Below are 60,527 nucleotides of genomic sequence, written 5' to 3' on the forward strand. Positions count from 1 at the left end.
GTTGAATAGTAACCAGTGTCTTCCTTTCGTTACTAATTAGCGCATGTTGTAATCATTATATATTTAATGTTAATATTGAGTTTTCAATTAGTTATAATTTTCCTGGACTTGGGAAGCCGTCAGCGTAGGAAAGTCGGTCGAAGAATTTTTTGGAAGTATACAGCCACTGGCCCCCACTGTTAGGAATGTACACGGACAACTGTGTTCCCGTAATCCCCCTCCTCCCCCTAATCTCAAATTCGAGATGCACACTCATAACTTCAACCAAAATCAAAATTGCTCAACCTGCACCTCATTCAGACTCTGGCAAATCACAGATCAAATTCACATCCCCATTCCCTTCTGACGCCATACAACGACGTGTTTCCCTAACTCACGTAATCACCCTTAATTGCATGCCCTACTTCCTTGACACCCACTACTACTGTAACTATGCCAAATTCTCCACATCATCGTAGAACTTCACCACGTATCGGAACGTCAACCCTTCCTTTCTGTGCTACCCAGGCTCCCCGTTCTCCTACTCAGTATGAGCCCCTCGCAGGACTTATTTCGACGCAATGTTTACATATACAGGGTTCTCGTACTCACTGACCCCCCGCTCTCTCTCTTTCCCTCTTCTCTTCTTCCCCAGCGTTTCGCATCCCCGAAACCCCTCACCTCTCGCCTCCTTTCCCGCTCTCTCCCGACTTCACGCGCAATGACTACGCCATCGCATGCCGCCGCTTTCGTCCGCAACGATCCTCGGGTGCCCCTGCATCTTGCACCTACGTCCTTGTCTGTTGGCTTCCATTCCATCCCCCTCATCCTTGTCTGCGTCGATTGCAAGAGCGGGTCCCCCAGCGCAAGGGCCTTCAGCGACCACTTGCGCCACGTTCACAACATCCCTACTCCCCAGGCCGCACAGCGCTCTAGACTCGCAGAAGAAGCCCTCTCCTTCCACCGTACCTCTGTTTCCGATTCTCCGCTCCTTTCCGACTACCTGCAGGCTCCCCAATTCCTCCCCGATCCGGCAATCACTCTTCCGATCAAGAGCCTCCCCCCGCTTCAAGGATTCACTTGCAAATTAGTCTACTTCTGTCCTCTTTGCAAGCTCTCCAAGGGCACCCCGAAACGGCTTCGACAGCATATGAACTCCGTCCACCCGCCTGATGCACCCGGAAACCCCTCGCCGACCGAGGTTGATCAAATCATTGGCCGCGGTGCTGTTCGCGCCCAGTCTCTGTTTAGTGGTGCCAAGACCAAATACTTTCCCGTTGCGGCCGAAGAGCCAATCGGGGAAATGGTCACCGTCTCCCAAGTCCGCGTCGGCATTCCTGACTCAGAAGAAGAAGATCCCATCCAATCCGCCCCGGTGTCGTCACCCCTCCCCATGGACACAACAACCGACTCAACTCTAGACCTCATCACTCCAGACCCCAACTCCCCGTCTTATGAGCTCCACAAATGTGCCGCCGACGTACTGGCCCGTCTAACGTGTTCCAGTTCGGACCTGGCCCCGGGTCGACGATCGCAACTCCTGAAGGCTCCTTTGCCACCGCACAAGAAGTCATGAAGATGAATGCAGTAAGCTTTCTGCATCAGCACTTCCTCGATTGCACCAACGCCCCAAAGCCGTAGCCCAAAATATATAGAATCATCGCTTTCGCCCTGACGCGCCAAGAAACAACTTCTCTCCACAAAGCCCTGACGGCCGCATATGCACAAGGAAGTGTTGCCCACTCCAATCAACGCATCGCAGTCGAGCCGCTCATATATCATGCCGGCCTCACTAAAGAAGCTCGCGAAAAGGCCCACAACGACTGGACAGCAAACGAAGAGCTCTACGACATCATAAAAACCAAGTACCTCGTACCTTCAACTCTGTTCCGTATTATGGTTTGTACGTCCGCCTTCGGTACCGGAATAGATGTTCCAGATGTTCGAGCAACAGTTCATCTTGGCGCCGCAAGAAGCCTCGTCGACTTTGCACAGGAGAGTGGCCGGTCTGGACGCGACGGACACCACGCATTCGTCTTCGTCCTAAACTCAACCCAGTACAATAAGAGCTTCGAAACCTCCCTTCTCAAAAAGGGCAACATTGACGAAAATGATCTCGCAGTAACGAACCGAAACGAGATGATGAATTGGGTCCTCAATACCACGGATTGCCGCAAAGATGCACTTTACACAGCCATGGATGGCCAAGTCTCTGGTGTCTGTCGCTTCGACAAGCACGCAGTCTGGTGCGATGTTTGCAGATCTATGTTCCCCTCCCAGCCAACTAATGCACCGCACACCCCTCAGAGTTCACAATTTCACACACCGGATACCTCTAGACCTTGGGATGCAAATTCGCAATCCCAGTCTCAGCAAGATTCGCTTCCCACCACACCATCGCAATCGCAGTTGCCACCTCCACATCAAGATCAAAATCAAAACCATCTCGAGCCTCAACGGCAAAACCAAATCGGAGCCACCACATCCACGCAGCACAACTTCGATGAAATGCTTCTCTTGCTTGAGCAATCCGCTCCAACCAACCCCCCTCCAGCCCCTCCAGTTCGAAGAATCCTTAGCTTCTCCCCACAACAATCAAGTGAACGCTTGCTGCCTTCAGCATCACCTTCAATGCAGCAAGCACCATTTCCAGTCCGTCCACGGTCACTTCCGACTGCGTCACCATCTTTGAAGCAAGTCCTTTCGGGCAAACGGCCCGCATCACTTCCACCATCGGGAAGAAATTCATTCAAGAGCTTACGAACTTCTCCCAGTATGGCGCGCCAAACCCAACCTAATGTTCCCACAAACCCTTTGCCTTCCCCGTCACCTCCCCTATCGTTGCCATTTAGTCACTTCCAGGCAATTGACACCGAATCCACGGTTCATTTAGTAACTCAATTCCTCTTCCTAACCAAGACGACGTGTCTCTTATGCCACGCTTCTCCCCGCCGTTCCGGTACGGAACATCCTCAGAATGACTGTCCATTCATGGAAAGAAGCTGCTATGCCTGTTTCTCTACGACCCATTTCGTCCCGTCTTGCCCCGTTCCAAGAAAAGTCCCTCTCAAGTGCTATGATTGCCGCCTCTCGCACTGCCTTGGCCAACCACTTCACCCCACATTCGGCCAATACGGTCGTTGCGATCTACGTCCTATGATATCACTCGCCTGGAACCTTTGGCGAATGAAGTCTTTCCAGCAACAGATCGCTGAAAACCTGTTCCCTTCCGAAATCCTTTGCCGCTTCAACTCCGTTCTCCGTGACCGCCCGGCCCGGGTCACTGAGAAGGACTTAGCTGTCATCTTCTCGGATGCATCCATAAAGTCCGCTGACGAGAATAACGACGATATGCCTCTGACAATATGGCTCCCACTGGCTTGGGCCATACATCAAGGTCTTCTCCAACTGGACTGCCAGTAGTTTTCGATATCCACATACTGCAGTATTAGGACCACATTTTCAATAATCTCTCAACGATAGAAAGCTTCAATCTTCTCGAAAACGGAACCATTCACATGTCACAGTGATCCTCACATTTCCATGTGCCCGTGCGATCACTACCCGCCGTTTTTGTTGAATCATTCATTTATACATCTTCTACGTCGCGCCATATCCAACTGCTATGCTCACCAATTGTGCCGTTTTGCTGTTTCTCCACTACACAAACAACCCCACAAAATTTACACTTGTGCTTTCGTAACGGCCATCTACTACCGAAGTAGCTGAAACAGAAAAGAAACATGCAAACGCACCGTTCAGGCCCCTTGCAAGACGCGTCTTGCGAGTAGCCCTCTCCAAAGTATCATTCTCGCACCCTTCCAAAACGCATCGTTCTCGCGCCCCTCCAGAACGCATCATGGGCGCACCCCTCTCGAACGTATCATTCTGGCACCCCTTCAGAACGCATCGTTGGCGCACCCCTCCCGAACGTATCATTCTCGCACCCTTCCAAAACGCATCGTTCTCGCGCCCCTCCAGAACGCATCATGGGCGCACCCCTCTCGAACGTATCATTTTCGCACCCCTTCAGAACGCATCGTGGGCGCACCCCTCCCGAACGTATCATTCTGGCACCCTTCCAAAATGCATTGTTCTCGCGCCCCTCCAGACCGCATCATGGGGGCACCCCTCCCGAACGCATCAATCTCGCACCCCCCTAGAACGCGTCGTGGGCGCACCCCTCTCGAACGTATCATTCTGGCACCCCTTCAGAACGCATCGTGGGCGCATCCGTCCCGAACGTATCATTCTCGCACCCTTCCAAAATGCATTGTTCTCGCGCCCCTCCAGACCGCATCATGGGGGCACCCCTCCCGAACGCATCAATCTCGCACCCCCTTAGAACGCGTCGTGGCAGCACCCCTCTCGAACGTATCATTCTGGCATCTCTCTAAAACGAATGATGAGGGCACCCCTATAGAACACATCACGAGCGCACCCCTCTCCAACGTAGCATTCTGGCACCCCTTCCAACGCATCATTCTCGCACCCCCTCAGCTCGCATCCTAGACGCACCTCTCCAGAACGCATCGTGCGCGCATCCCTCCCCAACGCATCTCTGACACACGTGCGCGCATCCCTCCCCAACGCATCTCTGACACACCCGTCCAAAATGCGTCGTTGAGGCAACGATCATCGAAACCTGCATACGGCGCTTTTCAATTTCGCGCAGTAAATAACTTAGAAAGCTTTGATGTTCAGGACATAAATTACGCCGCCTTATTGTGTAACTCGTACATGCGCACTGCGACGCCGTCAGTGCAGTATAAGGCCCTGCCACTAAATCTGCCTGCTGTAATTGCCCCACCCAGCACGATACGTTTTGGGCATCTGACAATCTTGCCAGACGAGGGACACGGTACGTGATAAAATATGAAGTTAATAATATTGCTCATGCGCCTCTAATCGCACACGGCAAAAACTATTTTGCGCACTGACATTTTATTGGCTGTGCGCCGCCGTCGGCAAAATTTTAGTCAGAAATTCCCAACAGCAATGTTGCCAATACAGCGCGTATGGGGGTGCCGCCGTGTAAATCGGCCTAAAACGTATCGTCCCACCAGAAAACTGTCGCCGTTAAAACCGCCCGGCACGATACGTTTTGGGCCATATACCGTAGACAGTACCAAAATCGCACATACGTCGAATCAGGCCTGGACGATACGTTTTTTGTCATTACGTATCGATCCTGACATGTGCCAAAAACGTATCGTCCCGCGGGAACTGACGCCAGAACTAAACATAGATTTCCTGCCGAATTCGATGGAAGAAGTAGGAAATGATTTGGGTACTTGTTGGTCATTTTGCCTTCGCTTCTCACAGATTGCTCGAATTTGTGGACAAAAGATTTCCTGCCGAATTCGATGGAAGAAGTAGGAAATGATTTGGGTACTTGTTAGTTCCAGAACTTTGCATACCAATCAATGCGGATAAATGGGTTTTTGGTAGCCACAAATCATTTGTTAACGTTGTAATCCGACACTCAGTCATACAGGGGATAGTGAGAAGGTGCTCAGTTGACGTGTTTTCTTAAACGTTATTAATATTGGCAAATGAGAGGGCATGACACGTAGTGTACGTTATGCGAGCAAAACCGCAACTTGGATACTCTAAGAAAGAAGCTATTCATGGTCCGTACTAGCATTCTCAAAGTGATGCAGAAGTGCTATGACTTATTCAGGATTGAACTTGTAAAAGACGGATGCAAACCGCGTGATGTCCAAAAATCTTATTCAGAGACATATCGAAATGGAAGAGCAACGATGACAGAGAGAGGCGTCAGAAGACGACAGCAGTGCGAGGAAATGGGCCTTAAGAGGTCCATTTCTCGGGGCAAGGATGTTTTGCATATTTAATGTTTACTAGATTCCTATCTATAACCACAACCAGTCCAAGTATTGATGAGAATGTCGTGATGGAGGTATGGTGCTGGCTGTCTTTTTCATGCACTCGTACATGTACGTGGCGTACTTCGTACGAAAAACCTTGCAGGCTTTAAAAATAGAATTTAAATTTGCGCACCTCTCGTGATATCATGACATTTTGTAGCTCAACGGCACCATTGGTAATTTAGTTAAATGTTATTCTCATTAAGATGCGGCGGACCGACATTTGTTCAGCTTTCTATGTGGAGCTGCAGTTATGTATGTTTGGCAGAGCGGAATGCTTTCCTGCATGTGAATTTTGTGTCACTGGAAATTCGTCGAGTATTCGAGTCCCTGGAGTCATTGTTCGTATATTATTTGAGACATTTTTTCATGTATACATTATCGATACATTATAATTACATATTATTGCTATTATTAATGTTTTTATTTCAAATAATTTCTTTACAAACCATGACGCAATGATCTGCAGAGTATTCCGTAATATTCAAGTTTCTACCCCGCCAGTTTCTACAGTGTTGAGGATTTGAATTAAAAATACAATATGAAGAAAAAAAGCCCCAGGAGCATGATCATCTTGCAGCCGTACCGCCATTGGCACTTTGCTTGTCGTGCCTTTAGCTGATACAAAACGAATCAATGTTTTTAGTTTAAATTTGTCGTGAAACACGAGGGTTGATACACTGTACTGTGCCTCAATTAGCGTTACAAAACGTGACCATGACGTCATGCTCCGCAGTGTGCTGAGCATGACGTAATAATCCTCTCTACACAGTGATCATGTTTTGAGCTAAATTATAATATGAAAACATAGCAAACAATGCGTGTGTACTGTACGTCTTCTTCAAAATATCTTCATGCTTGGGTGTGTCCAACGATGTTGTGATCGCAGCCGACACGCTGGCATCGGCCTGATTTCTGAGTCGAAGATGCTCAATCGTTCGACTTCAAGGGGATCTGATCATGCATTCGTTTCCACTCATACAATTGTAGTAGCACAGCGTAAGCGTCCAGTGTTGTTTTCATTACGCAAGAGCACATTCAATAATTCGAACCGCTTTCGTAGAGCATCACGTCGCGTTTCGGCGCACGTCACATGCTCGGTGCAGTCCTCTGACCATGACGGACAGGGTACGGAGGGTGCGATCCATTTGAACAAGGACTCGTCAAGGAAATACATTGCGACGTATGAGTCCTGGCGCAACCCTACTTGGCTGCCTTGTCGTGACTTCAATGATCGTCAGACCTCACAGGGTCCCTCAAATAACTCTCAGCCTTTTAGAGTATGACGAGTGTGAGCAGGGGGCCATACACAAAGGCAAAGATGACGCCAAGGACAAACATGGACGTAAATTGAATTGCACTGGTAACTTTATCTCCAATTCCCGCCTGGATCAAATTGACATCACCCGCTACTCGTGCGGTAAGCTCTCCACCATCGTTCTGATCGACCCAGGTGTAATCTTGAGACATTAGACTTTCAAAAAACTTCCTTCTCAGTCTCGCACAAACGCGATGTGCTACCATGAGTTGCAACCTGACCTGAAAGAGGGACGTGACAAAAGCGATGCCACCAATGATAAGAAACCATTTTGCGAGACTGCCAACCTCGTCATGGTTCTTTTGGGTTCGATTCTCTGAACCCGATTCGTCTTTTTTGGTGCGTTTCAAAGAGAAACGTTCAATAGCAATCTCTCCGTAGTAGCTCGACTACACGAATATTAGCGACGCGCAGGAAGGCAGGACCGTGAAATTGGCGAAGGTGATATGGTAGAGGGAAAAGGTTGTCGGGATGGGACCTGGCCTTACCAATGAGGAGATGGAGTTCATGGGGATGTAGTACGACCTCGGAATATTATCCAGGAGGTGTAGACAACGTGAAGGTTTGCGATGTTTCTGCGGTGAATAATGGGAAGTCGGGTGTTATGAGAGACCGTCCGAGAATGGGGCTTGATTCTCTCTATCTCTGTGTCCTCGGTCAGAGTTTGAAACGAATGATTCACCATTTGTGGTCCCCTGGACGGACAGACGGACTGGAATCTCGAGAGTAGGGTGTGTATTTTTTCTCCGCATAAAACTTTTTGGCGTTCGTGTGGTACTGTAGTCGCATTTACAATTTGAAAAGCTTCTTTACCTCCGCCAAAGCGATGCAATGTGTAGTAGTAGTATTTCATCAGTTACGGATCGCGACCCAGCATGTGTTGCATTTGTTGTCTCTTTCCTAATTCCAGTTGACCGCAGTGCACAGCTGGACCTAATGGACACTACAGTATTTATTTCTAAATGCGAGCTGTAGCTTCCAATTTTAATTATAAAGTACTGTAGCGTCTCCCAAGAAATGCTGCGCACTGCTCCGATTTGTTAGGGAAGCGGGCATAGGTCACGGCACGAGAGATGCCGTGGAAGTACCCGAAACGCGCTGCCTTTTCCTCACCTGCGCACCGAGTCCGCCCGGGGTAATCGTTTCGTCAATGTCATCTTCTAGCTCAGCAATGGATGCTCTCGGCGGTCCCAGTGATGGATGCGGTTCGCCTTCTTGGGCAGTGCCGCCGGCTTCCTCTTCGGCCTGCTCACAACTCGATTCCTCTGATAGTCTCCGAATATGGCCGCCCCCTGCCTCCTTCTTCTTCTTCTTCTTCAAGTCCTTGACGAGCATCTGAATCCGACATTTTCGGATCGTCATACACACCAAGTGGCATGCGGCAGGACGGTCGAGCCGTACAGCACTGTCTGGACTCATGACTTCCTTCGCTGCAAGAAGACTAAATTCCTCTAAATGCAGCTGCGCAGTCATGGCTACAAGTGATTCATTCGATTGATCACACATCGACTTGACAGCTGGCATGATGATCCCTTCTTCCGTCTTTTCAAGAATGAATGCCAGAGGTACCTCATGACACGCTGTTTGGTGGAACATGTCCTGATCCTGACACGGTAGAAAATGGCAGAACGTCAAGTCTTCGGGCATAGCAGGGATGCGTCCCCCATGCCCACCGCGGATTTTATTCTCAATGCGGTTGGCGAGAGGGCCGGTGCACGTCAGCTTTTCGATATTCTCAAATGCCACGCTCACATCTTGCAGGGCCTTAAGCGTTCGATCTGGAGGCTTCATGTTTAATGCAGGAGAGGGAGCAGCACGCGAGTTAGACCAGTACTGCGCTAAAACGCTGATGGCTCCGAGGGAGGGTGCAGTTGCATCAATGTTCACGTGTTCTGTGAACATTTCATACCCCAGGGCCACATCCTTGTCACGGTCCGCAATATTTGAGTTTCCTAGGCGCCGTTTTTTGCATAGTTCTTCGACGATTCTTCTTGCGCTTCTGCATCGCAGTGTACACCGCATGCAGTGTCTGTGAGTATTTCACGCATGCGATGTGAAGGAAGCGGCCGACAAGAAAGTCTGCGAGATCCCATTGCGGAAGCAGTTTTTCTCCGGCACTGCCCTTTGCGCTGCATCTGTGGTGCACAAACATAATAGCACCGACGACGTTCCTCATTTCCTCGGCGGATACACTCCGCTTCTGCTGCATGAAGGATTCAGCGGATTCCCAAAGGAGCATTCGTCGCACAGAGTCTGTCCCCATTTTTAAATCGTTTCCGAGAAGAGTCCACAAGGTTTTGATGAGGAGAGCAAAGAAGCGTTGCTTTTCTAGCTCTAGCACAGGGCGGCGTCGGTCGGGAGTTTCAACCAAGTAATGACACGAGAGCCCCTGCACAAACTTGTTCACCACAGTAGCTTCTTTATGCATGACGCATACTTTTCTGTTAGCAAGAAAGACACAGTAATGAAAGAAAGGGCGAATAGCTTGATTTCCGTTGCACAACATGGCAAGATTCATAGCTAATCTGAAATGAGCCTCAGGATCACTTGGGCTGAAAACCTGGAGCATCTGGGCGGCATTTTTTGCGGTGTCATGATCCATCGTATACCGCCAGCAGTCTGACAGATACATGAGCATACGATTCAGGGCGGCACGTATCCTTTGATGATGATTGCGCTTGCCAACACTCTGCATCGCGTTTTCCGCGAGCATATCCGCAATTTCGAGAAACGCGGCTATGGGTGCTTTCAGCATGGTAATGATAGCCTTCTTTACCCAAGCCGTATGCTCATGAGGCACAGAGCGTTTGTTGAGCACCTGGCGTAGACGAGTGACGTGCCTCGCAGCGGCGAGGGGGAACATCTGCTCGATCTCGTAGGCGAGGTCACGAGACGGGGCCTGACGCGCCGTTTTGCAGCGCTGAAAGTAGTCGGAGATCGGGTGGCCGGCGACAGCGAGACGTATAACGGCGAGCTCGGAGTCTAGGTATATAGATTGCAGAGGGCGAAACGCCTTCCAGTCGGCTTCTGCGTTGCGAGCGGAGAAGGAGGTGGAGCCGGCGATGGCGCCGCACGGGGTTGTGGGAAGCCTGCCGCGACTCGCACGTCGGTGGGAGACAGCAGCTTCCATGTCAGGGATAGAGGGTTTTTTTGGTGCGGGGAGGATCGGCAATCGCGCCGATAGGGATTCAACCCATGGGAATGCTGGCGTGGCGGCGCGTTGGGTGAAGACGTGGCGTCCCAATGATGCAGGAGACGGAGATGGAGGGGTGATACACTGTGCGTTTACAGTAAGTGACTATTTTCGTTCATACAGCATTCGGTGTAAGGTTTTTTAATTCAAGTACAGTCTTATGACAATGCAGGTCGTGCAGGGTTTCCACTCCTTTTCTTCACGCTCTTTTCATTGCAGTGCCCATTCACAGTCGTAAACGCCAGTGCGAACGCCAAAGAACGTCCCTTGCGCTGACATCCCTCTACGTTGTCTGAGAGTGCGCTCTTTGCATACGGGTAAAGCCCCCTCCCCCCCTCTGCGAAGGAGTGCCTTCTCTATGATATTGTTTCGCCGTTGTCCCCTTTAGTCAAGCGTTCAATCATTCACTCGTCGTTTATGATCCAGCAAGTTGCTTGATCATAAACGATGGGTGACATTTGTTCTCGTTAGACCGCGAGTAAATACACGTACCCTGTAGCTGCTCGCACTCCTTTCGCGGCGCCAGCTCTATCCTCAATCGCGCTACTCGCCAGTCATTTCCTGTCTGCTCGACCTCATCCGACCTCAACCCATCCGATTTGACGGAAAACAACCCCCACTCCGCGAAAGAGTACCTTTTTCATAATAATGTTTTGTCGTTGTCCCCTTTACAGTACTCAAGCGATGCTTGATCATAAGCGATGGGTGAAATTTGTTCACCCATCGCCACACAGTATCGCATTTTCTCTGTGTGTAACGGTTAATGGAATACCGTTTCTGATGATCTGGTGGCGCTACACGGCTGGGAATGGGAGTAGTGTACCGTCGGGTAAAGACAGATCATACGGATCACGTACTAATGTTACGGTGGCCAGCTCGTGCGGCCACGACGATGAGCGATCAAAGTTTACAAGCGTGGCATCTGCTGGCTCCATCGCGGCAACAAGTCGCGTGCTGCTTTATTTTCTCACTACAAGTCGTGTATCTGTAGCATGACGGTGGCTGGGTGACTTCTGAGACTGCTGTGGGTGCACAATCCCACTGCTTTCAAAAATGCCCGCCCTTTTCCCTGGCGACCCCGACCAGCTCTGCGGCCTTTCACTGCATTAATCCCGCGTGTACTCTATATGCCCTACCACTTGCAGCTCCTTATCCTTTGTACTTTAACGCCGTTCCACCACCACCACCACCCCCCCTCACACCCCCTGATCCACTTTCCGGCCCGTCTCCACACCAACTTTTTTCCCATCATCCCGCACATTACTTGAACATGGGTCGCAAAAGAGAGGCTGCGAATGGATCGGAAAGTGCCCAGCTCACATCCCAAGGGAAAAAGCTTCGCAAAAAAACAAAAAGGCAAAAAAAGCCACAAACAAAAACCGTGTGGAACGCACGGCAGAGGACGTTACACCCCACGCACAGAGCTCCTGTCAACCGGACCTGTGTTCTCCAGTCACACCTCTCCAGCCAGAAGCCCTGCGTCACAGTGCAGCCACCATTCCCCCCCTCCCTTATTTGCGGACGAAAGCCCCGTGTGTTCCGAAAATGACGATGACAACACGCAGAAAGGCCCCCTCCGGTTCAAAACGGCACGAATTGACATAGAGGCGGTTCAGAAGCAACATTCAGATGTCTTGGCCGCAAGAGTCTCGCGCGTGCGTCCTCAAATGCGACCCGTCGGTGTCAGTGGAGGCTGCAATCGCCGTAGAAAGGGCGCACCCATGTCAGGAACAATTGGAGCTTTAGATTTGTCAACTGAAGATGCCTGGGCTTGCACTCTCCACAGCCTGGTACGGTGTGATCCGAATTTCTTCTCATCGCAGGAAGCCACCCTCCAGACACAGACAGTAGTTGGACAAGGCCGTCCCGCCTACAAATCAGTGCCAGTCTCTGAAAAAAATAATGACGACCTCGCTGAAATATTCCATTTGGAGTATGAGCCAAAAATTGCAGGAGGCGGTAAGAATGGTTCCTGAAAGCAAGTGTGCATGCAGGGCAGTTGCTGCGCTTGGCCGTCATGTGTCAAAAGGTTGAGGTTGAATCGATGTGGGAGTCCGGCGTGCTCTTCACGACTATTTGCGACCGGAGCACAGTAGAACTACTAGTTTCGCACTACCGCATTCGTACTGTATGTACAACTGTCATGACGAAAGTTTTCTGCCTGAAGAAAGTGGCGGAGCACGCAAAAATTTACTTTGAGGGGAGGGACGCAATCTTGGGAGCTGATGCTGAACGTTCGCGGATACATCTCCGCGCGATATACAACGTGCAAAAGGCATTGGGACGCCAAAGGACGACAGATCGCCAAGTGATTGATGACAGAGTAGAGCGCGCCGCTTTATTTTGGCCCGACGACTTTCGGAGATGTAAGCAAAGAATTGGAAAGTCCCTGGACGATATCATGAAGTCATTCGACGATTTCCGGGCGGATGTAGGTGAGGATTCCGCCACAGAGACAATGTTTGCAGATGGCCGCCTCAAAAACAAATGGTGCATTAACATTATCAACGTTTTGGTCCTGACCGGCGGTGGACAGCGTCCGCAAGTATATACCCAACTGCAGGTTCCCTCAGACAGCGACCTGGTTGACATGTCGGAGATGGCGAGAGTTAAAGGGTTTCTGGAATTGCGCACTGTGCGGGAGAAGACTCGCCGCAGCCTGGCGATGCCCTATGTTCTTTTTCCTGGGTACATATTGCCGTATATTAAGTTTCACTGTGCTGTTGTCCGTCCTCAAATTTTGAAGGCCGCACGCCTTGACGAGAGCGACATGTCGAACAAACCCCTCATTGTCCATTCGGAGAGTGGTGTCGAGTTGCGTTCTCCCCAAATTACCAAGACATTCAAGCGGTTTTGAGTGTCTCTGAGCCTACGTTGGTGGATTGCACCGTTATGACCCTGCGAAGGAGCTATGGCACCATGATGATGAAGTCGTTTCGCGAAAAGAAAATCTTTCCAACTCTCACCGAAGCTGCTTTCCTCGACATTATGGCGCAGCAAATGAACACCAGCGCCGAACAGTTGCGATCGACTTACGTCGGTATTGACCATACCGATTACGTGGACACGGCAAGGAGTCTAGTCCGCGCACTTGCCGTAGCCACTGTTGCTGCCGACGTGGAGGATCACGCGAAAAAGGGAGATGACCATGACATCTCCGGTTTTTTTGCGTAGCATTCCCCAAAAAAAATACTGCACACGAACGGTGTGTGCAGCTCGCCAGCGCGGACAACGAGGTAGGTTGGATGGTGAGCTGGAAATAAAGTAATCGTCGTAAGGTTTTAGGTCTACTAGGGCTTTGGCTTCGCTTGTTATATAGACATCCGGGAACAGTACCCGAAATACCGCAAGCCTGTGATTGGCATCGTGTACAATACAATGCCGTTCATGACACGCAACACATATGTTGTCCTCAGTTTCGTACAGTAGTGTAGAACAGTTTCTCAAATGACTTGCTACGCATTCTGCTCCGCTGTTTTCGTCCTACTGGACATGGGAATTTCCCACAACGTGTGCGCCTTCGCCTCCCTCGTCCTTTTCAGAACTCGGTTCTGCAAGACAGCGTAAAAAATTGACTGAAAACTGAGTGAGACAGACAGGTATGAAAGTGCTGCAGCGGCGTCGTCGTCGTCTCCACGAGCAAAAAAGGCGGGCAAACGCGCGAAGAGCATTCGCTTGATGGGTCGCTTGATAATCTCGATCTGGTTGTCATTCAGCTGTTCCAGGCGAAGGCTTTCTACGGAAAGCTTTGCTCACGCCCACGGAAGAGGGCGTGTTTTCCTCTTCATCACTTATCACGATGACAATTTCGGCGCCGCGGCGACGACTGCGAGGAAGGCCCTCCTCGTCTTGGCTCGCCATCGCAGATGCCTTCCTCTGGAATGGGGCCTTTGCATTTTGTCTTCTCAGTTTCTTCTCCTTCTCGCTTCTGTAACACTGTAGCATATCTCCCGGTGATGCTACTCGACCAATGTAAGTCTGACCAAATGTTGTGGGATTGGGCAGTTGCCATTTGCCGGTTGTTTCTACTCGCAGTATGATGAGTGGTTGCCGGACTATGGAGCAAAGTTTTTCAGTATAGAAAGAACGTGGGGGATACCGCACTCCATGGACCACCACGTCTTTGGGAGCGCCACGACGACCTCGAAAGATCGCTACGACCCGATCAAAGAAAGCCTGCTGTCTCTCGATGATGTCGTTGACAGTATCCTCCAAAAATTTGTTCAGCCCCTCCGGATCTGTCTGGGACAACCCTGACTGTGCCGAAAGAATAATATCTTCAACGTGGAGATTTCGCACTGTGTACAGTGGGATGGGGACATGCTTGACGAGTTGTTCTTTGTGTATCTCGAGTAAAATTGCATGCTTCTGCTTGCCCTCTCTCGCGGACAGTGAAGTGGCAACTGTGGAGCCTGGTTGCACGATTACTGGTTTCGATCGCCTGACGTCAGGCTTGCTCTCGTGTTCGTGCCCCAAGACTACGTAATTAAGCCAGGCTGGCAATAGGGTGTCTGGAATGCCCCTCGTCGACGATCTGCCGGTAGCGCAGTTCTGGTGAAGCCCAAACACATTAAACCAGGGTACACGGTCGTTGAGTTCATCAACGTCTTTATGGCATCCCTCCACATCCAAATGCAAATGCAAATGGCGCTGTTGCTGCAGTTGTGGACCAAGCCATTTCACCCCCTTCTCACGCAGTACTTCATCACTTACATTTCCCAAGCCGTACAGCGCCCAACGTTTTTGTCCTTTCTGCAAGAGGATCGGGGCAACCTCAATGTTTGTGGAGCACGGCGATTGACCGAAATATGTCACAAGTCCAGCCTGTGCGAGAAGATGAAGAGGGGAAGTAGGGGCTGCACGTGCACGGCCTGTTCCTGTTTCGACTGTGGGTTGGTCATGCCCTCCATGAATGACAAATACTGGCAGGGAAACGGCAACACAGGGATCCATGGAATTGACAGCGGCAGGGAGAGCAACAGGGTTGGAGCGCACTTCGAGAAGGATTTCACCGTCGGAAGACAGACAGTGCTGGCGAAGAAGACGAATTGTTTTCAACATGGTACTGCGAGAGGGGCTGTTGTCGTGCTATAGATCCCCGCCGAGTAAGAGCATGTCGACTTTGTTGGCAGTGGCCAGTTGCAGGACTTCTTCAAAACTGCGAAAGGAGTCATCGCCGCGAACAGGATCCTCTTCCAGGTAGCCCAAGTGGTTATCCGTGGAGATGATAATCCTAATGACGTCACTGGACGACGGTGCGGATGATGTCATCGTGGCAGCTCAGACTCACCAACTCGTAAACTCCTTTCTCTTCAAAATTGATGCGCAGTAAGTTAGTCGACGACGAAAGCGATAACGGCGACGGCGACGGCGACGGCGCAGGACGACGGGCTCTACACATCGGAAATTTTTCAGTACTGTACAGGCAACAACGCGACCCGCTCCTGTGCGATTACACGTAACCGCACCAACGCTCACGCGGTTCACACGCTTCATCCAATCTGTAGCTGAAGACTTGCTTCTCCAACGCATTGGAGAAACGAGCATTTTCACGCTTGTTAGACGCCCATCTCTCAGTCATGCATCTCCTGTCTTCTTTGAGCCAGCCCTGCCCTTGACAACAGATTCCCAAGTGGTGATTGCCTTCTTCAGACAAGTTCCTCATTTTCTATGATTCAGTTGTTGCACAATCTGTCTCTTCTGTGTCACGTCTACCGAAAAAGCCAACTGCGACATGTTGAAGTATGATGGATGGATGGTTCAGTTTTGGGTTTGAGGCGATAACCAAACCAAAAAAAACAGAAACCACTTGAACGCCGTAGCGCAGAGACTCGATAAAGCTGCCCCAGGTTCCGCTCCGATGCAATGACCGACTGCGGATTTCTGCCTCCTATGATGACATGACATTCCCTTCCCTTCAAGTCTAACGCGTGTTAGCCACTTTCTCCTTCTCGGCGTCAACCGTTCGCGCCCCGACAACATTCCCCAAAATATCCACGCTCACAACCGAACCGGAGGAGGAAACCGAATTACGCGCAGTGCATTTCGTTTGTTCGTGCTTGCTTTCAAAATGCAATTCATCGGCACCTGACGTCCGACGGCGGCGGCGGGGTAGGTCGCGGTAATTTTGAAGAAGGGTACAGTAGTACAGAGTTGGTTAGTTGAGTGAGAGGGGAGGACGGAAATCGGAACGCGAGAAGAATGAGAGAGAGAGAGGTGGCGGGGACGGGGACGGAATTAGGGACGCGAGAAGAATGGTACAGTAGTACAGAGTTGGTTTGTTCAGTTCAGTGAGAGGGGATGGAAATAGGGACGCGAGAAGAATGAGAGGAGAGGGGGGGTGGCGCCGAGGGGGAGGGGGGCAGAAGCGATGGGGTGGGCGTGCCATTTGGCCTGCCTGCCCGCGTAAGCAGTAGCATGGGGGAGGACGGCAGCGCTGTCTGTCTGTCTGTAGGTGCGGAAAAAGGCGGTGCGGCGGGCGGCGTGAGCGGGGGGGGCCCGCACGGGCAGGCAGCGGCGGCGTCGGGGGTATTGTATTCACACGATAGGGCTGGCGCGGGCGGGTGGGTGGGCGAGCGAGCGGGCGGGCGGGCGAAGGCGAAGGGCGAGCGAGCGATGAGGAGAACGGGCAACGACGGCAACGGCGATGCGACGACGACGACGATGACGGGCGCGGGTGGGGTGGGGTGGGGCGGGGGGCGCGGCGCGGTGAGGCGGGACGGGATGGGACGGTGGGGTGCGGGGTGATGTGCGGACAGCGGGCGGGGGCGGCAGCGGCGGGTGGGTGGGTGAAAATAAAAAATAAAAAAAGAAGAATTGAGTATTGAAGCGGAAGAGCTGATTGCAGTACACCCCACACCGTACAGGTTTGTTTTCACCCTTTCCGCAATGGTGTAAATTGCGCATCAAGCGCTGTTTCCAGTTGATCATACAGTAGAAATTAGTAAATTAATCTCGTAACGCCGTCAGAAACTCATGACAAAACAACATCTGCGCAACTTACAGAAAGAAAGCTTACTCTAAACCACACCGTCGTTACGTGGCACACTCCCCGCTTCAGTCAGTCAACTTGCTCCTTACAGGGCCCCCACAATCGGACTCGGACCGGACTTAGAATCGAACTCGCAACCACAGACACTGTCAGCCACTAACTCGGACAACTGGGACACTGGGACCACAAACTGCACTGCTTACACTGGATTGGATTTCACCGCCGTCCCCATAGGTATTTATTGTCGCCATCCCCGTAGCCTAAGCCCATCCGTACAACCTAAGCCCACCAGCCTAAGTCCAGCAACAACAAACTAAGCCCACTTCCCAACCTAAGCCCACAACCCTCAGCCCACAACCATAACCTAAGCCCACCTCCCAACCTAAGCCCACCAGCCTAAGCCCACCCCCTCACCTAAGTACTGAAGCATCCTAAGTCCATAAGTACACAAAAGTAAACCTAAGTACATCATCCCCACCTAAGCACGTAAGCACGTAAGCACGTCAGCACTTCAGCACCTAAGCATGTAAGCACGTAATCACGTAAGCATGTAATCACATAATCACGTAATCACGTAATCACGTAAGAACGTAAGCACGTAATCTCCTCAGCACATAATCACATAATCACGTAAGCACGTAATCACCTAAGCACCTAAGCACATAATCACATAACCCACTAATCCACCCAAACACCTAAGCACCTAACCTACTAACCCTCCTAATCTCCTAACCACTCCTCACCACCCCTAACCCTCCTAACCATCCTAACCACCCCTAACCACCTAATGCCCTAATCTATAGTATATACGTCCTCTTCCTCCTAACCCTCCTAACCACCCCTAACCACCTAATGCCCTAATCTATATTATATACGTCCTCTTCCCATCTATATATTATATAAGCGCATATCCCCATTATTCCTAACAATGTTACGCAACACTGATCCTTCAGTTTGAGGTTTTGAAAATCGCTTTATGCCTCATCATTACGCCCCCTTCATCGCCCTTTTATTTCTATATCTGCACTGCTCCTATGATTTCGGTACGATGACACCAATCGTCAAAGACATTCAACAGTTCTATCTGTTTCTGACGACTTTCTATGCATCATTCCTCTCCGCATACTTTTCAATGTCAGGGCCGGAGGAAGGTAGTTCTTCGCGTTCCGATCGTTCTAACACCGAAGCACAGTTAGTTTCTGTTCCAGTCGTTCTCCCTCGAGATAGATGTCGCCCAGTTGTGCGACGATATAGCCGTGGTCGTTTCCCAATTCGATCTTCGCAGTCCCGGCAGAGAGTACAGCGAGCCCAACAGCAAAGAGATTACATTCGTCAAAGAGAATTTTGAAGAAGCGACTTTATGAGGATTATCTGCACGCATTTTGTGTCGAAGGTAACAGCAGCGATCATATCTCCACTTCAAGGTCAACAGGACCGCTCGTTGAAATATTTGAACGTCTCTTAAAGAAGCCATATCGCCTCGGAAGAACTGAGCGATGCATGAAAATGCGCTCTTTCTACATGGAAGGGGGACACTTGCGTCACAATAACATTTCTAGTCACGACCAAGGTCTTCTTACACCTCCATATCCGACCCTTGCAAAGAGATCGAAGAAATACAGTGGCTGCCGCCTGCCCTCTGCCACTAAACGTATGACTGAAATGGCGGATGTCAGTGAGTGGATCAAATCTGCGTGGTCTGTGAATGCTCTTACAACGGATACTGAAATGGAGGCATACGAAATATGCAAGAGCATTATGGAGACCTACAATCCTGTGGTCAGGGCCACATATAGGTCAACGTCGGAGAGTCGTTCAAGATCTTCTGAACCTGAAACAGAGACGCCACGGGGCGACTTATGTGCGAACTGTAGCATTTCGCTTTCGGACCGCTCCAGAGCCATCCGTGCAGAACCCAGTCGCTCACCTCAAGAGGTCAATGATGAGCAACGTGAAGTTGAGCATACTTCCCTTCCAAATAATAGCACGGATGCTGCTGCCAGAATTGTGGATCCGAACGACGCTTCAGAAACTCAAGCTGCTCACGCAGAGTCTGGGCACGGATCGGAGCATGATTATACTCAAAAAAGAAAACTGGAACGAATGATTGAACTGGCCCTCAACGATGATAACTTCTCGATAGTGTGCTCTCTATTTGACGAGCAGCCGGATATTGAATTCGGGATGTATTCTGGAGTTTACTTAGACCAGTGCCGTCGTGAAAAAATTACAGCAACCGCTTTCATGAAGGAAGTGCTCACTTATTCTCACTGGAAGAAATTCGGTATTGTCAACGGAAGAGAGCATGAGGAACGCGAACAGAGATTGCGGTCGACCATGCATACTTCTGAAGCAATTCGGGCTGTCCGTGGCAAGAAATCGTATCAAGAGATGCGCTGGAACTTTCCTTGAGACAGATATCCTTAGCAGTCCACTTTCCCGTTTGCAAATCTTGCTCTTTCCATTTCCGTTCTCTTCGAAGCCCGGTATCCTTCCCAAATAGGTCCATTTCACTCACATAACCACAAGTACTTGCTAGAAAAAAAGCGAGTCTTATTGCTTTTAATTGTATCGCAGCACTTGCGTCTTTAGACATGACGATTGTCGCGTCTACCAGGAAGCATCACATGCAACGAATTTTTCCAGTGGTCGATTGCCGCTAGCTATTGCAATCGAGCAAACCAATGTTACCAAGAGGCAGACGACTGCTATTGGTGGTGCGGTGGGCGGGGGGGATTTTCCCCTATCCTTCTCTGGTGGCTGGTTTTCAAGGGAGAGCATGCTCCAAACGTTTCCTCCGCAGTTGCTTTTGCGCTTCCGGGTAGTAGATAGTTTCTCACTGTTGATCGGGAACGTGTACCATATTCCTCTTTCGGGGCGAGAATTGAAGACCTAGAAAATGTGTTCAAGAGTAGAGTGGTCTAGACTTACCTGAAACCGGAAGCATTGGTCTTAGAACACAAGGAAGATCAAACCTCAAAGCGCCCATGACCAAACGAGATTCGATTCGTCCTGACGTTCCATAGGGATGGATAGATCCCGAAGGACCTTTCTCGATGAGACTTTGGCACCTTGATCCGAGAAGTTCCCAAAAGACGCTCTCTTTTAGTCCCTGTTCATACTTTGTGTCACTCAGAAAAATTAATTCATGGCTTTTGGCTCAGTTCCAGACGTCGAAGAAAACTAAGCCTTGTGGAAGGGTAGGCGAAATCAGAAAAGGGGGCGAAGACCATATGTGTCGAATATATCGCTCCCTTGCTGTAGTGTATCGGCTAAGCGGTCGAGTTGTTGTCGTAGAACTAGGAGCTGATCAAGAGCGACGCATTGAGCAAAAAGAAGCGGAAGGAGAACTTCAGTTAGTTGTGGCATTGGTACCAGCAGGTCAAGTCAAAAGAATGATAACACTGCGGCGCATTCCGAGCTTCTCCAAAGAGCGATGTCCGCCGATTACGGGAAGAGATGCTTACAAGACCGCGTAAATTTGTGCTCATGGGCCATGACCGAGCATGCACACTGTGCATGCGCGGATCGGATTTAATTACTTGCGGCGAGCCCCGACAGAGCGGTAGCCCACTCCGTCTTTTGGCAGGGCTGGCTACCATCTTCACTCATATGAAATCCTATGAGTAAAGATGGTAACCAGCTCAAGACATGATGCCCGCCACAACTGAGCGGTGTACATTGCGCTGATGATCAATATTTATAGCTCATAGTTGACATCACGAATGAAACTTAGTCGCCTTCGGTAGTGCGCGACCTCATAAACCCCGCCCTTTTTCTTTCGCTTGATGTTAACTGATCAGAAATTGACTCGATTCCACTGCAAGAGCTCGCACAAACGAGAGTTGGACAGTACTGAACAAAGATAGAGTCCGTAGATGCATGTTGACATGCATTATCGCTAACATTTGACATCAAATGTTAGCGATAATGGCAGGACATGGATCCAAGCGACGGAGGTGCACAGATGCTCGAAATAGTTGATGTACCTTGCCCATATATAAATTCAATTGCTCTCTCAGAGCGCCAATGTAAGAGCATCCCCACCGGTAGAATCAAATACCCAAACAACCAAAATTTGATGATTTGATGTCGATTGAAATCCCCGCCGCGGTGGGGATTGCACCGCGGTGCAACCAAATCATCAAATTTTTGGTGTCGATATGAAAATCGGAACCAAATATCAAGACTTTGGTTCGGATAGTCTCTGTTTGATTACCCTTGACAATCCAGTTGTGCACGTTCTATTGGTCGACCGAAACGGCTTCCCACCAAAAAGGGCATCGATGCGGTATTTGCCTCGAGATTACCAGTGTCTCCCGCCGATCCAGAATGCCCACTACGGCGTGCATGCTCTTCCTCCTTCTATCCCTCCAGAACGTCGACGGCCCCGCCATCCCTGATGCTGTTCCCCCTTCCATCCCTCCAGAACGTCGACGGCCCCGCCATCCCTGATGCTGTTCCCCCTTCTATCTCTCCAGAACGTCGACGGCCCCGCCATCTCTGAGCGCGTCCTTCCCCGCCCAGCTCTTACACAACAACAACACTTCCTCGACCAACCAGGCGCGAATCTCCGCCATCTCCTCCCGTCCCACCTCTTTTGACCTCCCCAAGCACATTGCGACCGCCGCCGTACCCCCACCAACACATCATGGCACTCGTCCGCCATCGCGGAGTTCCGCACCCAGCTCGCCCCCGCCAGCCACTTCTCTGCCTACCCCGCCTCCAGCAATCTCAGCAACATTGTCAACAGCTGTCTCTCCGCCTGCCTTCCCTCGACGAACAGGACGTCCCTCCCCTCCTGGCTCGCGCACGCATTCGACAACCGCAGCACATTCGGAATACTCGGTACCCTCTCCACGAGCACGAGTAGCGTGCCCCTCTCCCGAAACCCGTCCGCGCCCTCCGCTTCGTCCACGCCCGGCGCGAAGCGCGTCAGGTTGGACAGCAGCGCCGCGTGCAGCGCGACGACGTCCGCGTCCAGGACCACCTGCGCTGCGAGCCGCACCGCGTCCGCGTGCGTCAGAGCCGCCGGCTCCTCGTCCTCCGACAGGTTCACAAGCGCAGACAGTGCTAGAGCAGTGCGATTCGCTGCTCAGCAGCAGCAGCAGCCGCAGGAGAACGTCGCTCGCGGCTGTCGAGCCAATCATTCGCCGCAGCACCACTGCCGCCGGCGCGTATGTTCTCTCCGGGATCGCGCTGCTCGCGGTCGCGTGGGGAGCGTGTGCTGTCCGTGAGCAGGGAGGACAGCGCCGGCAGTCTGTCTTTGTCCACGCTGGAGGTGAGAGGGAAGGAGTGCAGACAGAGTGGCGAGGGAGAAGGTCGCGAGATGGGTTTTGAGTGAGCGTGCCACTACGACTGAGGGTGCGATACGAGGATGAGTACGAGTGTGAGTACAAGGATGCGATGGTGAGTACGAGGGGAATGTACTTCATTTGGTTCTCACCGGTGGGGCAGTTCTTTCCGAAGCATCAAACAGCCATTAGATAAGTAAGCTTCACTACAAAAAGATGGGCGCCGCTCCGCCCCACGTTTTTGAGATCCACTTCAAAACCAATCAAATAGCTCCACATCGACTGCTGTGGATTTTTTACAGTTTAACGCTCATTTAATTGGCTGATCGATACGCAAAATATCACAACTAATGCCTACGTGAAGCCTGTGCAACAAACACTCAACACGATTTCCGAATCTGCCCGGCAGGGAGGCGGAAATGCTCCAGAACCGCGCAGCCCCATTCCATATTTTATTGGGGTCTCTGCGTAGGCGAATTTCATATTCATCAGGGAGCGCCAACTCTCGAACGCGCCCCAGCCTATCTCTTTCTAATCGTGCCCTCCCTTTCTCGCCGCTTCACGCTTTCCCTTCCATTGTCACATGTCTAGGATGAACCCTCCTCCCCATCCGACTCTTCTCTCTGTGACGCCATGAATTCATAGCGCTCTAAAGCTCTAAAGCTATCACCGTCGCGCTTTTGAAAGCTCGAAAATCGCAGGAAGAAGACCTCTACATCGTCCGCGAGCACTTTTGGACCTGCGCCGCGCCAGGACGCGTTGCCCTCTTCTTTTTTGATGCTATGCCCTCCCTATTCCGTCGCTTCACGCCATTTATTTCATCGTCGCACCTCATTTAATCCGTTCGAATCCCCTTCATGCCACGTTACGCGAAACTGGAGTGTTTCTCGCATGCAAAAGAGATTGATGTAGTCCCTTCAGGGGTGATTGGACCTGGTGTGAAGCTTGTTGCGCTGTTTGCGCATGGGAACATATTAGGGATTCGTGTGGCATAGGAGGTCGGGTGGTGTATGGATTTGGGACTCCGGCGGGGACGGCGGGATTCTAGAAAGAGGTCGCTGAGGTCGGGATCAGGGACGGCTAGGGGGTGGGGAGGGAGATATTTTTTGGCAATTGGAATGCAGAGGCTACTTGGAAATGTTTTTCTCGCCGTGGACCATTGCATTACGCAATCTGCATAATTGAGAGGAGGGTTCCTCAGTCCTTTCGAGCACAAAGTATCAACCAAGAAAGTCGCGAAGTCATCGTTGTTCTAGTCCCTCGTCCGTCATAGCAATGCAGTTCAAGTCACCTTGAATTTTTCTACTCCGCTGAAGGTATGTACATTCCTCAAATGAGGGACTACTCAATAGGAAGCAATCCATGGTCAGCATCGAACTGCCTTTGCGCTGCTCTCAATTTTTTCAGGTCTCGGGAGTATCTTTCTTGGTCCTTCGTGACAAGGTGGTAAAATCTATCAAGGGCCCCCGGAGTGTTCTCTACCTCTTCAAACAGCATTGTGAGAGTCTTGCCCTTTAGATTTCTTTCTACTGCTTTTGAGACTGTATTGCTGGCCAAAATGTCAGCAACTTTGTTGAGAATGGCCTCGTCCTCCTTGAAAACTTGGCGCAATGTCCTCGCCCCTCTCGGACTTCCGTACTCTCTTTCAGCCCAAATTTTCTTCTCGTCCATGTAGCATCTCAAAGCCCTTGAACTTGGTGTAGTCGCTCTTCTCTGCGGCCAATTATCGAAATGAGCATCACGATCCCCCATGTCGCGATAAACGGCCTTTAGCGCATGTAGGACGTGTACTGATGTATTAATATCACTGTACTCAGATGCGAGAGCAGCCATTGCGTTGCAAGCCGATGTTCCCTCGATAATGGGAAAGGGAGGTTCTGCATACGTCGCAGTTGGGACCCATGGATCAGGGTCTCGTGGACCCTTTCGAAACTTTGCATTCAGTAGGTTACGTGGAGGATAGCGCGCTTTCCAGTCAAGCTCGGAATTGGAAAAGTGTATCACCGGTTTCCTAACAATCCAGTTCAGCGGAGCACACTTCACACTGTGCGAATCACCAATGGGTTCATCTGACCTCGTGTGCCCTGACCGCAATTCTAAAAGCCCCTGAGGCCATGCCCTACGAATTAACGGTTTGGAAGTGTCCCGCATCTCAGGGCATGCTGTAAGATTCCGAAACTCTATCCCATTAAACCCCACGTGCTCAGCTGTCCGAGTTGACACCACACCCGGTCCACTTGGAGAATATTGTCGGTTAAAAAAGTTAACTACAGGGTCAGCATATCCGTCGCCAGCGCTTATACTAACTCCATGACCAGCTTCTTTAGCTCTAGAGTCCTGTATGTCCACAGCCAGCACATCGCAGTATCGGTCTTCGAAAGCCAGCTGGCTCTGTGCATGAAGTCCAGGAGGTTCAGTAGAGATACGTACCATACCGGCATCATCAGGTAACACAGATGCAAAGAGCTCCCTCAAATCTACTGGTAAGCGACTTTTAACCCCTGGCTTACATGCTGCGGCAGAGTGGATGTTGCGTCTCAAAAAGCCAAAATCAGGTGGTGGCTTGGTTGCGTAGCCCAGTGAGGCAAACACTTCTGTAAAGTTAATGCTGCTGAGGGGATTCACTGCAAAGCCTTTGACTTTGCCGTTTTCCGATTGATGCATTCAAAGCCATTTAACATGTCATCAACGCCTAGTATGACCTCCCGTCTCTTGCGGCTTTGAAATTGTCCAAAAAGCATGTCTGCGAGGTACTTGCCGTGATTATTCTCTAGAAAGATTACCAAAACAATCTCAGCGAGGCCTTGGTCCACCATATATTGCGGAAGAGCAACTGTCGTCATCCAATTTTTCCCAACTGCCGCATTATCGGAGATTATAATTTTAATTGACTCTCCACGACAACAAAGCAGATGTGTTAGCAGTATTTCCTCAATGATAGCAGACGCGTTCTTGGGACCTGTTCCCTGCTCGTGGGAGAGGACTATGGCGTCGTTAGTCACAGCGCTGACGTGCCCGTTGACATCGAATCTCCACCTCGTGATATCAGAGGAGGCAGACACGAAAAAATGAGGCAAATCGACTTTGCTCATGTCATCCTGATGCATCATAATTGCACGGTCCGGGAACAGGTTCCAACCCACTGGGTCAGGAAACTCCTGATTTGACGCATGACTAGAACGTATAGCTCGATATTTGTTCTCTACTCTCCGAAAGTGGTCTGTAAGCTTTTTGACAGTGTCTCGAATGCGTCCATCCCGGCTATTGTGTCTTCTCAGCTCCTGGACGCACTCGTCCTCTTGAAATATTTTTTCCACAATGGTTTCAGACAATAACTCTAATCGTCTACTTTCCGCCTCTGATAGTTCCCGCGTTCGCTGACGCAAGTCGTCCAGCTCACTTTTCATGATGGCTGCCTCATGGTGGTACTGTAGTACGGCGTAGTGCATTGTTTTGCAGTTTGGACATGCGTTGTGATCGGACTGCGAGAAACTTATGACGCAGTTTCGCTGTTTTAAATAATCTTTCACCATGCGCTGTAACGTGCTGGACGATACTTCTGAGATGGTAGATTCATCATCACAGCGAAGGGCTTTGCGCAAGACCTCTCGGAGCTTCTCCTGAGTATTAATCTCAGGAGAATAAACGCGACAAACGTTAGCACCCGTGGAGCCCGACGGGTCTGCCCTTAAGACAATATCGAGGTGAGCCTCCATTCTCTGCCGAATACGTTCAGGGTAGCGATTTATCGGATGCGTCCGTTCGTATCGGTAGCGTAGTGTACCATCATTTGGCAACGGGCGCCCAAAGTCCTCTTGGTCTGAGCACATCGCGTCAAGGGCTGTCCGAACATCTGCAATTAGTGATTCAGACACTGTGTACAAAGCGGAAAGTGCAGCGTTGCACACACGCGTAGTACTCTTTGAGAGCGGACAAAATAACCTATTCAATAAAAACCTGTTTCTTTGTGGCGCGGCTTGAGCTCCTTTGCAAGCTTGATAAAGTCACTGTATTCTCCAATTAAATTCCACTGCGGAACTGATGCGAAGCACGGCTTGTCGCAGCCGCAATCATACTCGTTCAGGCTTTGGAGAGGCGGATAGTTGCGTCTATCTCCATTTCTCCGGTGCTGACGCTGCCGGACTCCTGCAGCATCAACGACACTTGTAAGATCCTCCTCTGTAGCGGTGTTTAAGGACATGCTCATCCGGTTGTATAAAAAAATTCGTGACACCCCCAAAAGCGAGCATATAGCTTGTGTACACAGTTTTTGCTTCGGGCGTGCCGTTCCTTTGGGGGAGTCACTCTTTCCGTAGAGAAACGGCAAGACCTCTAATACAAAACTTGCAAACTCCCGCAATGCCTTCTGACGCGCAGTGCCATGCGCTTGTCCCGAGGCGGCCTCCCTTTCAGATCTCGAGTGTGAAACAAAGGCAATTGTCGAAGTCCCTACACCGCGGCGTCTCGTCTCAATCTGTGCGTCTAGTTGCTCATGTGCGGCATGGCACCTATTTGCGTGGTTGTGAATCAGAATTAGCTCATCTAACAGCTGGATCTGTAGCGGGTCCATTGAGATTGTTAGAAAGCAGAGCTTCTTGCAACAATACCATATGGATGTGGGGAAGCGATCCCTGTGAATTCCGTATGCCGCTTGAGCTTTCCTGTCGATTTCAATAAACTCCGATACTTTTTTCTCAGCCATTTCCTTCGCCGCAGCGTCCAAATTGTGTTCATTCTCCCCCATAGCATATGTCATACTTTCACGTATCTCTCCATTCCCGAAAAGGCGCAGCAAAAAGCTGCAATCCGGTTTGACGCCTCGATTTTTTCGTCACTGCACTGTTGTTCGCCAAAATAGAGATCCAGAACCTCGGTATCCGCGCTGCTTAAAACTTCTTGCAAGCCGTTTTCCAGTGTGCTCGATGTAGTTCCGAATTTCGGGACTGTAGCAGGACAGGAAACCATGGATCTTTTCAATGAAAATTAATTGAAGGAATTAGTGAGAGTAATCTTTGATTGATAGTCAGCCCTCAAGAGACGTCACAGAACACAATGGAAAGGTGATAGGATTTAGAATTCCCGAACGGAAACGAGATAAGAAAGAAATGGGATGGGATGGGATTTTGAAAGTGAGAAGATGGCAGAATGGAAAAAATGGGACGTGGTGAGAGGAATGAGAACGGATAGATGACTAGGCGGGGGCTGGATGGCACACAAAGGACTGGATGTATGGCACACGAGGGACTGGACGGATGGCAGAAGGGGGGAGAGTCGTATGGCAAGAGAGATTGGTCGGGATAGCAGGAGAGGGCGGGATAGCGGGAGGGAGGGGTACTGTAGCCAGAGGGTGAGAGGAGAATGGCAGAGGAGAGGGTGCGAGATAGATAGATCGGAAATGGTGGGCGGAAGGATGGAGGGAGTGAGGTGACAGGATGGGAAAGAGTAAGATAGCAAGAGTTGAAGGAGTTAGGAGGGTTAGTGGCAAGAGGTAAGAGAATAGGAGAGAGAGGGTCAGGGTATCGGAAAAAGAGGAGCTGGAGAACAGCAGGGGGCCGGATAGCAGGAAAGAGATCGGCCCGATGGCAAGATAGAGGGGGGCGGATAGCAAGACGGAGGGGCCAGGATGGCAGGAGAGTGGAGATAGTCTGGAAGGGTGAATAGGGGCGAGGAGAGTGGCAGGAAGGCACGGGTTCAGAAGATTTTTGCGTGAAAGAAAAGCGCAGGTGCAGGAATTATGCTCTCAGACAAGCCGATGAAGTGGCAAGGGAAGCTCCATGAAAAAAACGACAGTTGCAGAAGTAATGTAGTACTGCTGGAGCCAGCGTTCCTTTGAGAGGCGGTACGCAGCGCTTTCTTTGTAGAAAACCAGGATATCGTTATATGAGTGAGCTGCCCAGATTCAGGGTTCCGGCAAACCAACCCGGAGCTTGAGTTAAATAGAAATAGAAGCACAACTCTTAATCCGGAAGTTTCGAGCTTTCGAGAAGGCGCGAGATTTCGACTAAATATTTTTGAAAAGCGTGGACGAGGTTTTGTCATGCAATGTTTAAACTTTCCGGAGATCGACATTGGAAAGCTTAGTTTTTCACAAAGGTTCACTGCCGCATTACAGAAGACATACCTGAGCCAATATACTGAACCTATCAATGGCATACAATTGTCTGGCTCTGCTCGCTTCCACCGTTCCTACTCAGTCCTCCAATCACATGTGCTCCCATAGAATGTCTTAAATTTAAATAGCTGACCGTGGTTTCTTCACAAGCATGACCTAGCCACCGTGACAGAAATCACGGTGCAAGCGACAGCAGGCACGGACGAAAAATTCACCTCCAACTCTTATTCTCATGACCGGGCCCTCCATCCGTCCCTTTGCTGTCGACAGCAAAGGGACGGCTCTAAAAGCTGTCTCAGTATCCATTGGCAGACAGATCTTTTGGCACTGATTTTGCTGTCCTATGACAGCACGCTAAAACAGATTTTGTGCTGTTTTTCCAAAAACAGCAATTTACCCCCTCTAGACAGTAAAATATCTGTCCAAAAATTGATTTATCATAAATTTGACCTTCCTGTGTTTAACTGAAAGTGAAGAGAGACCCAGCAATACCAAAGTCTTTTGAAGAAGCTTGTAAAGACCCGCGATGGGCAGAGGCTATTGATCGTGAATATCAAGCCATGAAGGAACTTCAGACTTGGGAGTACGTTCGTATGCAACCAGGCATGAGTCCAGTACCGTTCATCTGGGACTTTCGGAGAAAGGAATCACCCGGCGCTCTTCATGAAGTAATCTACAAAGCTAGATGCTGTCTCCATGGAGATAAGCAACGCCCCTATATTGACTACGATCCGTTGAACAAGTATGCTCCGGTGGCAAGACACGAAGGATTCGCTTACTCCTTGCTGTAGCCGCCAGTTGGAACCTCATAATCGAAGGAGACGATGTCGTCAATGCCTACCTCTATGGCGACTTGGACGTACCGATTATCATGAAGCAACCAACAGACAGTTCTGGCATTCAAGAATGCCCTGGCTATGTATGCCGACTTCGCCGCTCATTGTATGGCGCCGTCCAAGCAGGAGAGATATGGGGTTCTGTTATTCATTTCTTCGTTTTGAACCTTGGCTTCAAACAATCCTCCGTCGACGAGCGCACATACTTTCTCCGTCCAAGCTCAGGCCACTACATGATCCTACTCATCGTCGTCGATGATATGGTATTCGCATCAAGCTCGCAGCAGTTGATAAATGATTTTAAGCAACAACTGTCCACAAAGTTCAAGATCAAGCTACTTGGAACCCTAAAATCTTTCATTGGTTGGAGAGTGAAACGAAATGCACAAGGTCTATATGTGGACCAATCCAAATACCTGAAAAATCTGGTTGAGGAAAACAACCTCTCACACTTGGAGTCATCTCCAACGCCATTTCCATCAAACACCGACTTAACCGCCGCACATGAAGGAGATACGATGCTAGATGCATTCTTGCACAAAAGGTACCGCTCCATTGTTGGAGGAATACTTTACGCAGCCGTCTGTACGAGACCTGACTTGTAGTTCCCAGCTGGAATATTGGCTAGAAACGTGCATGCACCCACACAAAGACACTATGCTCTAGCCAAGAGGGTGATGAAGTATGCGCTGGGAACACTAGATTACATGCTCCAAGCGGCAACGAACCCAAACTCTCATTCTTCTCTGACGCTGACTGGGCAGGATGCTTAGACACACGCAGGTCGACATCCGGAATAATTGGTGCAGTTTTTGGAACACCCGTAATATGGAACTCGAAACGACAATCGATGATATCACTTTCTTCTGCGGAAGCAAAATATATTGCGGTATCTGCCTGTGCGAAAACTGTCACTTGGATGCGAAGACTCTTTCAAGAGTTCATGACCGGACAAACGTGCCAAGAAGATCCAAAAACTCCAGGGACAGAAATCTTCACTGATAGCACTGCGGCTCAGTCACTCGCGACAAATAAGAAAGTGAAGCAGAGAAATAAGCACATTGGTATCAAGGTTCACCACATTTGGGAACTTTTAGAGAGGGGTGTTTGCGAACTGCACTACATACCTTCCATCAGGCAACCAGCAGATCTACTTACAAAACCATTGGACAAGGGAACATTGCAACGACTTTCAGAAATCCTTAATATCGCATATCATTCTTGGTAAGCACACACATCACCGAGCACCGCGTACTAACCTCTCTTCTTGAGACTTGAACCCTCTAATGCGCTTTTGACCTTAGGGACGGAATACGCCAGACATCCTTGCTGCAATGTAATCGCAGAAGACAAATTGTATGCACAGTTGCGGAATACTCATCGCAAACGATTCTCAGATTGCACATGATTAGGATTATGTTCAAGCCATGGTGTACCTTTTCCCTGACTCAGGGTTTTAATGGCACTAACTTCATAAATGGTTTCTGTTTTGTAACCTTATGTTACAATAGACATCCCTCCTCAGAAGGCAATACTTGTTGTTTGCCTGGATCCACGTTAAGTGAAGAAGACGCCTAGGCGCAGTTTTTTGTTAACCATTCCGCAAGGAAGAAGCCGCCTATCCGCAAGGAAACCAGATTAGACTGATGAAGACGCTGCCAAATGCAGTGCAGTAACCCCAGGGGCGCCTGGATGACAAGTGCACACTATGTGTGCAAACCCCCGGAATATCAACTCCAAGTCGAACGCCATCACCACGTATGACCATAGCATGCAAGTACATGGAGCATTTCTTTCCACCGTGGAGCCTTCAAAGGTCTTGCATAGCACGGGGCAGTAGCAAGCCAAATCGAGCCCCACAGCGAAAAAGACGTGTCCGAGTACATACAAGCTCTTCAAGTCAAAGGTGAGAACGGCGACATCGACGCTGAAGCGACGAAGATTCTCGTGCTTCATCGAGGGACGGTGTTGGTATTTTATTTGGCATACCATGACAGTGCTGTAATGCACTTGGAAGAATCAGGGGAGACCGAGCTCAGGCACCTCAGGAGGTGCTGGGTGCGCTAGCGAATAACCCCTTTGTATGGCTGGGTTATTGCGCATATTAAATGAGTGCGAACGGACACTCGGGAGGAGGAAGGAACGCAGACAGACACAGACACACAGTAAACTTGGTACCATTCTTTCAGTGATGTCGCACTGTACATAACATGACCACAACCACAATCACAATTACAACCTCGACAACAAGTGTTTTATATAGCCAGCGGACGTACAAAGTCTATTACCAACTCTAGCTACCGCAGCCATTGCATCTCCCCCTCCCCTCGTTTGAGTAAACACCAACCCATCTGTCTGTTACCCATCATCACAGATTCTGACTCTCGACAACATATGCACCCCAAGCATCCCAGGCTGTTTGTCAGTGCCCATGGCAAACTGCAACAACCCATCAACCCTCATGAAGGTCGCCACGAAATCGTTTCCCATCAACAGCAGCAACATCACCAAGAAGCATCCCATCAGTTACAGCGAGCAGCTCAACCCCCCGAGCTTTCGATTTCCAGCTGACCCTCTTGATGGCAGAGGTTCAAACATCGGCCTTTCTGCAGCCGCAACGAGCAGGTTGAGACGGCACTTTTTTTTTCTCCGGTAGCACCATTGACCTCTGCCCTCTGCACTGAGACCAGAGTTTCTCTGTAAAAGTGTGGGTAATCTGTGATACCCGAACAAAGGTGACAAAATCATATTGCTGTGAACCACAGCAAATCCAGATACCCTTCGAAGGGTATCTACTGTATCTAGGTCAAGGAGCACAAAGGAATTCTCAACCAGAATTTTATGACACCTGCTGGAAACTTGCGTACTGTACCGGATTGCGTTTCAGCAGCACCACCATCACCATCCGACTCCACGTCCGATGGACTTCTTCGTCCATCACCTCACAAACGCATCACCGCAACCATGTCCACCCGCGACCGTCTCTCACATCCGCATCCGTCCACATCCTCGTCGCAGCATGTCTCTTCGCACCGCCAGCATCAGCCGGTCGCTCACTCGCAACCCCACCTGGCCCATCACCAACACACGCAACCCACCCTCGCCGCCGCTGCGGAGGACGCCGCGTACTACATGGCTCAGTAAATGCAGGATGAGAGTTTACTCGTCACACATATTGCAAGTTTGGCCACGTGGTCGAGGGTTTTCTAGTACTAGGAAACCCTCGATACGATTCTCTCGCTTTCAGAATCGTTCTATAGTCCGGGCTAGTTCCTTCTAGCCATGACTCCTCCGTCAATGTCCCAAATGGCACCGGTGACCCAACTTGATTTGGACTCGTCAAGTAGGAAGTCAACTGCACTGGCGACATCCTCCGGCGTACTAACGTAACCTACCGGACGCATGCCATCCAAAAAAGCGCATTGTGCTTTCAAGCTTATCCTGTCGATGATTTATTTTCCTAACCCCTTAATCGATTACGAGACAAGTCTGCGTCGCCACTCCACAATGAATCAACACGCTCTTGCATTAGGAACGACCGCGGACGCTCCCCAAGATGTCCACACGGCTGTCCCCGCGAGATCTACGGGACCTGCACCTCCGAGCCACAGATTGACCTTTCTTTGTCAGTCGACCTGGGCGACATGGCCCTCCCTGAGCTGCTTCAAGGTATCGGCGAGGGTCTTGATCACGACTTGCAGATGGGGGTTCCCGACGCTTACGCAGCCCTCCTGCACATGACTTCAGTCGTACCAGAAGTTCCGTCATTACCTGTACCGGCGCAAGCGCTAATTGCTCCCCCATCTGGATATCCACAGCAACAACAGGTACAAGATTGCGGACCCAATCGAACGTTGGTTGACGAATCTCATTGCCGCGTTTGAAACTGTCGGATCGAATATTGAACCCGTCACGCTCGAAACTAGAAATCAGTTTTGTCCACCATCCGTATCGACACCAGCATCACCACAATATTATCCAGTTGATTGTTGTCATGTCCTTGGGGTTTTTTTTGCGGGTAACAAGTGGCTAATGTTCGCTGCAACTTTGCACTGATATCCCCAAAGATGCACCAGCAGTTCGTCGCGGCGCTTAAGCCCGAACTGCGCGGTATTCTTGTCTCGGTGGTATCCTGCCTTAACCAACGTCCTGTATCACACAGACACAGCAAGCGTCTGTGTGCCTCAATTCCTCTTCCTCTTGGAAGACGAAGCGCTTCTCCTATTTGGTGAGGCGGTGGGGCTTTCACTGCTTTCCGTCACCGAAATTCCAAGCGCTTCCAGCTCTGTTTTGCGCCTCTTCGACATTGCGCGGTGTTTATTGAGTTGTCTATGCAATTCTTCATTTCCTTGCTCTTTTTCCTTGAGTTGTCGATCTTTCTCTTTGATCGGAGAGTTCTGGATCGTGTGGACGTCTCGCGGAGGGTTGAGATAGTAGCTTGCAGAAAAGCTCATTCCGTCCAGCAATCCCCCACGGACAATCTCTTCCCCACGATATGTCTCTTGCACATACTTTCCGTTGCTGTTCAAAGTTCCCACAATCACGGCTGGGGTCGCCGTCGCGCGATCAATAATCACGTACTGACGCACCCCCGCTTTTGCGTACTCTTCCCGCTTACTCGTCAGATCTGCACTGCGCGTGGACGGGCTTGTCACTTCCAGTGCAAGAAGAGGGGGGTGATTTCTCGGGAAAGATATCTTCTTCGATTGAGGAGAAAGATCACATCTGCGGAGTCCGTGATCCCGTTGACTGACAATGACATCCGGGCGGCGAATGGACCGTAAAGATTTTTCTGAGGCATTGTGTGATGAGCCGGAAGGCGTAGTTAAGCCGGACGTTTCCAAGCCCATTTCTGTGCTGACAACCAGATTCTCGGCGATATGGAATCGACCTATTTCGGCAGCAACGCGATTGCGAATTTCGTCATGGCTATGTGTTGCCATCTCGCTCTTCCACCAAAGAATTCCTTCAACCAACTCGTACTTGTTGTCCGCGGCGTTCGGGAGGTCAAAGTATTGATCGACAGTGCACGGGAGAAGATGAAGGTCTCCAGGTCGGCTTGTCGGAGACAGGGAAAGCGGCGGTTGGGAGAGCAAGGGGGACGAAAGAGGGGAGAAAGAGCGAGTCGGAGAAGGGGGATTCTGCGACGATCGTGCGCCAAGAGTAGGAGTGGGAGGGGGCATGGTTCAGTGACGCGGCTTGGGTCGGGGGGTTTGCGTGCTCACTGCTATAGATGGATCTTACGGTAATGGGAAAATTCAAGATGTTTTGAACTGAAAGGCGTCATATATACACTTAGGTGGGTGGGGTGGTGGTATTCGTGCATTTTTTCCTGAGTTTGGAGGAATTTCAGTTGACGCCTGCGGGAAAGTAGCAGGCCATCACGTCAGCATGGATCCCAGCAAAATGGACGAACGCTACTTTAGGAGTACACTGTTCATACACGGATCTTGGTTTCATTCTTGTGAATTCATTGCAATTCCAACATGTAATCTTCCCATGCGCACGCATTCAAACTTACCAAGATTGGGATATTGGAGTCGCGGTAAACCAGGTTGACTCATGAACGTGCGGATCGCTCAGACGACTCGACAATATCGGTGAGAGGATTCGCGTGGCACGGATCTACAGTATCTGGCTAGCTTGAAGCAGATGTCAGGTCGTGGAGCTGGGCGGTCTCTTCTCGGCGCAGCTAATGAGCTAGCGCGTGCCAAACGTTTGATCCAGGTGCCCTGCACCTGCTGGCTTTCGTGGCACTCACCGTGTCGGAAAAATTCGCTAGGGCTGTGCATGGGACAGATCAGCAGCCATCGAAACAGCCCGGAGATCAATAGCGTCCCGCCACGCTAAAACTGCCTCGTGTGTGTGTTTGTGCCTGCAAGGCTGCTTCCACCCCCTTTCCATAAATCCACTACAACACCGCGCTCTTGTTCATGGCGCAACCTCGTGAGTAGAAGTTCAAACACTCTACATTACGGCTGCCTATTGTGAAGGACTTGGAAGACAATCATGGGCGCCTGTCATTTATAGCGACTGCTATACTCAGTAAAGTATACTATTCAGCCGGCTCACGAACTTCGGGACGACGACAAAGGGTTGACTGATGAATTCAGCGCGATCATGCTTGCACGGGAGTTGATCCAGACCGGCCGGGTCGTTTCAAGCACCGACAGGGCTGAGGGCTGCGGGCTGAGCGAGCAAGTTAGTCGCCACCGGGACAGCCTTGGGCTTGACGTCCCTATGCTGATCTCTTTGAGGCGGGGGGAATGTTCGATCAGGGGAGGTAGCGAGGGCAGATGTATTCTGTTCATGAGGCCAGTGATCTTTAGCAATGCTTGTTCGACATACGCATTGGAGATTGAACTGAAAGGCCACAGAGCAGAGCTGCTGGGGCGCCTGGGGCTGTTGATTTCACAAAGTTGAACCTCAGATCAAACTGCCGTTCTCGCACTTCTGGCGCACAAGCCTTCGCCTGAGACTTTCAGTCCTGGGGAGTTACGTCTACCTTGTGCCCAACACTGACTGCAAACGTTTCCCACCCGTTCAGGGTTTTGCATGGATTCCTTATTGCGGGACGTGATGTTCCCGCTGGCCACGTTTTTACCCCAACAACAATGCAGAACCGGCTGCATTTGAAGGCACCAATGTTGACTCACTCGTTCAACTTTGCATGTGGTCGAAAACATCAAAACTGAGCCATTGAAGAGACCGCCGAGCCATCCGTTGCAGTGTCGAGGTACGATGCAAAGTGGGCATACATCTTGATCCAAAGGAAAATACATTTAGGTTTCTTTTTAGTACATTGCAGTATATACGACGGGGGGAGCGACACAAGGTGGCCCGGATGCAGAGTAGGCGACACGAGGGAAACCTCCCGCTTCTTTCGGTGATAAGACGGGGTACGTTCGGGCTTCGGGTTCCCAATATTTCTCGACCACCACGGCTCAACCTCTCCGTCCGTCCTTGCCACAAGCTCACGACGTATATTCATACAGGGATAGCTATGTCCGCACTGAAAGGGCTACATGTTGACAGACAATGCGTCGAATCTCGTCGAAGAAACGTGATACGTCATGTATTGTTCGCTGCGTTAAAGTTTGCGCTGATACCACCCAAGTGATGCGCCAGCAGTTCGTCGCGGCACATAAGCCCGAACTGCGCGGTATTCTTGTCTCGGTGGTATCCTGCCTTAACCAACGTCCTGTATCACACAGACACAGCAAGCGTCTGTGTGCCTCAATTCCTCTTCCTCTTGGAAGACGAAGCGCTTCTCCTATTTGGTGAGGCGGTGGGGCTTTCACTGCTTTCCGTCACCGAAATTCCAAGCGCTTCCAGCTCTGTTTTGCGCCTCTTCGACATTGCGCGGTGTTTATTGAGTTGTCTATGCAATTCTTCATTTCCTTGCTCTTTTTCCTTGAGTTGTCGATCTTTCTCTTTGAGTTGTCGATCTTTCTCTTTGAGTTGTCGATCTTTCTCTTTGATCGGAGAGTTCTGGATCGTGTGGACGTCTCGCGGAGGGTTGAGATAGTAGCTTGCAGAAAAGCTCATTCCGTCCAGCAATCCCCCACGGACAATCTCTTCCCCACGATATGTCTCTTGCACATACTTTCCGTTGCTGTTCAAAGTTCCCACAATCACGGCTGGGGTCGCCGTCGCGCGATCAATAATCACGTACTGACGCACCCCCGCTTTTGCGTACTCTTCCCGCTTACTCGTCAGATCTGCACTGCGCGTGGACGGGCTTGTCACTTCCAGTGCAAGAAGAGGGGGGTGATTTCTCGGGAAAGATATCTTCTTCGATTGAGGAGAAAGATCACATCTGCGGAGTCCGTGATCCCGTTGACTGACAATGACATCCGGGCGGCGAATGGACCGTAAAGATTTTTCTGAGGCATTGTGTGATGAGCCGGAAGGCGTAGTTAAGCCGGACGTTTCCAAGCCCATTTCTGTGCTGACAACCAGATTCTCGGCGATATGGAATCGACCTATTTCGGCAGCAACGCGATTGCGAATTTCGTCATGGCTATGTGTTGCCATCTCGCTCTTCCACCAAAGAATTCCTTCAACCAACTCGTACTTGTTGTCCGCGGCGTTCGGGAGGTCAAAGTATTGATCGACAGTGCACGGGAGAAGATGAAGGTCTCCAGGTCGGCTTGTCGGAGACAGGGAAAGCGGCGGTTGGGAGAGCAAGGGGGACGAAAGAGGGGAGAAAGAGCGAGTCGGAGAAGGGGGATTCTGCGACGATCGTGCGCCAAGAGTAGGAGTGGGAGGGGGCATGGTTCAGTGACGCGGCTTGGGTCGGGGGGTTTGCGTGCTCACTGCTATAGATGGATCTTACGGTAATGGGAAAATTCAAGATGTTTTGAACTGAAAGGCGTCATATATACACTTAGGTGGGTGGGGTGGTGGTATTCGTGCATTTTTTCCTGAGTTTGGAGGAATTTCAGTTGACGCCTGCGGGAAAGTAGCAGGCCATCACGTCAGCATGGATCCCAGCAAAATGGACGAACGCTACTTTAGGAGTACACTGTTCATACACGGATCTTGGTTTCATTCTTGTGAATTCATTGCAATTCCAACATGTAATCTTCCCATGCGCACGCATTCAAACTTACCAAGATTGGGATATTGGAGTCGCGGTAAACCAGGTTGACTCATGAACGTGCGGATCGCTCAGACGACTCGACAATATCGGTGAGAGGATTCGCGTGGCACGGATCTACAGTATCTGGCTAGCTTGAAGCAGATGTCAGGTCGTGGCTGACAGTACACGTGTGTGTGCGCTCTTCCGTTCCGCGCGTACACGTGTACACGTGCGCCCCCTGTGCCTGGGGGTACACGTGGTGGTACTGTAGAGCATCGAGCCCTACAGTAACTGATCCGATTCTGAGTTGATCTAATCTAAAATAAGGCCCCAGGGGGGGGTTATACCACACGGCCCTCCCCTTAAGCGAGGACGTCCGCGTCCACGGGTGCTTGTAAGGAGAGTGCCATGTCCGACCGTGTCATTGATACGATGCATCCCATTCGTGCCGGTGTCCTCGCCCTCTGGTCGCTATCCTTCGTGCCCTGCCCGACACTCGTCCGTGCTCGTGCTCCTTCTGCTCGCACGCCGTCGTTGGCGTGGACTTTCGCCTTTCCCGCGTGTCCCTCGAGATTCGAGTCTCATCCTCCCAGGGATTTTCCGCCTCCCAAACGACTCCCTCTTAAATTCTCGTCTCGGTTAGTTCTTCTTGCGTTAGCCTCCGACGCTCCGTCGCATCATTGACTCATCGACTTGCCTTTAGGATCGGCCTCATCATGCGGACCGCGCCGCTGCCATCGCCAGAAGTCCGAAAGTTTCCTCCACGCGGGACAGGCATATTTCGGCCACGCCTGTACCTTAGTCGTCCCGGGACCTCCGATGTCCCTATGCGAAAGCCGACCGCGCTGTTTTTGATATATAAATTGAAGACGTCGATGGGTCCCGGGACGGGGCTAAGGAGGCTCTCACATGCCCCCCGAGGATCGCGATACAGGATCAGGAGAGTAGGGCACCGACGCTGGCCATGTAAAATGCGGGATGTCCCCGTTCTGTGGCCACGGTTCACACTGGAGTCGACTACAGTACAAAACCCACTTCCAACACTCACCGCACACGCACGGGAATTCGTGCGTGCCATTCCTACAATTATACCTGTACCGCAACGGAGGCTCTTTTCTCCTTACCTGAAGTCTCACGGCGCCCCCGCGCTTGCATGCGGCACGCGAGGGAACAAAATAGGCGTGTGTTTATCCTTGTGCCCATGGTCCTCGGGGCGTATCGTCCACGCGCCTCGATCTTCCTATTCCCGTCTCTTGACGCGTTCCCTAACCGGTTCTTGTCGCGGCGGCTCCTTTCCGCGTGGCGTCGGCCACCGACGCGGCGCGTGTGGCGCGTACTGCGCGTGCGCTATACACGTGTGTGCGCCAGCGACAGTGCGATGTGCTTCACCAAAAAATTGCAATGGCACATTTTTGGCAAAAGTCTCTTAACGATATATGATTGGTGCGCTGTCACCAGTAGGCCAAAAATTGCCAAATATTATAACCTGGTGGCGCCCACCCGCGTACAGCACCATGCCCGTCGCTCTTCGCGATCCTCCTCACGTCGCCCGCGTGCCGAGGACGTGTGCATGCTCTGGAAGCAGACGCATGTTGCGTTTGGGGGTTTATAGCGACGCTCGGGGAACTCGAGGTCCCACTTTTGTCGTACGCGGCGGTCCTCTGACTTATGATCTCGGTCGTCCGTTCGCGGACGATGCATGCTACAGCACCCTCTTGAATCGAGGTCCGGGTTTCGGTGGGGGCGCGTCGAGCGCGACCGGAACCCTTCGTCGACTCACCCTGATTCTTTCCGTATTGCTGAGTGCGTGCCGTCTTCGCCACAACTCATTGGGCTCGTTCCAAAGACACTACCGCGATGTCTTCAGAACGAATGTTTTGGCCTTCTCTCGGTCCTCATGCCGGCAGGACCGTTAAGAGTCGGTCCGTTTTGACCCTTACTCTGAGTAACGAGATCTTTGCGTCGCTCCGCTTCTTCATGATGTGCGAGTCAGTTGTATGCTACGCAACATCGAGTTTTTCACACGAATAATCCAATGCAATGCAAAACGGATCTCTCGCAGCCGGTGGATATTGATACGTATCAATATATTGTACGTACGCAAAATATCGTGTCCTCCCCGGCGTCTTGCGCTGGCTGCCCATTTTCGAATGGAGGATGCCCTTCCCCTTGCCCTTTCGATTTTGCCGAGTGTCAGGTCATTCACCATGCCTAACGGGGACTGTGTCAGTCGTTCATCGATCGCAATGGCGCCGTTTGCGAGGGCCCTTCGTTTTTTTCTGTTTCGACGCTTCCCCTGTCGTTCAGGGCCAATGGTACTCGTCTATCTTTGCCCTAGCACTTTTGCGGGACCACGTCTTCATCGACGACCCGAATGTCCGTCCACGCCTCCTTTTCCATATACCCTGACAGCAGGGCAATTTTTCTTTCTGCAAACGCCCGCAGTTTCCTCTACAAGGTCAAAAACGGCATGCATGACGACGGCGGTCAAGGCAGCGCTTGTGTCGGGGTACCAAACCTTGCCCAAGAAGACGGTGAGGATAATAACGCAGCCTTCTCGACTCCTGGCGCGTGCTGGTCGCAGTCCCCCTTCGGTTTCCCTTACCCCTTTTATGTCGTCGAGATTTTGCCACCTTCCGTGGCTCAACCAAGATCCTGGCGAGAGGGTGCGTTCGGGCTGGCTGCTCGTTCACGTGCTCCGTCATAATGTAACGACAATTGACCGCATCGGTTCGTAGAGCAACGTCTTGTGCAACGGCGGACGGACCTTCTCTCACCTCTGCGGCGTCTGGTGCGCGGAGTCCTACCTTCGTACTGGCGTTCATACGGGCACGCCGTTGCTGGCGACAAATTGTGACGTCTCGTTTCGTCGGTGCTCGGGCGATACCTCATTCCGTTCCGCCCTAGGCGCCGACGTGGGGCGGGTTTGTCTTGGTCTCCATGCACGCTTTCGCGAAGAAGGAAAATGGGCAGTCGGGGAGTGTTGGCGGGGTCGGCGCGTGCGGTTGTGCCGGTTATCGGTTTATCCCGTCCCGGTTCGTTTACGGACGAGACGGGACGCCGTCCAGCGTCCTCGGCAATGGCGCTCCCTAAGGCTTCGTGGTTGGCCTTCCGGCGCTTCTGTTCGTTGTCGCTCCTGGAAGGCCTCCTTCCGAGAGAGAGGGGCGAGGTACAGAGCGTGCAGATACGGCGTCGCAACTGTCGGGGGCCTCTTCGAGAGAAGCGGGCGTGACGAGCTCCCCTCGCCAGTCGTCTCACGAGGTGGCGTCGCGTGCCCTTCGTCTGGGGCAAGAGCACAGGGCCTTTCGGGAAGACCCCCGTCGAAGTCCCGCACAGCGGCGTGTCGTCCGTCGAGTATGTGAACTCCGTTGTTTTCGAGGTGCGGAACTCAAAGTGGGTACCCGGCTCGACGTGGTCGGCCACGGAGCCGTCTTTATCCGTGGTCGCACTTCACGTCGCGACTACGACGCGTCGTGCGGAGTGCGCGCGGTGGCTTAATCACGCCCTTGCGGCGAACAGTCGCATCAGTTGCGCAACTTACTGCGCCCCTCAACTTCGGTAGCGAGGGCTTGAAAGCGCGTGAGTGACTCGTGCTCGTCTCTTTCTCAGCCGTGGCCATCTCGGGCGTCGTCGCTTGCCGGGGGGTGGCTCGGGCCACTCGCTCAACCGGTGCGCGGCGGTCCGCGTGAGGAGGAGACCAGGAAGGAAGGCCGATCGGTCGACTTGTGGCGCGTCGGGCTTTCGAGTCACCCGCTCGATGCCGGCGTACGATTCAACCTCCCGTCCGCCTCCCTTTCCGGTCAGGGGGCGGACGTGTGTACCTCCTGCTGGTACCCGTTGTGCCCTCGCGCAGCGCGGTCCGCCTTTTCTTTGCTGATCGTATAGAGTGCAATACCTGTGGACGCTGCGCACGTGCTGCTGTAATTTCTCCCCCTTAATTTTGCACTTCCGGCGTCGCTCACGTGTAACGTTCTCCTCCCCCGTAATTTTCCTTATTACTGGGCATGTCTCGGCGGCGGTTTTGAAGTGCCTCGCGTCCGTGCGCATATATTGGTGCCCCTCTGGCTGAGTTGCTCTCGCTTCCTCGCTCTTATTGAACGGCCCTAGCGCGAGTTCTCCTGACGCCGCTCCTTTCGCCTGCGCGTCTGCCTGCGCGTTTCGCGCGTCTCCTCGCACACAACCCAGACCGAAAGGACCATGATCCGGTCTTCTGCCGGGCTGTTAACCCGGATGCTGATTGATGGCTCGCCGTGAGCCTCCACCTTCTCGGATATTCCGAGACACAAGCGACGGGCATTTTGGTCGCTTGCTCCGCCCACCGAGGGGCTGTCGTGATTCCACCGCTGATCGCCTCGTTCATCGGGCGCCCATCCTCGCCGTGGTTGCTGGACTTAACGGATCGTCCGGCAATCCTGTTCGGGGGGGGGTCGTCCGACTTTTCCGATCCGAACGGGGTTTTTGCGGTTCTCGTAATGTCGGTCATTACGAGGGCCCAACATTTTTTTAGGCAGTTCGAACTGTCCTGTTCTTATGTCTCGCGTCCTTGACGTCCGAGAAGTCAAGACGACTTGACTTGAACACGTCCCCGGCTGTGACCCTCCGATAGGGTCCACCGTCCTCCTTTGCTTCCCCTTTTAGTCTGTTCGTGCAGGCTGGGGTTTTAATCCGCGAAGGAGCAGTTGAGGGCCCCCCCCCTCAAGCGTGAACGTCCGCGTTCACGTTTGAGTTGAGGTCCATGCCGGTGCGTCTCCGGAGGCGTTGGGCGTACCGAGACACCAACTCCTCCGAGATGTGAGTCCGCGCAGTCGAGGTGGGCGTGTCGTAATCCGCCCACTTGATGAGGAACTCGATAGTTCCGTCTTGCATATCTCGGTGCTTCAGTAGTCGCTCGACAGCGTACTGTGTTCCCTCTCTGACCTTGTCCGCAAGGTCAGCTGGGGTTGTTGTGCTCCCCCGTGGCGCGTCCGTCGGCGGTGGCGCGTATACGCAGCGGTCTGCGGAGACCCGCTCAGTGACCCCATCACGATCGATCGTGATGGTTCGGCGGTCGTTCGCGAGGACGCGGTAGGGTCCGACCGCGGGGGACGCGAGCTTGTTCGAAGTCTTCCCCCCGTCGGTGGGGTTGAGGTATACGTACTCTCCCGGACAGAGTGGCGAGTTGATCCGTCGTATGCGCTTATCGAAGTCGCGCTTGTAGCGAGCCTGCGTCCGACGCAGGCTCCCGTAGGCCTTCTGGATTGTCGAATCCAAGGTCTTGAGGAACTCGGTTCCTCGGTCCCCTCTGTCGGCAGGGGGCGTCACCGTCGGGTCGTCGAAGCGAGAACTCCGGCGGTGGTCTGCTGAGCACGAGCTCAAACGGCGTCGTGCCGGTGATGCGGTGTACGTGGGAGTTATACGCGTACGTAAGCGGCCCCACGTACACGTCCCAGTCGTCTTGATGCTCGCCTACGTAGTTGCGTAGCATCGCAGCGATCGTTCGGTTGTATCGCTCAACTTGCCCGTTCGTCTGGGGATGGTATGCGGATGTGTACATATTAGTTATCCCCAGAACACGGCACGTGCTGTGGAAGAACTTGGCGTTGAACTGCGGTCCGTTTCCGACAGCAACGTGCGCGGGACGCCGTATTTAAACACCCACGACTCGCAGAACGCAACTGCGACGGTGTATGCGGTTATCGTGCGGAGCGCCACGACTTGCGTCAGCTTACTGAAGCGGTCCGTAGTCACGAGCAGGAACCGTTTTCCTGTCTTTGTCTTGGGGAGCGGCCCCAAGATGTCGATTGCGAGGCTCTCGAGGGGCCTCGTAGCTGGAAACAACCTCAATCGGTTGAGATGTTTCCTCAGCTTGACCCGGTTCATCGCGCAGGTTCGACACCCTCGCACCGTGGCTGCGACGTCTGCGGCCAGGTGGGGCCAGTAGTACTCGCGTCGAAGTGCGTAGTACATACGGTTCTGGCCCGGGTGCCCCGCGATGGCCGGGTTGTGGCACAGGCGAAGGAGCCTGGCGCGGAGCGTCCGAGGTACCACCACCAGAACGATGTCAGCGTCGAAGGGTTGTCTCCGTTTGAGCACCCCTTGGTGGTCCTCGAAGAACGCGGAGTCCCGGGACTCTGACTGTCGTGCCAAAACGGTTTGGCAGAAGTCATCCACGCGTTGCTCCTCGGCTATCTCCTCTATCGTAAGAGGGGCCGGAAGGTCGTCCTGCGGTGGGGCGACCGAGGAGTCGAGCGCGCCCGCCTCGGGGTCTTCGGCGCGCTGTATGTCGGCGGCGTCGAGCTCGTCGTTCTCCTCCCAAAACGAATTGGGTCCTTGGAGAGCGGGGGCTTCGTCGTCGCCTCTCGGTTCGTCACGCGTCCGTACGCGCGACCTTGTTCGGGCTTCGGCTTGGTTCCGTGTCGTTACGAAGACATGGACGGCATGATGATCGCAGCTCGCGGTACAAGCGTGGTCCGCGAGCTCGTTCGATACGTCTCGAACTGTCGTGCTTCCGTCGAAGTGGGGATGTCGTCATCCACCTCGACGGTGGGGCGGGGGTCATCGGCGACCTTCGGCGACAAGAGTCGTGACAGGGCATCGGGCACCTGATGCACGCGTCCGGGGCGGTACTGAATGGTGAAATCGTATTCAGCCAGACGTACCCGCCACCGGGTGAGTCTTCCGGAACTCTCGGTGAGGGACATGAGCCATCGGAGGGCGTCATGGTCCGTACGTACGGTGAACTTCGTGCCTTCTACGTACGGCCGTAGTGTGCGGACGGCCCACACTACGGCGCAGCATTCGCGTTAGGTAGCGCTGTAGTTGCGCTCTCTATCGGACAGTGAGTACGACCAATACCCCACAGGGCGCCAGTCGTTCGGTTCTTCGTGCTCCAGAAGTACGGTGTAGCCGAGTTGGTAGGCACTCGCGTCGGTGTCTATCATGTACGGACGACCGTGGCGGGGCAACGCTAGGATCGGCGGAGCGATCATGCACTTCTTAAGGTTCTCGAACGTCTGAAGTTGTAGCTCCGTGGGGTTGTAGAAGTCAGGATCCGAATCCTTGCGCGTCATGTCGGTCAGAGGACGCGCTATCTTAGCGAGCCCCTTAACGAATCGGCGGTATACGTTACACGCCCCGAGGAACGAGCGCACTTGCGTCAACGTCCTCGGGAACGTGAACGTCTTGAGAGCGTCGGCCGCCGTATCAGCCACGCTCAACTTGCCTGGGGAGATGACATGCCCCAGGTAGTGCACCTTCGGTCGGAAGAAGCTGCACTTTTTGAGCTTAAGGGAGATACCGGAACTACGCAGTAAGCTCAAGACTGTATCGAGATGCCTCGCGTGTTCTCCCTGCGTACGGGAGAACACGATCACGTCGTCGAGATAGACGAGGCATATTTGCCAGCGGACTCCGGAGAGTATTATGTCGAGCGCACGTTGGAAGGTGGCCGGTGCCCCTTTGAGTCCAAACGGCATGCGCAAGTGGCGAAACGTGCCCATGTGCGTCGTAAACGTGGTCTTATCCCGGTCTTCCGGAGCGACCGCGATCTGCCAATAACCGGAATTGTAATCCAACGTGGTGAAAACGGCTGCATCTCCTAACGAGTCGATGCAGTCGTCCATACGCCGCAGCGGATACGAATCCGCTGCGGTCTTCGCATTGAGACGCCGGTAGTCCACGCAGAAACGAAGAGAGCCGTCTTTCTTCGGTACGAGCACCACGGGGGACGCCCACTCGGTGCTCGCGGGTTCGATAACCCCTGCGTTCAACAACTTTTCGACCTCCTTCGCGACCATTTCGCGCATGGCCGGGCCCTTCCGATAGGGCATAGAACGAATCGGCTTCGTTCCCGGTTCGAGTTAAATGCGGTGCTCCGTGGCTAGGATCGTTCCAAGCGCACCGCTCCACAGACTCGAGTGCTTACGGAGCATCTCGAGTACGTGGTCATGGAGCTTGTCATCGTCGATGTATGACAGGTCAATCTCTTTTTCCCAATCCATCGGTGGATTTTCGGGATCCTTTTGCTGGGGGAGTACAGTACTCCTCGCCGTCGGTTGGCATAAAGGTGACCGTTCGTCCGGGTCAACCCCCCTGCCCCGGCGGTGGTCTTATCGTCGGAGTTGGATCGGCCAACTCCTACCCCACCAACTTGATCGGTCAAGTCGGTCAGGTGTAGCGCGTGCGCGATCCCCTCAGCGACCTTACGTTCGGGAGTGAGGATCGCGAGGGGGTTGCGCTTCGCGTATCCCACGACGGTGTGCTTCGGAAGCCTCCTTTCTCGTCGTGAGAAATTCGCGACGATGACGTCGAAGGTCTGATTCGGTAGGACCTCCGCGACGCCATTCGTCAGCCTCACTCCATGTCGGTGTTGGAGTGAGGGCTTGGGTTCCAGGAACACGAGGCCCCTCCCCGCGGTTGTCACACGCACGCGGGCTTGTGACATCGCGGGGATGGTAACCCAGCGGGCGATCCGGATCGCTTGCGGGGCCTCCTCGCGTACGTCTGGCCGACCCGTGTGTCGCCCGTGTCGCCTGGTAGGGGGAGTCGACTCCCCCTTTCCGTCGACGATGGCGACGGAACCGCCTTGGCGTAGCTCCATTCGTTGAGCTTCGATGTCGATACATCGCACGTGCGTATCGATGAAGGCCGTGCCGAGGAGGACCGGCACGGCGAGCTGATCCGCGACTACGAACGGAATTCGGAACACCGTGTTCCTCAACCGCACGGCCAGGCGGACTACGGCCGAAAGCTTGAGGGAGTTGCTATTCGCGCCTGCCAATCGTGGCAGAGGTGCGTCGTGCACGACGTAACGCGTCCAATCGGGGGGAAGGTCGGCCTTCCTCACCAGATTATACCCCGAGCACGTATCAACGGCGATCGTGCGGGGTTTAAATGCATTTCCCTCTGTGGATATCGAGCCGAGGACGTTGTAAATCTTCGACGTCGTGAGGCAAATGACGCCGTCGACAACCTTCGGGGCGGCCTTATCGGTGAGGTCGTTCCGCCGGGGCCTTCGATTTCGGTGCCGGCCCCGCTTCCGTTTCCTTCTCCCCGTTCTTGGGGCGTCCGCGGATTAATGACGCCCTTCGGATTATTCGAGTCCGTACGACACGGACCCTTCTCCCGCGACCTTGGGCTCGCGGGAGTCAGGGGGTTGACCGAATCTTTTCGGTCGTCGTTGCCCCCGTCGCCATTGTTACGCCTCACCGGGACGTCGGCTGTCCAGGTGTCTTGTCCTCCTAACGTCGGGCCTTCGGAGGCCTCGACGTGCGCTCCCTCCTGTATCGGCATTACAGGAGCTCCCGTGCTCGCCTCCGGTAGCGGGGGATATATTATCGGACAATACCCCCCGTGTCCTTGGCGAGCACGCGGGGTCGGGTCTATTTCGTGGGGAAAAGACGGTTCACGCGACCGCGTGTACGTAACCGTCTTTACCCTTTTTTGAACTACCCGTGCTACCGGAGCTAACCTCCTGGCTATCGACGGCCAGGTCTTCCTGTGGTAGCCGGCCGCGTGGGTCGGGACGATTCCTCCATTGCGGCTCGGCGGCCTTGGCGAAGTACTCGGGTTCTTCCGGGCCTTGACCAGCGGCGTCCGGTCGTCGCAGGATATGGGGGACGAAGCGTGTCGGCTCTCCTTCGGGACCCTCCGTGGGTAGAGGGTACGGATCCTCGGCCCAGTCTTGTAGGTACATTATCGCATTTTGTACCTGTTGGGGTAACCGAGAACGGTCTCGGTCCCCTCTTTCTCCTTGTCGGGGGTACCTTGTGTCCGCCTGCCGGTAGGCCGGTCGATCCCGACGATCGACTTCGTTACGACGGTACCCGCCTCCACGGGGGGCGAAGCGTGCGCCCCCACCCGATCGGTTCGGGAAACCTTGACGCGGGGGACGGCCCTCGCTCGCCGCTTGCCGGAGAAGATTACGCGCACCGGGGCGCGTCTCCATCTGGTAGCGGTAGTTCCTGTACGCCGTGAACATTCTTTGTTCCGGCGACAGGAACGGGCACGCGTGCATGGCATGCCCGTACGTACGGCATAGCCAGCACACGTACGCACTGCCGTCCGTTGAGGCGAAGGTCGCCGCGTGCCGCGCCTCCTCATCGGTGAGGAGGGGCACGCGAGGCGCTTCGGCTCCTGCATCTCGGTTCGATATGTCGAGCTCTGCGACCCGGGGGTCCGTACCCCTTGCTACCCTTGGAGTGGCCGCGAACGCGGTCGCGTAACTCGATGTCGTTCCGGTCGACATCGGTGAGGGGGTTCGTGCCCCCACGGGCCCTGCTCCTTGCGTAATGAGGACAGGGTCGGCCTGCCACTCATCTCCCCCGATATGGAGGGTCGAGGCGGGCGAACTTGTCGCGGCGGACTTCGTAGTCCTGCCAGACCTCCCTGCCGGTTTCGAATCCGGCAGGGGTAAACCGCGCTGGGCGCGGTACGTTGTACCTTCCGCCGTGGCGATACGGCAGATGGTCGGAAGATCGGTCTTCTGACTGCCTGGCAGCCTTTGCACAGTTTCGGATACTGCGGCACGGGTTGCCGGTGCAAGTCCCCGCACGAAGTAGTGCGCGAGGGACTGTTCGGAGAAGACTGCCGTGCATCGGAACGCGGCAGTCTCGAGTCGGTCAGCAAACGTGCTTTCCGTCTCATGCAATTGCTGTGGCGCCGTAGCGACAGCGTCGTACGCTTCACCTAACACGTCGTCCGTGAGGTAGCGTTTCAAGAATTGATTCACGAGCCCCGGCCAGCTCACGTCGTCGTGGAGCTGGCCGGCGCGGAGGCCACGCATCGTATAACTCGTGTACAGGCGCTCCGCGTCGCGCTCGAGGAAGTGAGCGAGGACTCGTACCGCAACACCTTCAGTCAGGTGTTTCGAGTTGAAGGTGATTCGGATATCCTTCAAAAACGGCAGCAGCTGGATCGGGTCGGTACCATCGAAGCTGTGCATCGTGGGACAGATCCCACGACAGCGTTGGACGTACTTCGCGATCCGTCCCGCGTCACCCGAAGTAACGAGCCTCGAGGTGTTATCCAAGCGGTACATACGATAGTCAGCAACGGCGCTGAACTCTTGAATCATCGTATGTACCTGCTCGAGCCCGGGTTCAGCGGGACTCAGCGTGCCGAAGGAGGTAACCGGTAGCGTACGGATGCCCACCGGACCTGGATGCTCGGCGTAACTCGCCGGCGGGTAGCCGCCCCAGCGGGGATCGACGGAGAACGTCGGTTCTCCGGATCTGCGGGCGGCTCCTCCACGGTCCTGTTCGTCCGCGTACGATACGCGGTCCACTTGCCGCCTACTTCCGGCGATAGGCGGCAAGGCTTGGGTCTCAGACGCGAAGTTTGCGTCTATCGGAGGACGGCTTCCTTCTGCAGTCCGACTGGTAGCGGCATTAGTCGGACGTCAACCTTCCGGGGCGGCGGCGCTCGGAGGTACGGTACCAACGGGCCCTCTCGAGGGGGCACCGGGTAGCCCTTGGGCCATGGTACGTTCTATGTCACGAGCACGCCGACGGGTGGCGTTGAGCTCAGCGGAGAGGTGCGCGAACGCACCCAATTGCTCTGCGGACGGAGAGGTTCGGTCCTCGGGTCGTCTCACCGAAGTCGGCCTCTCAGGGCGACCTTGCCCGGACGGTCCGGGCGAGGCGAAACGGGAGTCTTCGACGGGCACTATCCGCGACTGTAACTCGTCGATCAATGCTCGGAGATTCTCTAAGGACTGCGTCAGTCTATCGAACCTCCCCTCACGCAGGGAGCGGAGTTCGGCCATACATCGAGTGTATACATGGTCCGATACATCGATCCGAAGGGAAGTACGGACTTCCTCGATGTATTCGGCTATGCGTTCGAACATCGCCGCCGCTCTTTCCTCGGAGGAACCGAGCGACGGTTCGCGGTCACGAGGACCTGCGTCGCCGTCGCTCGACGGGGCGGATGGGGACTGCACAGCGGCCGGACTCAGATCCGCCGCTTCTGAGCGGATCAACGGCTCGAGCTCTTGTCTCATCTCGACGCGATAGGTTCGCGGAGGGAAGCGGAAGTCTTCTCGGAGATCGGACTCCAGGGCCTTCTAGGTCGGGAGACCACTGTAGTATAAACACCCCCAACGGAGCGGGGTGTATACTCAGTTCTTGCGGAGACCCTCGAGAGGGAGAAGACAGGGGAAGACGGACACCCACTACGGAACCGGAGCACGGGCCCGGGTGGCGTGGTAGAGCGGGATCGGGGAGGACTCGCGCACGCGCGAGCGGATCGACGCCTCGACGCCCCGGCGCGGTACTGGGTAACGATCCAGTACCGACGGGCGGAAGTGGATCCGGCTCGTGGGCGTGCGTCGCGCGTCCTCTACCCGCGCTCGGTGTCCTTTAACGAGCGCGAAGGCGAAAGCGCGCGGTTAGAATAAGCGGGGAGTCGGCCCTCGGCGGTCGGTCGTCGACAAGTCCTTCCTTGTCGCCCTCCCCCCGCCGTCGGTCCGCTCCATATTTAATGTACATAATAACCTATCATAATAGTACAGTACCGATGTACTGTAGCGGTCGGTCGACACTGTAATACTGTCAGCCATCGGGGCTGACAGTACACGTGTGTGTGCTCTTCGGTTCCGCGCGTACACGTGTACACGTGCGCCCCCTGTGCTTGGGGGTACACGTGGTGGTACTGTAGAGCATCGAGCCCTACAGTAACTGATCTGATTCTGAGTTGATCTAATCTAAAATAAGGCCCCAGGGGGGTTATACCACAGTGCTCCAAAACGACATATCATCCACCCAATTGATCTTGTCAATGTCCATGGCTGGAACCCATCTCATCCCACTTTTCAGATCAGAACGTTTATGGTTATCCCGTAAATTGAACACGAAAACAACTTCCTGCTTGCCAGAGTCATCTTCTCGGGTGAAAACAGGACGAACGACGCGACAGGGGATTCCAATGAGAGCTTTCACTTCAGATTCTAGTTCGTTGCAATATGTTTCCCATGTGTAGATGCGATCTGTCGATGGTTTCAGGAAGGGAAGTCTGGCCTTGTCGTCGGGAGCGAGGCACACCAACACGTGACTCTTTTCTGTGTTCGTGATGATGAAATGATACTCATGATGGTCCTGCGTACTACTACCTGAAATGCAAGAAGACTCACAGCTTGTCTCTGCGGCCATGTCGCTCCGCCACTAAAGGTTAAGTAAGTTTTGGGAAAGCAATACAAATCAGCGTCTGAGCAAGTGGTCACCGACAGAAGGGAGAAATGAAAAACGCGGACATTACTTCGATTTTGGACAATGCTCAGTAACGCAAGCACTGTCCGTCCCACTCGCAGTGCGTAACTTCACAAGAATAGCGCGGTAGGGAGCGAAGGGAATAGATGATCTCCTCGGAAGCGGCCAGTGCTCGTACAAATCTGCTGGCAGTGGCAACCAAGAAGGCAGCTTAGGACATCTCCACCGGTACGAGAAAATCAGCAAATTACCAAAATTTTCCAGATTTGCTCCCGAACACCTTCCCACCGGGTGGACTTTCGAGGCAAATTTTTACACCGGAGCACATGCCGGGTGTTAAACGGCTCGATTTGCCTCAGATATTTGCCTCCAAATAGCAAAAAACTTTCTACTTGGCTCTCTGTTCTTGGCGGAAACTCCCGCCAAGTGCACAACCGCAACCCTCGATGACGATCTCACCCCCAAAAACGCGCGCATGCGAATGTCCGCACCAACTATCCGAGGAATATAGCCATGAATCAGCTCGGCAACATGGCTAGCATTCGCAAGGCCGCAGTGATCTTTTGATCGGTCGACAGGCCATGCCTGCCTGTGGCATCCTTTCTGGATTGGAAGAAGTCATTTTGTGCAAGCAGCGTAGACCGTAGGTGATTGTAGATATGCCGCGACATCCTGAAGCGTCGCAAGAATACATCATCAGAGTACACAGGGCTGGGCGAGAAGTAGTCATGGTACAACTGTGCGGCGCCTCTCTCCCGGAATCTTTCGACATTTGGTGCTCTACCCGGTCTTGAACCGCCGTGCTGGGTGGTCTCCTCTTCTGATGAGCTGGAGATAATATCTACGACGTTTACTTCGTCTTCTAGAAGGACGTCGAGATCCATGCCGGATGGCAGATCTTCGCGGATGACGATATACCGGTGGGGAATGCTCCGGCGTCGTGTTCACGTACTTTCCGAAGAACTCGTCTCATCCTGAGCGATTGAAGGGAGGCGTTTTTCGGAGAATATCTATGTACATTGCTGCTACTTTTGACTAGTCTCGACGCCACAAGCATTCATGGACATGCTTTTAATATCTTTTCGCAATTTAGACCACTATCTTCATGGAAACAATCATATTTGCTACCACTGCAACTACAACAACATGACCTTGCCATATCAGTGAGCTTACTGTAGTCTCTAATTGACCCAAGACAGCCTCAGACCCATCCTCTCGTCTTTGCACAATTCTTCCCTCCCTTGAAAAACATTTGGGATGTTCTTTCTGCGAGAAAAACAGTACTCAAGTCCGCTATGCATAGGAACGAACTCGGGATCTCTTGCCAACCCTTTACCCTCCCAGCATGAGGTGTGCTCCCGTATCCACATCCCAAACCCGCAATTTCTTGTCCCACGATCCAGATATCAGACGTCTTCCGTCCCCACTAATGGCAACGCTTAACCCACCACCCTTGTATCCAACTAATGCCTCCGCGTCTTGTGCTCCCATATCCACGTCCTACAGCCGCACGCTCCTGTCTCCAGTTCTAGATACCACATGTCTTCCGTCCCAACTCATCGCAACGCAACCCACCCCCGACCTATGACCGCAGAAACTTCTAAATACTTTCCTCTCCGATGTACTCCACAGCCTTATCGTCCCGTCTTCGTATCCGACAACAGCATATCTCTTCCTCTGACAGAAAGTTGCGCAGTTGGCTGTCGTCACGCTCGGTTTTTTTCCACTCCATTTCCTTCAGGATCTTTCTCACATAATCTGAATCTCGTGCCTTGTGCGTCACTCGCCCGTATAGTTGAAAGTAAATCGCGGCACTGCTATCATTACAAAGCGGTGCACTCATTCATGCAGCCGGCATCATCATAGCTATTGCATCCACTGTATCCTCGTGTACCCATCCCATTCTCACCTTCCGGCTTCCTCTTTTCCGCTTCAAGTCTCTTCTCAGTCCCTCACAGCTTCCTGGTATTGCCAAACCCCGCCTCTCCGTATCACTGTCTTCACCCTGTAGTATAACTACCTCCGTCCCGACCACTCGGAAACGAGGGGCGTTAGAGGTAAGGCAACGCGCGCCGCTGGGTAACCCACGCGCGAACGCAAACCGTACGGAAGGACTCGAAAAGAGGGAAGGCTCACGTGGCCGGTGACGCGCAGCCGGTCGGTGGTGTTAGATCCGGACGGCCGGTCACGGGTTAGAAGCGTGAGACTAAAAGAGAAACCGGAACTGGATAGCAATTAGCCGTAAAGGGAAGGGAGGCGAGTCTGCCTCGCGTTTACTGGAACGGGGCAGGTGCCCCCGGTCTTAACCCCTAAGTGGGACGCCAGGGCACCTGTCCCGCTACAGTAGCTGTTACTTACTGTATACCAGCTACTGTGCTAAATTGGCTAATTTGTGCCATTAACTACTAATTACTAATTACTTACCGGACGGGTCGCACACGTGTGCCCGTGGCCACGACCGGCGTCGACGGTTATGCCACGTGTACGCCGTGGAGGTACTACTGCGCTTTCAGAGGGCGTGTGCACGATTACTACAGTAGTAACCGCCCGTCCAGGCGGTTCTCATCTCCCATCGGGGGTCCTGGTGTGGAATTGTACCCCAGACCCCCTTCCTTACTTCGCGACACGTCCCCGTCGCGGCTGGGGGTTGACATGACCGGCTTGCAGGGTGTCCCATCCGTACGGGGAAGCCCGCGCCGACCACAGGGGCGCGGGCGGACTACGGCCAACTCCATAGGGGAGCCTATGGAGTTTTTGGTATTTAACCGCGTCGGATCCCCTGGCGCGGCAATGGGTCCCCTCACGCTTTCGTTTTCTCCCACATCACCCCACACTACGCACCCCACTATCTCCACTTCCACATCTCGCCTCATCCCCCTGTCCTCCTCCTGCATGGACAACCGATCATCCGAGCGGGGTCGCCCCCCTCGGGCTCAGCTCCCTACGGCGCCAGCCGCGCCGGTCCCGACCTTTCACCCGGCGCTGGCGGCGGACCCCGTGGGCCAACCTGCGGCGAGCATCGCAGCCCCGCGGGTACGGGCTTCGGGCGCTGGGGTTCTTCCCTCGCGCGGCCCTCCCGCCGTCCAGGGTCCCCTGCCGCGCCCTCTGCGCTCAGCCCCGGCTCCCCAAGTCGGCGAGACGACCGTACTGAGACGGTCTCCCGACTGAGTTGTTGCCACGGGGCAGGCGGCGGCCAGAGCGGGTAACCATCCGGACCCGTACGCGACCACGCCCCCGGCGACAGAGGCTCCGCCGTCCGGCTGGCTCCGGACGGGTGTTCGTGCCGTTCGGAGTTTACTGCCCGGGTCCGAGTTAGACCACCGGATTCCCCGGGGTGGTCGCAACCCCTCACAGGCGCAGCCGCCGATGTCCGTCGAGGCTTACATCGGAACGGCCTTCCCCGATGCCGCTCGGTTTGGGGCCATTCCCAGGCGGCGGGGTATCCGCACGCCCTCCCCTCGCGGACGAGTCCGCCAAGGCAACCGCCCGGCCGCTTGGAGGACCCGCTGGGTCCACGTGCCCCACCGCGTGATGGCGGACTCCCGCTCGGATCTTCTGTAAATCCGCTGTGCGGGTGAGGACCAGTACCATTCGGGGTTGTTCGACCTCTTCGAGAGGTTTGGCGGGGACGTGGATCCTAAGCCCCACGTGCAGTTGGTGGCATTCCCCTGCCCGTTCGACCGGTGGTACAGTGTGGCCAACCGTGTGCGGTGGGGCGAGAATTCCGCCAAGGAGAGCCGGCTGCGGTGTCGCCGCGCCGATGCCTACTTCCACATGTGGCACACGACGGAATTCTTCGCCGTGCCCGCGGGCGCTAGGAGGCAGCTATAACCAGCCTTACCGAACGGTTGGAGCAATCTGGAAGCTCCACAGTACCTCTGCGTCCCCACGCCCAGCGTGCTGGCGTATGCCGCAGCGCGGTGAATGCCGGACGGTTCCTTCGGGCGAGAGGCGACGCCCGGGATGCGTCGACTGATCGACGACATCCTGCTCTCGGAGTGGGCCGTCCTGGAGTTGCTGTGTTTCCTATACGCCGCACGGGACGGCCTCCCGTTCTTCACAAGATGTCCGGACCCTCGCCTAGCGAGCCGGCCCGGGAACGAACCCGGCGAGCGAGGCTCTCTCTTCCGGTTATCGGCGGGGCTTTTGCAGCTCATCCGATCGGTCGGGGTGGCCGCCATCCTCGAGGGGAGGTCATTCGACCCGGTTGGCGCGGAGGCCATCCCCGATTTTTCCGAACGGTTGGACTGGTCCCTTCGAGAGCGCGGTGACTTCGTGTGGTACAGTTGGGCCCGCGGCTGCTCCTTGCGGGTGCCGCATTGGGATGGTACGTCGGCGGAGGCCGACGACTGGTACGACCCCCTGCCCGACGACAGCTCGCCGTCGTACGGTGCGGTCATCGCCTCCGGTGACGGGTGGGGCGCCGCGGTTGCCTCCGCCGGTACTCCCGCGGAACCGTCCGTGGAGTCTCCGCCCGTGTCGACCGCGCCGGTTCTACCGATACCGGGAGACACCGCCCTCAGAGAGGGCCTTCCTGTCGGTCTCTCGACGCCTCCTACGGTGGGCGACGCGGTCATTGCGGATTCACCGCCTGCGACCACGGAAGCGCCGGCCACGGAAACGCCGGTCATGGAAGTGCCGGTCATGGACCCCGCCCTGGTGGGGGCCCCTCGCGAGGTTCCTACTGTCAAGCCCGCGGGGGACAACCTCCCTGCGGTAGCTACCGGATCGGTGCCGGGCACCGCCGTCTTCCCCGTCAGCGAAATGACCGCGACGGGGACACAGACCCCCTCGGTGGCGGCCGGTGGAGCCCCAAGTGAGGCCCCAGCAGACGAAGCCCCCGTCTTGGTCCCGGACGCGCAGGCCGCCCTGCGCGCTCTGCAGACGGAGTGCGGCTACGCGGGTGTCTCTGCACCGACCACCCTCGCGGCGGCTTTGGAGTCCGCGCGCGCCTGGCTGGTCGAGGCGCTCAGCTCAGGGCGCGGGTGGCCGGCCTGCAGTTCGCCATCCACCAACGCGACACTGGCGAGGATCTCCTGCGCAGTGAGACGATGGCGTGGATCCATTCGGCACAGGACCACCTTGCCGTCCTGAGCGAGCAGGTTTCAGCGAAGAGGCCGTACGGTAAAGTCGATGCTGATCCCGCCAGCGCGGCGGTGCTGGGAGCGGAGCCCTCTGCCAAGCGTCAACGCCGCGAGTGATGCCAGTGGGGGAGGCGGGGAGAGTAGCGAACCGCCTCCGGGGACCAGGTCCTGTCCATTCCAGTAAATTGCCCCCCGGTTCTCCTTCTTCTTCCTCTTCTTCACTGCCCTTCCCGCTCGGTTCTGTAGTCCCTCCGCGCCAGTCGGGTCCTGCGCGGGACAGGGGTCGCGTGAAGCATTGCTCACGCATCCGCGGCGGGGGCTTGCCGCCCGGCGGGGGGGCTCCCGCGCATCCTCGCCCGTGATACCCCCAGCCGCGGCTCCGCCGCTCCGGTAAGCGAGGGCTCGGGCGCCACTACAGCGCCACTTCCCCCACCTGTCTGCCGGTCGTCCTCGTGGCGGCCGGGTTACCCTCTGGCTCATGCCGGCGAGACTCCGCGCGGTGAGTGTACCAAGTGTTCGTGGGGCGGGTCCCCCAGCTACCCCCGCGACACTGGAGGACACCCGTCCGGTAGGTAATTTTGGCCGGATTTTACCGCCCCGCGACGGGTGGCCTCTTCAGCGCGTTGACGAACTCCGATTGGGTACTTCCCGAGGATCGGAGGCGTCTTGAACCGCCCCCGTGGTCCAGCGGCCACACGTGCCGGGCGGTGTATGCCACTCGCGCAACTCGTGGTCCACATTGCCCTGGAGCCCCGGCGAGGTCGTCCCCATACGGTATTTACGCGCTGGGTTCCGTCTCTCGGCAGCCGGTAGCCACCGGGGTGCCGAGCCGTTTGACCACCGCCGCGTCGGGTCGTCCTGTCGGCGGGTCAGCTTCCCCCGAGCCGGTCCCTCTGGTGTGACTCGAGCGGCGGCACGCAAGGGATCCGCGTGCGGCATAAACAGGTGGTGGCCGCCTGGAGGAGACCTTCGGCGGAGTCGCCCCCATCCGCGCCGGGTATTCCGGTGCGGGGTTTGGGGTGGCGCGCGCGGGATTCCGCGTGCGCCTGTGGCGACCTCGCCTCCTCCTGCGCCGGGTCTTCCGGCGCAGGGCTTGCGGTGACGCGCGCGGGGTTCCGGGTGCGTCTGTGGCGACCTTGCCCCCTCCTGCGCCGGGTTTCCCGGCGCGGGGTTTGCCGTGACGCGCGTGGGGTTCCACGTGCGTCTGTGGCGACCTCGCCCCCTCCTGCGCCGGGTTTCCCGGCGCGGGGTTTGCCGTGACGCGCGCGGGGTTCTGCGTGCGTCTGTGGCGGCTGATCGCCGCCCGGGGGAGGTCCTCCGCGGTATCGTCCCGGCCCGCGCTAGGTCGCCCAGTGCGGTGTTAGCGGTGGCGTGCGGCCGCCTGCGTGCGCCAAAAGCGGTCTATGAAGGCCTGGGAGAGTCCCTCCGCGAGTTCCTTGGTGCCGTCCGCTGGGGCGTAGCCATACCAGCGGACCTTGTACTGGGTTCCTGTGCGGTTCTCCCGGTGACCGACCAGATGGTCGACTACATTCTCCGCGGCGGGTTCGGGTCCTCCGTCCGCCGCGGGCTGGGTCGGGGCGGCGGCAGTGACGTTGCGGGGTCCCCGGGGCATCCGGGTTATCTGGTCGATGCTCACGCGGTTTGAGACCCCGTCTTGATCGACGACCACTGTGGTCTCCGTACCGGATCGGACCCGAAACGGGCCTTTCGTTTTCGGTAAAAGCTTGACGGAGGGTCCCCCGTCCTTACTTGGCAGGTCTCCCCGTTCGGTACTCGTCAATGGCTGAGGTGGGCGGTCGACATAGACTAGGTCTCCCACCTCGATGACCGAACGGAAACGCACCTTCTTATCGAAGTCGGCCTTGTATCGCCTTTGCGCCGCGGTTAATTTCACCCGCGTGCGCTCAAGGGCGTCGCGGAGTTTACGCAGCGTCGCGCGCTTGTACTGTACCGGGGTCCTCGGATCTTCCGTGTTGGAGACGGCATCCTGCGGTACAGTACCACGCAGTGCCAAACCGGACGGTGGTCGCGTCAGCACCAAGTCGAACGGGGTTGTCTCCGTCGACCGGTGGACCTGCGTGTTATACACGAAGGTCAGGGGCTGGATGTATTCGTCCCAGTCCCTCTGGTGCTCCGCGACATAGTGTCGGAGGCGCTGTACCAGAGTACGGTTGAACCGCTCGGTTTGCCCATTCGTCTGGGGGTAATAGGCAGTAGTCAGGTAATGCCTCACCCCCAGGAGATCACACACCGCGTCGAAGAACTTGGCGGCAAACTGCGGCCCGTTATCAGTTAGCACGTAACGTGGTGCGCCGTATACGTAGACCCAGTTGTCCAAGAAGGCGTTAGCCACGACCGACGCGGTGGTGGTCCGTAACGGGATACTGTGCGTCAGCTTGGTGAACCAGTCGGTCATGACGAGCACATGGCGATTCCCGTGCACCGTCTTCGGTAAGGGGCCGCGCAGGTCCATTGCGACGAAATCCAGCGGTCCTGCCGCTGGGAAGAGCTTGAGATCCTTCTGGTGCCTCACCAGGGTTCCCCGGGTGGCAGCGCATGACGCGCAATTCCGTACGGTACTGAAGGCGTCGTTGGCCATATGAGGCCAATAATATTCCCGCCGGAGGATATAGTACATCCTCGTACCGCCCGGGTGTCCTGCCAGGCGGGTATGATGGGCGAGGTACAATATCTTCGCCCTGAGCCGTTTCGGTACAACCCGCTGCAGGGTCCCATCGAGGGGGGACTTGCGGACGACGAACCCGTATCGGTCGACGTCGTAGCGCGAGTCCGGATTCCCCACGGTCTCGGCGGTCGCCCTACAGAAGGGGTCCTCGGCCTGTTCCCGAAGGAACTCTTCCACCGTTACGGATGAGACGTCGCGTTCTTCGGGTATAACCGCGAACGCGTGCTCAGCTCTCCCCGGGTCGACGGGGGTCTCCCAGTGTACGGTACCTTGGCGGGGGTTATGCTCCTCCTCTCGCCATTGTACCGCGAAACACGGGACCTCGTCGTCAACCGGTTCGGAGGTCGCGCTGTCCACTCGGAGGCGTGATACACCATCCGCGAGTTGGTGCTTAATACCCGGTCGGTACTGTACGTCGTAGTCGTACTCGGCTAGGCGGAGACGCCAACGCGCTAGCCGGCCGGAGCTATCCGCCAGGTTGAGGACCCATCAGAGGGCCTCATGATCCGTACGGAGGTCAAACGTGTTCCCATATAGATATGGTCGAAGCGTGAGGATGCTCCACACGACAGCAAGGCATTCCTTCTCGGTAGTGGTGTAGTTCTTCTCTGCGTCCGTGAGGGCGCGGCTCCAATAACCGATCGGTAGGCGGTCGCCGTCCGGCTGCTTCTGTAGCAGGGCGCAGCCGACCTGGTACGCGCACGCGTCAGTATCCAGGGTGTACTTCCTTCCGTAACGGGGTAGGGCCAATATCGGTGGGGACACGAGGCGCTTCTTTAGTTCCACGAACGCCTCGTATTCCTCATCGGTAAGAACCTCAAACTCGAAGGGTTGATTTTTCCCCGTCTTCCGGTTTAGCGGAGCGGCTATTTTTGCGAAGCCCTTCACGAACCGGCGGTAAACATTGCACATTCCTAAGAATGACCGCAATTCCGTTTGGTTCTGGGGAGGCGCCGGCACGATCGCGCCAGTCACGAGCAGCATGTCGGGCTCTGTTGGCCTCGTGCCGATAGCGATACTCGGCCTCATCTCGCGCATCAGCTACTGAGTCGAGCGCATCCTGTCCCATGGCCTTCGCCTTGTCACGAGCATCGGCCATCGAGTCAAGTGCCTCGTTGCCTGCATGCCTGGCCTTGTCCATCAACGATGATTCATTCGGGTCTTCTCCGGCAACGCCGGATTGCAGAGAGTCGCTGGTATAAGCCGACCTTGCATCGCCGATACCCTGTCCACGACTGTGGTCGTCGGCATCGACAGGATAGGCGGCGCGATTTCCCCGATAGAGGTCCTGATCGCGAAAGTCGCGGGTATCGTAGCTGCGGTAATCATGATCGTCGTACCGAGCGTATCCATCATCACGGTAGTCGTAATGATC

The 60,527-nt window shown here is 54.1% G+C and overlaps 4 protein-coding genes; 1 reads left to right on the top strand and 3 right to left on the bottom strand.

Moving 5' to 3' along the window:
• Positions 1 to 31,911: 31,911 nt before the first annotated feature.
• CHC_T00007068001 (hypothetical protein) lies at positions 31,912 to 32,067 on the bottom strand. Its single transcript, XM_005710466.1, has one exon. The coding sequence runs from the start codon at positions 32,065 to 32,067 to the stop codon at positions 31,912 to 31,914; it is 156 nt and encodes a 51-aa protein (XP_005710523.1).
• Positions 32,068 to 35,070: 3,003 nt separating this feature from the next.
• Positions 35,071 to 35,178, bottom strand: CHC_T00007069001 (hypothetical protein). The gene has a single exon (XM_005710467.1). It carries the CDS (start codon positions 35,176 to 35,178, stop codon positions 35,071 to 35,073), a length of 108 nt encoding a protein of 35 aa, XP_005710524.1.
• An 88-nt stretch (positions 35,179 to 35,266) lies between these two features.
• CHC_T00007070001 (hypothetical protein) lies at positions 35,267 to 36,807 on the top strand. XM_005710468.1 is given in 2 exon segments: positions 35,267 to 35,464; positions 35,465 to 36,807. The coding sequence occupies 1 exon segment, from the start codon at positions 35,267 to 35,269 to the stop codon at positions 35,462 to 35,464; it is 198 nt and encodes a 65-aa protein (XP_005710525.1). The 3' UTR covers positions 35,465 to 36,807.
• Positions 36,808 to 36,850: 43 nt separating this feature from the next.
• CHC_T00007071001 (hypothetical protein) lies at positions 36,851 to 39,478 on the bottom strand. XM_005710469.1 is given in 2 exon segments: positions 36,851 to 37,891; positions 37,892 to 39,478. 1 exon segment carries the CDS (start codon positions 37,889 to 37,891, stop codon positions 36,851 to 36,853), a length of 1,041 nt encoding a protein of 346 aa, XP_005710526.1. The 5' UTR covers positions 37,892 to 39,478.
• Between the last annotated feature and the right edge of the window lie 21,049 nt (positions 39,479 to 60,527).

The sequence above is a fragment of the Chondrus crispus genome, genomic scaffold, assembly GCF_000350225.1.
Source record: "Chondrus crispus Stackhouse genomic scaffold, scaffold_61, whole genome shotgun sequence".
NCBI classification, from domain to species: domain Eukaryota; phylum Rhodophyta; class Florideophyceae; order Gigartinales; family Gigartinaceae; genus Chondrus; species Chondrus crispus.

Bases quoted from the DNA above. Each gene is read 5' to 3' on its own strand.
- CHC_T00007071001 (XM_005710469.1), bottom strand. From the start codon at position 37,891: ATGCCCCCTCCCACTCCTACTCTTGGCGCACGATCGTCGCAGAATCCC.
- CHC_T00007068001 (XM_005710466.1), bottom strand. From the start codon at position 32,067: ATGGGTTGTTGCAGTTTGCCATGGGCACTGACAAACAGCCTGGGATGC.
- CHC_T00007069001 (XM_005710467.1), bottom strand. From the start codon at position 35,178: ATGAGTCAACCTGGTTTACCGCGACTCCAATATCCCAATCTTGGTAAG.
- CHC_T00007070001 (XM_005710468.1), top strand. From the start codon at position 35,267: ATGTCAGGTCGTGGAGCTGGGCGGTCTCTTCTCGGCGCAGCTAATGAG.